Below are 67,252 nucleotides of genomic sequence, written 5' to 3' on the forward strand. Positions count from 1 at the left end.
TGAGTTCGAGCCCCGCGTCAGGCTCTGGGCTGATGGCTCGGAGCCTGGAGCCTGTTTCCGATTCTGTGCCTCCCTCTCTCTCTGCCCCTCCCCCGTTCATGCTCTGTCTCTCTCTGTCCCAAAAATAAATAAAAAAAAAAAACAAAAAACGTTGAAAAAAAGAGTTATAGATAACAGAAGGAAATGAAAACAGAAGGAAGGACTTAATAAAAATGGCAGAAATTAATGAGTTAGTGCTTTTGCAAGTTTAATGATGGGTACTCAGATTATGATTCTAACCACCATTTTATAAATGTGAGATATTTCACAGTAATTCTTAGATCTGTTAAATGAACTATAATATACTCATATAATGAATAAAGAATAAAAAGAATAAGGGGCACCTGGATGGCTCAGTTGGTTAATGTCCAACTATTGATTTTGGCTTAGGTCATGGTCTCACTGTTTGTGAGATCGAGCCTCGCATCAGTGCACAGCCTGCTTGGGATTCTCTCTCCCTCTCTCTCTCTTTGCCCCTCCCCCTCTTTCTATTTCTCTCAATAAATAAACAAACTTAAAAAAAGAATAAGAATCCTATGTACTGCTATGAAAAGATCTCCAGGCAACACTGTTAAGTGAAACAAGCAAGTGCAGAACCCTATATCAAGCTGGCCTATAGTGTAAGAAAACAATGCAGGCAGGAAGTGGAATAAGAACCCAAGTTCGTATTTGCTTGTATTTGTATAAGAGAGATAGATATGTAGAAAATATAGAAAGCTATTACCCTTTGGGATAGTGGGAGGAACAGAATGGATGGGACAGAGGTGGGAGCAAGTTTTTCAGTGAAAATTTTTTTATCATTCTGACTTCTAAACCATGTTACCTATTTGGAAAATAAAATTTAATTAAAAAATTCAAGGCTGGCCCAGATGGGTTCACTGGTAATTCTACCAAACATTTAAGAAAGAAAATATACCAATTCTCTCAAATCTCTTCCAGAAAACGGAAGGAGGGGGAACACTTCCTAACTCATTCTATGAGGCAATATTACCCCAATACCAAAATCAGACAAAGATATTATAAGAGAACTACAGGCCAATATTGCTCATGAACATAGAGGTAAAATATTAGCAAATAGAACCCAACAATGTATAAAAAGAATTATACAACATGACCAAGTGGGATTTATCCCAGGTATGCAAGGCTGGTTCAACATTTGAAAATTAGTTAATGTAATCAATCCATCAGACTAAAGAAGAAAAGTCATATGGTCATAAAAAGATACAGAAAAAGCATTTGACAAAATCTAACATCCATTCATGATTTAAAAAAAAAAACTCCCAGCAAACTAGGAATAGAGAGGAGCTTCCTCAACTTAACACAGAATATCTACAAAATCTATAGCCAACATCATAGTCAATGGCAAGAAACTAGAAGCTTCCCCACTGAGATCAAGAACAAGGATGTCCCATCTCACCACTGCTTTTCAACACTGTATTGGAAGTGCAATTCATTCAGTAAGATAAGAAAAGGAAATAAAAGCTATATATGTGGAAGGAAGAAATAAAACTACACCTGTACACAGATGACATGATTGCCTCTGTAGAAAATCTGAAAGAATCAGAAAGAAAAAACTGTTGGGGTTGGGGAATGGCGCCTGGGTGGCTCAGTCAATTAAGCCTCCAACAGTTGGTTTCAGCTCAGGTCACAATCTCACAGTTAGTGAGATTGAGCCCTGAGCTGGACTAGGCTCCTTGCTGACAGTGTGGAGCCTGCTTGGGATTCTCTCTCTCCCTCTCTCTCTGCACCACCCCCCCCACCCCGCCAAAATAAATAAATAAACTAAAAAAAAAAAAAAAAAGAAGAAAAACCTGTTGGAACTAACAAATGATCACAGCAAGGTTGCAGGATATAAGTTAATGTTCAAAAGTCATTCCCTCTCCTCTATACCAACAATGAACAAATGGAATTTGAAATTAAAAATATATTGCCATTTATACAGGTACCATTAACATCCCCAAAATGAAACTTAGGTACAAGTCTAACAAAATATGTACAAGATTTGTTATGAGGAAAACCATAAAACTCTGATGAAAGAAATAAAAGGAGAACAAAGTAAGTGCATATTCCGTTTGTGGATGGGAAGACTCGATATTGTCAAAATATCAGTTCTTCCCAATGTGATCTATTTGATCTACATATTCAGTGCAATCCCAATTAAATTCCCAACAAGTCATTTTGTGGATTTGAAAAACTGATTCTAAAGTTTATATGGAAAGGCAAAAGACTGAGATTAGCCAACTCATTATTTTTTTAAATACTTTTATTTTTTTGTTATTTATTTTTGAGAGAGAGAGAGCATAGGATGGGCAGAGAGAGCGAGACTGAGGATCCAAAGTGGGCTCAGTGCTGACAGCAGAGTCAGATGTGGGGCTCAAATTTATGAACCATGAGATCACGACTTGAGCTGAAGTCAGGATGCTTAACTGACTGAGCTACCCAGGTACCCCTAGCCAACTCATTATTGAAGAACAAAGCTGGAGGACTGACACTATCTGCCTTGAAGACTTACTACTATCTAAAGCAACAGTAATCAAGACAGTGTGGTACTGACAATAAAGAATAAAGAAATTTTTTTTCCAGTTTTTTTTTTTTAACGTTTACTTATTTGAGATAGAGAGTGCATGCATGCACACACACAAATAGGGGAGGGACAGAGTGGGAGAGAGAGAATCCCAAGAAGGCCGACTTGGGGCTCACGAACCATGAGATCATGACCTAAGTTGAAACCAAGTGTCAGGTGCTTAACAGACGGCGCCCCCAATTGAATCATCTTAAACCACCACAAGGAGCTGCTGGTTAAAGACTCATAACAGGAGTTTGGTGCCCCACCCATATCCTTTTGGGTTTGACCATCATGCAGCCAGGCCCAGCACCACAATGCCTTTTTCTGGGGGCAGAAAGAACCAGGTAATTTGTCTTAAGACCAACTCAAAACCACTGACTGAAGAGAATGGCAAACATTCTTAGTCCCTCGCCCTTGAAGCAAGGTCACTCAAAAGTGACTGTTGTGTTACAGGCCCCCAGAGGCACTAAGCTCCTGACCCACCCTTGATAATGTACCTGTATGGGCTGCCTTCCCTTCCAGTACTTCCTGGAATCACCTCCCATGTAAGCAACTTGTAACTAATCCTCTAATCCTCGTCTCAGGCTCTGTTTCTCAGAGATCCACACCAACCTGCCACATTTTGGTACAGAAAACAAGTACTACCATCCAAAGGAGGCACATAAGGCGACAGGGGTGATATGGGGCACAAGAGCTGGAGACCTCCCAAGATGCTTCTTGGGGGCATCTTTGATCATGAAAGCTCAGATACCCAGCTCAGTGCCAAAGAGACATGTACTCATAAGAGCAAATATACATTATCCAAACTTACAGAAACAAAGAATGAAATCACACAATCAGTGCTTTTAATTCAAAACAAGAAAGACAACTTCATCCTGGCTAGACTTCTTGCACCCATCTGATGGTATCTTCTCTCCCTGAAGACAAAGGAAACCTAGCATTATCTTGAGGTTGCCTGGTGGGCAAGGGATGGGCCCAAAGAGAGCTACAGAATCCCCCTGCTGAATGAACGACAGACACATTTGTGAACTGTGGTGGGGCTGGACACTGAGCAGGTCCTCACTGACAAAATCCTTGTTGATAATGTTGCCTAAGTGGGTGCAAATACAGCAACCAGCTCCCCTACCCTGGGAGTCTCAGGTTCCTTTTGCACTGTGAGGACTGTGGGTTTGGAAGGAGAAAGTGGGCTGAGTTCCACTCCTCATGCTCCAACACTAGCAACTGGTGGACTGTTTTGGGGGCTGGCTGCCGGGGATGGGAGAAACTGGGGTCAAGGACAGGTGAGACTGGTCCACTATGCAGTCTAAATGAGTCACATGGCAGCTCCAGGCACAGAATGTTCTGGGATTCCTCCTCACCACCCTTTGCCCAGCCCTCTTTTCTGCCAGCTTGTCCCGTCCACTTGTCCTGGATGTGGTAGCACAGCAGAGCTGGGAGCAGGCTGGGAAGGAGGCCAATGCCAAGATTCACCTGGCTGTGTGTCCATCCATCCCTGTCCTCCCTCCCTGCCCCTCAGGAAGCCCCATCCCAGTGAGGGGTCAGCGGGGCCAGGAAGCACTGAGTTCCTTCTCCAGACCCTGGACAAACTGGTCATTGAGGAAGAGCAGTTGACCATGGGGCAGGAAGCGGGCAAGGATGCCCTCGATGCGATCAGCCCTAAGCAAGAGGTTGGTGCTGGGGGTAAGCAGCCGGAGGTGATCCAGAAGGAGGCGTGCCAGCAGCCGGAGTGTGCTCTCAGCCAGCAGCAGGTTCTCATGGGCATCCAGCACCAGGGCGAAGCCTAATGAGAGCACACCCAGCCACACCACTGTCCGAGGCTCCTGGAAAGGGTCCCCTGCTGCCAGGCGGAAGGCCCCATGTGGGGCCTCATGCAGGGGCACTGGCTCATCTGAGGACTGAAGCTGCAGATCCACGGAGGTCCGGCCAGATGCCTGCTGCTGAAGCTGGCACATGGATTCCACCTGCCTGGGAAGAGTGGGTGGGTCACTGATTTCTGTCATCCTCATGACCACCCCTAAAACTGAGAGGTGCTATTAACTCCATATCTCAGATGTAGAAACTTAGCCCCAGAGAGACTAAGTGACCTGCCCAGGACCACAGAGCAGGAAGCATGAGCCATGACAGGAATCCAGGCTCCCATCTCCAGGCCCTGAACCATTTCACTCCATGTGTTCAAGAGAAGGCAGGTTTTGAACACAGCTCTTTGAGCCAGGAAAGGGCACCAGGGGAAAAAGATCCTGCCACCACTAGCTTCACAGAGGCTTCCTGAACATAAAGAAACGCAAGCCATGAGAAATGAAGAAATGCAACTGGCCTGTCCAACCTCTCCACCACCATCCTGCAACCCTTTCCAAATAAAAAAGAAAGACCGTCCACTTGGCCATTCAGGTTTTTGAAATCTCTCTCTGATCCCTCCTGAATCACTTTCTAATTTGGGCCATGCACAGGCTGGTTTTAAAGGCATTTAATTTTCTGTGCTACAGGAGGGGGGTGGAGGCCCAGAGGAACAAGGGGATGGCAAGAGGCTAACACAGGACTGCCCATTCGAGAATGTTAATCCCCGGACACAAAAGGCAGAGAGGTCAAGAGATTCTGGCACTGGCTGGCTCCATCTGGGTCTGGGATGGGAAGGTCCAAGGCCAGCCACTACATCTGGAACAGTATTTCCCACACACTGCTCTTTCAGTGGCTTTCAGGAGGCTCTGGGCTCAGCATTCCCATGTATGACATTCTCACTCCTCCTTAGGGATTCATAAAACCTACAGGCATACTAATGGCCCTGAGAAGTCCTGCACTGCAAAGCATGTTCCAGGATCTGCCTGCCTACACCCAAATCCCAGCTCTGCCATGTTCTAGTTACATAACCTTGGGCAGGTTAAGTTCCTTAAAGTCTCTGTACCTCAGTTTATTCACCTGCAAGGTAGGGGTAATAACTGTATCTATCTCAATAGACAGTTACAAGGATTAATGAGTCCATATACATGAAATGCTCAGAACATAAACTCTTAGCACATATGTACAGGCTCAATAAATGCTAACTATAATAGTTAACGATGATGACCGTACTGTTATTATTTCTTTAACCCCTTTTCACATAACGCTTGTGAACAATTGTGGACAGCTCATGGAAACACTACTCTAAAACTCTGTCTCTGCTTCTTAGTCTGATTCTCTGTGCCCCGCAGAAAACCTATCATTATCAGGCATGTGTTCAGTGAAGGCCCATATGTTACCTGGCCACAGCCAAAATCTGCTCCTTTCGAAGGAGCCTGTCCCTCTCAGCACCACGTGGCCGTGGGTCATCAGGTGAATTCTCGGCACCAAAGACGCAGGAGTAGAGCACTCGGCAAAGGCCCGTGTCCTGGGCCTGCGGAGCCCGCAAGTTGTGGATGAGGAAGGCGTGGACCATAGCTCCAGGGCAGGCACTACAGGGAAGCCAGAGACCTCAGTGAGATGGGTGTTAAAGTCACAGGGCAGCCACAAGGCAGCATGTCCAGAGGCTGCTGTGGCTGGACAATGGTGCTCCTCAGCCACCCAAGACACACTCCCCGCCTCGCCATAATGGTGTCTGGTCAGCAGCACTTCTGCCCACAACAAAGTCAATGGTGAAGAAATCTCAATTGCTTCTCTGCCTTTTGGCTAAGGTTAAGTGAAGAAATCTCAAGACAACCCCAAACCTACAAAACTACAAAACAAATGGCCAGGAATCTTCAAAAAGTGTCATGAGAGACAACAGAAGCTGGGGAGCACTGCTCCAGACTGAAAGAGACTAAAGAGAGGAGACCAGCTGAACGCTGCCTGTGTGTGGGATGTGTGTGGGGGATCCCCAGCCAAGAAAGGGGTAGTTTCAACGTACAGCACTAGTAGGGCAACTGGAAACATTCTAGATAATAGTCTTGACCAATGTTACCTAATTTTGAATGTGGGTGAATGTTCTCGTTTTTAGAAAATACACACTGACCTACCTCTAAACATTGAGCTAAAATGGCATCGTATCTGCAGCTAACTTAATTATCAAAGGGTATGAGATAGCTCTTTATAAGAAACTCTTGAAATTTTCTGTAAGTTTCAGATTACTTAAAAATAAAGACTACTAAGTAATGATACTAATAATAAGGGTGTCTGGCTGGTTTAGTGGCCAGCCAGGGATGGAAAGGCAGCGGGTACACAGTAAACAAATATCTGTTATCTGTGATTAAGGGTAAATAGATCGTCAGTTTAGACTGGTCAAGCAGGAAGGTTCGCGAAGGCGCTCTGAGAGCGGGACCCAGCTGACCTGGCGCTGACCTCCGGTGACCCTCCAGCGGCAAGAAGAGCGCGTCATCAGCCTCCGCCACCGCGTCCCCCCTGCCCACAAATGGTAGCGACAAAAACTCTCACGTCACTGCCTCGCGCAACCCTGTGGCGCAGGGCATTTGGGGGGTTGTAGTTTCTTGCTCCAGTCAGACGGACCTAAACCAGGCACCCCGCCCTGAGTGTGCTGTTCCTGAGCCCCGGGGCCGCTGTCCTCCAGGCGTCGTACTCACCCTTCCTTCCCTGCCTGTGGACTTCTGCTAACAGGCCGCAGGACCCGGCAGTGGGAGAGTAATGGCGGCTGCGAAGCCCCTGGGCGCTTGCGCACGCCGGTCGCGAGAGCGCGCACGAGGTGACGCGCGCAAGGTGGGCGGGGCCCGCGCGCCCGGAGTGCTGCTCCGGGAGTGGGGAGGGGCGGTGTTCTGACACCCGGGCCCCCGGCGAGGGCAGCTTTCGCCCTCCGATCAAAGACCCCTTGCTTCGAGCTCCCAGCAAGGCCCATGCCCATTATTTCCAGACAGGGTATGGGTGTTCCTACTCGGAGCCCCTGGACCAGCCGAGCCCCAGGCCACAGCCCCCGTCGACCGCGAGAGGGCGCAGCGACCCGGCATGTGAACCTTCCGGGAAAGGCCGGGCGGCCGCGTAGTTGCGAGGAGGGGTTCGGACCCCGAGGTCCCTGCGAGCCTTCTGAGGCTCGTGACGCCTAAAGGTGCGGGGCTTGTTCTCAAACTGGCCGTTATGCGTGGGAGTGAGTGGGGTGCCTGTTAAAATGCAGGTTCCTGGGCTTCACTTTTGGAAATTGTGACTTCAGGACAAAGATGCATATTTAGGCATTTCTTCGGGGAGGGTTTAGGGTTGTGGGTTCCTGAGGTGGGTTAAGGCCAGGGTTCGGTTTCGAGTAGAATGATTCAAATTTATCCCTGCCCCCCCCCCATCCCCCTAGCCCACCCCTGTCACAAGCTGTGTGTTCCCGGCAGGTGAGTCACTTCGTTGGACCCCAGTGAAGGGTTTAGTAGGCTGACCAGTTTTTCCTTTTGTACTTCCACCTCTAACAAGTTGACCCCTCTTTGAGGGAGGCTGTCAAAGATATAGTGAGGAGATTTATTCTTTCAACCTAAAAGGGGCCTGGCAGGCCATCTGCCTCCAGCCCCAATTAGAGACTCAGCCCAGAGGTGTTTGGGGCCCGGCAAGGTCTATCCTGAGCCTCACTGCCTACCCTGGGCATCCCCACACATGCATGTACACTTTTGCCTTATTAGCAAGTGAACCACTCAAGCCTCCCAGTGTTCTGTTCCTCAGAGCTTCCACACTGGCTGTTCCCTCAGCCTGGAATGCCCTTTCCTCCCCCCTTTTTTCCCCCTTCAAAATGTGCTCAGACCAAAACCTAGGGGAAACTTTCTTGCCTGGACTGCCCGTTAGCGTTCAGCTGCTCTCTTTGCACCCATGGCTGAGGGTCTGCCTGTGGTGGTGATGTCTCCCATGGGGTATACACAGGCCATGGCACACATGTTCCCTCCCCAGGGCCATGCACAAAGTAGGCCTGGAGCCGACAAGAACACACTCCTTGGTGACTGAAGAAATGAAGAGCCGGGGAGTCAAGGTGGGGACCCTGGAGCCAGTCCGCTCCAAGGGCAAGGCATGCAATGGCTACAGGACCTGGGCAGGGCGGCATTGAAGGAAGGCTACAGGAGATGGGCAGGGTCTGACTAGGGCATAGGGGCATTTTGAACACGTACAACATATATTTGTAGATGGAGGGGCAGGCCCAGAGACCGTGTGAGAACTCAGTCACAAGACTGGGGTCATGTTGGCTCAGTTCCTGGTTGCTGGTCCCTATCACGCTCAGCCAGGACCCATGTCTGCCAGCTGATTACAGCAGAGACCTGGCCAAGGGCTGTGGTTGCTTGGGGCCACCTGGCATCTGGAATACAGTATTCCAGACTCTGTCCGTTCCTTTTTTAAAAATTATTTTTAAATTTTTTTTTTCTTTTTAGAAAGCCCAAATGGGGGAGAGGGGCAGAGGGAGAAAGAGAATCCTAAGCAGGCTCCACACACTCAGCATGGAGCCCAATGTGGGGCTCAATCCCACGACCCTGGGATCCTGACCTGAGCTGAAATCAAGAGTCGGACACTCAACCAACTGAGCCACCCAGGCGTCTCTCTGTCCATTCCTTAGGCAGTGAGTCCACTCCCAAATCCCAGGCCACTGAGGGGCTGGCCTCGCGAGGTATGTGAAGGAGACAGCAGTGAAAATCTAGCCTGAGCCACTACTATGCAGGGCTTTGGAGGACCCAGATGGAGGTAGTGTCTTGACAAGTAGCAGAGCAGACTCAGGTGCCATTCCTGACTCTTTGCAGCCTTCAGCCAGCCTGTGATTTCCAGGTCTAAAGCCATGAGCTGAGGACAGTGAGGCAGGAAGGAGCCTGGGTCCCCCAAGATGCTGCAGAGCCTTCTTGCTGAGTGAGGAGCACACACATTTATTTTGTTAAACAGCTGTGTGGGGTTGCCGTTACATACAGTCTAATTCATGCCTAATTGAGGCAACGTGAAGTGGTCAGGGTGTTTCCTGGCATATAGTAGGCACTCAGTAAATCAATGCATGTTGACAACCCTTAATACAGAGGCAAGATAGGAGAAGGTGTCAGAGAGGTGTTGGTCAGCACTGGAAAGCAAATGGGGTGTTCTGGTCTGATGGGAGGCAGAGGGACGGACAGGCTGACCTTCCAGTGCCTCCTGGAATTATAAAACCAGTCCTCACGACAGAATGGAACAGTCTGAGTGCGGTGGAAGCAACATGCGTTGCATGTTCATGTGTGTGAGCCTTTCATAGTGGTTACCCTACAAGTTGCAGCTGGGCCAGGCATACAATAGGTGCAGATGTGGGTTTGTGGGATATGGAGAGTGTGTGTATGTGTGTGTGTGTAAGAGAGAGAGAAACTGAAGAGAGAAGGAAGGAAAGTAAAATAAAGCACTACACAAAAACTAGAGGAGATTGAATGAGGAAGGTGGCTGGATTTAGGGCCTGGCCCACCTGTCTAGAAGTGGCTCAGGATCACACCTTCCTATCATTCCCCCTCTCCTCCCTCTGGCTGTGTGCAGAGGTGCCTATCACCCCACTCCCCAGTGGTCTTCTCAGTGGTCCTCTGAACTGGGGTGGGGGGTTGCCTGTACCCTCTTACGTTGGGCCCCTTCCCACACTCCCATCCTCCACTGCTCCCTACCCATGTCAGGGTGAGGCCTACCCCATGGTGGCAGGCAGCCTGGTGCCTGCCTTTTCCAATGCCCCTTGGTGCCTAACACTGTGATGTGTGCTCGGTGACTGATACTGATTCAACTTGGAAAGCAGTTTCCGTTCCACACCTACCCAAGCCGTAGCAGTGTCCTGATCACCAGTGGGCAGCCTGGCTTGGGAAGCTCTGCTGCTTCTCCCAGATGTTAGAACCAACCCCCAGGTCCTGCTTACACATCTCCAGGGACAGAGAACTCACTCCCTGGGGACAGCCCCTTTAGTTTTTGACAGCTGGGAACCCATATTGAAGGTCTTTACAGACCCTGAGTCCTCAGGCCAGACTAGTTGAGCCACCACCTACTTCTGGATGTGGGGAGGGCAATTGGGTAGAATCTGCCAGCCCCAGGCAGTGGATTTTCTGAATGACTCCCTGATAAGGATGTCTAGCCATTTCTCAAAGAGTAGAATAGCAAACTAAGCAGAAGAAGGGATCTGCTTTTTTGAGAATCCAGGCGGGCTGAGATTAAGTGGATAAGGCTGCTGTAGAATAAAGGGGACCAAATTCAGGCCAGGCTTGTTCTTCCATCCCCCTCCACCTCCCTGGGTCATCTCAGAGATGGCATTGCCCTGTGCGGGCAGCTTTCCACCAGCCACACAGATGGCTTCCTCCTCTGTCTCCACCACATCCCCTTCCACAGCTTCCTAACTGCTACCTGGACTGGTGCTAGTAGACCACCAGCTTACATACAGCATCTGGGCTTTTCTCCTACAACCCTGGGGCTTGCCCATGTGCAGAAAAGGGACAAAACCCTCAGCCTGGACCCCTTTCTTCTAATTGTTTTCAGGCTCATCCTTTTTACCTGTCTGTTCTTTAATCCTCACACTGGCCCTAAGTAGTAACAGCCATAGCCAACTCTTGTATGGCACTCACTGTAGACAGGTTCTGTTCTGAGTGCTTTACATACACTAACTCATTTGATCCAACCCGCAATCCTTTGAAGGAGGGCATTTACAATCCCCATTTTACAGATGAGGAAATTAAGGCACAGTGAACTCAAGTAACTTTCCTGAGGTTACATGCTAAGGGAGATGTGCGTGTCCGTAGATTTCAGCCTGCCCCTCCCCCCACCTTGTGTGTCCCCCTTCCTCCCTGTCCCCTCACAGTGGCCCCAGGGCTGACTCAGCCCCTGCTCCAAATTTCAGAAGACCATAGGCCTCCTCCAACTCCAGCCCTGCGTACCTTCTACAACCTAACCCTGGGAGCTCCATTCCACCCTCAGGGAGCCCCAGGCCCCGTGGAAGTAGTCTTGGCTGGGCTCCAGGAGGAGGAGGCCATGTGTGATTCGTCCTTTCAAACAGCCGCGCTTCCTGCAGGGCTGACAGCCAGAAGGCCCCACGAGGCGGCTGGGACCCGGCCACGTGAGGCTTCCTCCCCTCCGGCTGCCTCAGGCCCCGCTGACTCAGAGCCTGGCAGCCCTCCCAGGGGCGTGTGCTGGTGCAGCTGGGTGGGGCGGCGGCTGCCTAGCGGCACTCGGCTGGCACCCACACCAATTCCTGTGTGGGCTGGGCAGGAATGCTTCTTACCTTCTGTCCCGTAACCAACTGTCTCCTTTGAACAATCGGCTGTGAACAAGTCCACGTCCTCCAGCGTTCTCTCAAGGCATGGCTTTCCTGGCTGCAGAACAGCAACTTCCCCGTTATTACTCAACTTCCCTCTCCTGATTGTTTCCAGATTCCATGAGACCGTGGACCTCCTTGTCTAAACATCCCTCCTTTCTGTACTAACAGTTTCATTGCCTCTGGAAAGTGGGCGCCTATGTGTTCGATTCCAGATACGAAGACTTTTTAGAAATCCCAAGTTTTCTAGACGGCTGTAAGCTGTCGTCAATGGATGGGCTCAAGCCAATGACGTACAGCCAACTGACTCTGAGGAGTCACTTTAACTTTTTGGAGAATCTGACTTGAGGAAGAAATTAAGACCAATATTTCAATGTAGGAAAGTCAGAAAACAGGCTGGGCTCATAATGCTTGAGCCTTGCTGCTGCCACACCACAACGTGTAGGTCCAGCACTTAACAGAGCTCTTTGCTATGTACAACGGTCACGTTTTCTGGTTAAGAGAGAAAAATTAAAATTTACCAATTGTGATGAGCATACGGGGCAGCAGAATTCTCATTCTGCTGGTAGAAAACGCTAAAGCTGAGCAAACACACTATGACCCGGCATTTCCACTCCTGGGGATATTGCCAGTACCATTTGAAATCACCTCAAATAATCCATCAAGGGCAGAATGAAAATGTTCTATACCTGATTGTGATGGTGGTTACACACTGTCTGCATTTGTCAAAACTCACAGACTTGTACACTCAAATGGGTGAATTTGATATATATAAATTATATCTTCACTTTTATTTTATATATTCTTTAAGTAGGCTTCATGCCTGGCACAGAGCCCAATGTGGGGCTTGAACTCACGACCCTGAGATCAAGACCTAAGCTGAGATCAAGAGTCAGATGCTTAACTAAGCCACCCAGGCACCCCTGTATCTTAATTTTTTAAATGTAAAAACCAGAAGAAAAAAATTTAGAATGAATAATTCAATTTAGGGGTATAGTCACACAGTGGAATACTATTCAGCAATGAACAGGAACAAACCGCTGCTAAAGGAAACATAAATGAATCTCAAAGTCATGCTGAGTGAAGGAAGCCAGACGTAAAGGTATGAACTGTATGATTTCATGTATATGAAGCTCAAGACAGGAGAAACGAATCTACCTGACAGAGGTCAGAATAGTGGGGACCCCTGGGATGCAGACACTGGGAGGAAGCAAGAGAGAGCCTCATGGAATTCTAGAAAAGTCCTTTATCTTAGCTGTGTAATGGTTCCTCGGGTCTGTGTTCTCTGCTTAAGATGTGTGCCCTTGATGAGATGTTGATTATTCTTCAATTTAAAAAGAAAACATTTTTTAAAATTGTTTTTGCAAGTGACCCAGTGAGCGATTCAGCTGGTGTCCACACCCCACTAGTGCCCACTGACTCGGTCAGCTTGGCACAGGCCAGCTTCCCACCTGTGCCTGGCCCTATGATGCTCTTTAACTACCCTGGGCCAGGCAAAACAACCTTCAAAACTGGCCAGCAGCCCAGGATTTTAAACTGCTTCCTTGCCTGATCTGCGTCCCTTCATGAGCATCCAGGAAAGAAGTTATCGCTTCTCTTGCTAGGGGGAGGAGAGATTGGGGCACCTCTGCCCCATCCCCTGAACTCCAGGGGTAGATGGGGTCCTGGCCCGAGCTGGAGAGGCAAACCTCTGGCATTCCCTCTCCTAGACTCAGGCCCACCCCCATCAAGGTATATGTGAGCACCAGGACCTTCTCTGGGGGAAGTTTTGTTTCCTGGCTTGACCAAGGCCCTCTCCCTGACTCCTCCTCCTCTTCCCCTGCAAAATGAGCTATATACCTACCTGGTAAGCTTAGGAGACAACGTGTAAGTGTCTGGAACAGTGTGAATGCCCCATGACCACAACTATGGCTCCGATGGTGGGATATGAGGAGGACAGATGTAGTCTCAGATGTCAGCACCTGGCACACAGCCTATGTGTTTACACTCAACACCCATGGCTCTCTCCTCCCACGTGGCCTGACCCTGACCCATGGGGTGGAAAGAGGACACTCAGAGTAGAAACCAGGCAACCTAGCCCCACCCACTTGGCTTTTCTGGGACCAAGGCAGGAGGTGAGAAGTGGGAGAGTCCTAGGCAGCTGGAATGCCTGCTCTGCTTGTATCTGCTGTGTGACTTGGAGGCAACCACATGCCCTCTCTGAGCATCCAGCAGCCTTCCTCCTCTATAAACCAGGAAGGAGGGAGTGGGGCTTCCTGGAACCACCTAAGCAGAGTGGAGCAAGCAAATCTTAGTAGGACAGTGCCCGGGGCCTTCCCCCCCACTCCCCATTTCTCCCTGTTCCTCAGGGGTCTACACAGATACTTTTTTTCTGGGGCAAGTCCCCTTACCCGAATAAATGCTACCCTTGGTGTCAGCTGCCTGATCAGCGGATAGGGCTTTTGGAGCTTTCAGAGCCCCTCCCTCCCTGAGCAAAGGCCCAGGCCCCCAGACCATCAAAGTCACACCCCAACACACATGCATTGTGCCCTTGCACGGGGCCTGGACCAAGAGGGAAGACCAAGCCTTTGGGCGTAAGAATCTTGGAGGAAAAGCCGGAGACAAGGCAAGCATTGTTTAGACTCAGCCTGGGAATCTGGAGTCCTTTATTGCTCTGGTAGGAAATAGCCTCCATTTTCCCATCTACAAAATGGAGTGAATAATCGTTAGCACCACCTACTTCAGAAGGTAGATGAACTTTGACAGAAAGTGGTAATGATGCCCCACATGTTTGACACACTCTGTATCAGGTAGTACCTTATCTGTACATGTGTGCAAAGGAGGCCCGGCAATCACAGACTCGCATTTGGGGGCAAGGGTCACCTGCAGTGGTGTTCTGAGGGAATTTCCTGAGACACCAGGTTTGGGCCTGGGACCCGTTCTCCCAGATTGGCCCTTTTCCACTCTCTTGATCTTGAACTTGGCATCCCCCTATGTGGTGGAACCTCTGTGGGGTGCTGGGGCCGCTGAGAGGAAAGTCAGTTTTCTGACAGGGCAGGAAGGCTTCTGGGAGGAGGTGACATCTGAAATTGAGTCTCAAAGGAGGAATAACAGGGAGAGAACATTCCTGATGATGCAGCAGGTGCAAAGGAAGGAAATGTGAAGAGCAAGGCATGGGGATTTGAGTCAAATGAGGTGAGGAATGGGCCTGGGGAGGGCCCAGGTCCTAAAGGGCCATGCAGGGATAAGTTTATCCTAAGGGCAGTGGGGAGCCACTGACAATTCTTGAGCAGTGACAGGGTCACTTTGGTTATTTGGTGCAGTTTAGAAAGGGTGAGCTTAGAGGTGTTTGAGTAGACACACGAAGGAGAGGCAAGGCTGCCTTGGGAAGAGAACATGAGGCCACCTCTGCAGGAGTCTTCCGGCCCCCATCCACTGACCTGTGGCCATCCTACCCCCCGCATCAGCGTCTGCCATGGTGTTGTCAAGGGCCCATAGGACACAATGCTGGTTACTCAGCTTGCTCAGTGCTTTATTGAACCAAGGCCCAAACAGATGACTCATCTGGGCCTTCAAGCACAGCCCCCCACACATCCTGAGATTCGGAATCCGGACGTGGCTCTGTCCTTGGCTTCGCTGCTTCTATAACATTTCATCTTGAATATTTCCAAACCTTAAAGTGTAAAGAGTTTGTCCACACAGACAGACACATATATATTCTTGCCGCAGGCTGTCATGCTCACTGAAATGCTTCAACTCAGCAGTTTGTGTGTGCAAGGCATTGGGCATCCATGGCTATCCATCCATCCATCCGTCATCCGTCCATTCGTCCATCTGTCCATCCACAACAAGACAGCAGCAAATTCTGACCAGTCAGGCCCCGGGGTTCACAGCAGTGAGGTCTGGACTTCCAGGGGCTCAGGATGCAGGCCTTAGCCCTGGCCCAAGGGCCCCTGAAGAGCTAGGGTCAAGTGGCTAATTAATGTTCAGAGTCTCTAACCCCAGCTGGAGAGGGGAGCCTAATCCTCAGCCTGTGAATATCCTGAGATGGTCAACAAATCAGACAAATGAATCAAGCGTGCGGGTAACACTGAAACAGGAAAGAGTAAGAGGTTATGTTTGTGCTGGAGGTGTTCATGTGGAGGGACAGGAAAGAGAAAGAGAAAGAAAACATGGCAGACACACCCAGGAGTGCTAGAGAGGGCCCGGCTGCAGTGTCAGCTCCCCTCACAGGGAGGAATTCTGCCTTGGCCCATCCTGGGGGGCTGTGGCTTTCCTCTGGCCACATACAAACCTCTGGCCCTCTGGCCCTAGAGAAAAGGTGGGTCTTTTCTGGACATGGGAAGACAAAGGGTTAACTCAAACAAGGAAGGAAAAAAAGCAAAAAAGGTCCCTGCTGGACACAAAATACTTCCTTAGAGCTCGACATAATCCAATTTCACCAAATCAACAGGCTGGGCTCCTCCAGGGGCTGGGCTGGGGTGGGGGTGGGACAAGGGTCTGAAGTATGATTGAATGGAGACATGGGGACCAGGGCTGGGGGCAGACAGACAGGACACCCTCACTGCCCTTCCCCTGGATGGCACCTGGGGCCTCCAGCAGACCCTCAGCCCTGCAGGGCCCTAGGTGGCTGGCACCCAGGCCACGAGGAAGAGAAGGTAGGCAGGACTGGTGCTGGCCTTCACTGGTCCTGCAGGCGGCTACAGAGCTCCCGCCGGCTCCTCTCCCCAGCCCAGCTGCGTGTCTTCAGACGGAAGGTCTTCAGCTCATCCTTAAAGGCCTCATGGTTCATGGGCCGGTAGTCCTGGGGCTCACAGAAGGTCTAGGGCAGGATGGGAGAGTCCATCAATACGGGGAATGGTTAACTCTGAGAGGAGACCTCCCTTCTCCTTGGGCAGAACCCATTCCCTACTGTCCAACCCTCCCACACCCCATGGTACCGGGTGCTGGGGGAAGAACTCCTTATAGCCGCCCTTGAGGATATACATCTCAGGATAGTAGAGGCTGGGATAGTCGTTGGCGGCTCTGTCACGCTCCCTGATGAAACGGCACCTGAGACCAGCAGGGGTGTAGGGGTCAGAGCTGGGCGTGCAGCGGGATATACCTCAGGGAACCTATTCTTTGCACCCACCCCTTTGTGGGCCATGGGGAGCCACAGAAGGCTTGAGTAAAGGAATGTCAGCCACAAGAACACTCTTAGATCATCTGGCTACTGGGTCCAGAAAAGGTTGGGGAGATGGAAGAAAGGAGGTAAATCAAGGGAGTTGTTTCTAGAAGATAGTTCACAATCTTTGTTAGAGATATCTGACCTGGACCAAGAAAGGGGAAACAGGAAGGAGAGAAGTAGACAAAATTGTAGAGATCTGTTCAGGAGGTCTGGACAAGACTTGGTGAGGATGAGAGGTGGGGAGAAGAAAGATCCGTCAAACCCTGGAAGGGTCAACATCACCGAGGTTTGGGACAGGGCCCTTGAAGGTTAAGGACACTTTTGGAGACTTACAACCAGATCTTGGGGGGGGGGGGAGGGTGGCAATGGATGGTGGGCGGACATGAGGCCAGATGGGAAGGATGGGGAGAGGGAAGTAGGAGGAGGGTGCCATGCAAAGGAAGGGAGGCTGAGGTCTGCTACACACTGCCAGGAGACCAGAGGCCCAGGTCTAGGAGGGGCTGGGGCTGGGCTCGGGCCTCCTGTGCATCAGATGGCTCCAGCATCCCAAAGCCTGGGCAGAGGTCAGGAGCAGACACCCGCTGGCTGACTCACATGCGGGGACCGCGTTCAGATGAGAATTCACAGTGGAAAATGAGGATGATTCTCTTGTCCAGATTACAGGGTGTGATGGGGCTCTGTAGCAGGAAGGTCTCAGCATCCCGTTCCAGGGGCAAGTTCACGGCAGTCTGCCAGAGGAGCTGGAGGTCAGGCAGTAGCCCTGGGCCTGGGTGGCAGGTCCCTCCCTGTGCGGTTCCCAACTTTCAGACAGGTGACCCCACCTCTTACTGGGCAGAATCCTTCCCTAAGATAGGGTGCAGCCACCCCCCCACTGAGTCACTCTCCCCGCAGAGGAAGGACAGACCTGGTGGGTCTTCAGGGCCTGTCCTCATCAGCCCGCCTCACCTTAATGTGCCCGCCTTCATACTCGTAGGGGTACCTGCAGTCCACAATCACAAACCTCTCCACAATATTGCTGAACTTGCCTGCCAACAGGGCTGCCATCTGTGGGTCACAGAGGTGGGTCCCAGCAGGTCAGGCTGACAGGTGGGAGCTGACCCCAACCCTCCCGCTGCCTTGGCCTTTTCCAGCCATAAAAGGTTAACAGGCAAACGTCCCAAGTGTGCCTGGAGAATGGCTCATCCCCACATACCGTTTCTGGTGAGATGTACTTGAGATCTTGGTGCTTCCCATCCACAGTCTGCAGAAGGAAGGCCTGAAGGGAAGAGGAGAGAGAGTTTGAGAAAGGGAGATGGGAGAAAGAGAGAGAGAGGAGAAAAAAAGGTGAAACTGGCAAGACCAGGAGTCAGGTAAGTATGGAGTTTCTTTTCTAAGCATAGAAGGCCACACCTGCTCTGACCTTCAAATTTAGCTCTGGTTCCGATAGCAACCAAGAGGTGCCTCTTGGGTTCTGACATCCAGGGAGCAACCCCTTTCCAAGGGGAAAGTGAAGAAGAGAGCAGAAGAGATGAACTCCCTGCCTGCTGCCCCCACACTCTGCAAAGCGCCCGGATGAGGCCAGAGGAGGCTCCAAGCTAGATGTTAGTTTGGAAATGTTTTCCAAGGTTGGAACACAACTGATACCCCAGACAGATTTGAGGTAGAGTCAGGAGACCAAAGAGAGCCAGAGAGAGGAGTCTAGGTAAGAATAAAGGATAAGCTGCAAATGACATAGCAGGGAGTGGGGGGAAGTGTGCTGGGAGGGGAGAGGAAGGTGCCAAAACACCTGCTGAGCTTGGGGGGGCCATACAGTAAGGGGTCAAGTCTGCGGAGGGTCCCCAGTGCTGGTACCTTGGAGTAATCCCCAATCAGTTCTCGGTGGTCACTGTCCAGGATAGTCTCAATCTCATCATGACACAAGGACTTTGAGCGGAGGACACGGGCTTTCTGTGGGGTGGATGGTGGCCAGGATCAGGGGTGGGGAGGCTGCCCCTCAGTGCCCCCATTCAGCTGGTACCTCTTTCCCTGCCCCCTCCCTCTGCCACAAACCCAGCCAAGAAGGGCTTGCGGGGTGGACTCGGACAGTGGCCGCCCAGCCCCACCCTAGGGGGTACCCACAGGTTCCTCGGCCTCCCGTTGCTCCTCTGGAGGGGTGACGCTCTTCCTCCGCTTGTTCTGTATGGGCAGGTCCCTGTCGTGGGGCCGCTCCAGCCTCTTGAGGATGGGTCGGATCACGCTGCAGGGCATGGACGGAGAACGGAAGAGCCGCTGGCACTTGCTGTATATGATGAGGTCCTGGGAGGGGTGGCAGGTAGGGGGTCAGAGTGCCCAGCCCCTGCCCCCTACTAACCCCACCTGGAGGGTAGGGCTCCACCCCTCCAAGTTCTGAGCGCCCCCCCCCCCAGAAACCCACCTGCTCTTGCTCCTTTTCTGAGGTCTTGACCAGTGGGGCGCTAATGAGGCTCTCCATGCCTGGGGGGACCACATTGTCATCCTGAGGCCAAATCAGCAAGGATATGGTTAACATGCAGGCAAAGGCCAAACCGCGTAGGCCCTAAGTCCTTCAGCATGGCCCTCCTCGGCCATGTCCACACAGGGTGATCCCTTAGAACCAGGAAATTGCAGGGCCCCACTTGTTTGCACAGAATCGTGAGAAGCGTGGCCATGGTGGAGTGCCAGGCTTCCCTCTGCCCTGCAGGGCCCTCCCTCAGTGCATCACCAGTGCCAGTCGCCTGCTAGTCTCTGGTAGGCCAGAGGTCAGGCTGTGACTCCATTAGCTCCAATTCCTCTTCTGTCATTGGAATGATGGCGTAGTCTCCTTGCAGGAGGTCAGTGCTTTCCTCTTTGGGGAGATCCTGGGGAAAGACTGGTTACCTTTAAGTCACTCTCCAGGATGTCCACAAATCCATCATCTTCCTCAGAGGACCCCTGGGTGGCAGTCAGGGGGAAGCGGGATCGGGCTGGGGGACTCCACTCCTCTATTTCCATCTTCCGCTCAGGGGTGAGACACTGTGCAGGGGACAGACACAAGCTGCTCAGGGTGGGGACCCCGGGCAGCCCCCAACCCCATCCTTCTGAGAAAAGGTTCCCACTGCCTCAGGGTTCAGGATCACCCTCCACCTTCCCCCAGGCTGCCTTCAGGGGTGCCAACCCTACATGCAAGCCCACCCTGCATGGTCTGGCTCTCTTGACGTACCATCAGATCGGGGGCTGAGCTTGGTCTCTGGGCAAAGGCTTCTCTTCGGTCAGCCCACTCTTCCAAAGCATGGGCATGGCTGGGATGTGGGGGTTTCCATGGCATCTTGAAAACAAATCCATCCTGTGGGCAAGATGGGGGGGGGGGTGTCATCAAATGCCAGAGAACCACCCCAGCACACCCCCTTCTCTCCCTGAAGTGCTCCCACTCCAGCCTTCAGGACGCGCACATTCTCTTTGTCCTCCCCAGAGCTGCGGGCAGCTCGGCCACACGCCTCTCTCTTCCTCCAGCTGCCAGGTGCTTGGGAGTTGGTGATGTTCCGTAGCACAGGGCTGTGGCCCAGAAGCCTCACCTAGAGAGCCAGGTAGGGCAGCAGGTACTGAAGGCTGCATTCCTCTGGCATCAGCCCTGGCCCTACCTTCTCCCATCCCTCCTTCGAATCTCCCAGCTTGCCCATCCACCTCCAAAACCCCATCTCCCACAGCCAGACCAGGGACGCCAGACCACTTCAAGTCCACCCTCTGGGAGGCGACCCTGGATCCCTCCTGCCCCTCCTCAAGCCTGGGCAATGCCTGGGCCTCCAGCGTCAGGCCTCAGAGGGCACTCACCGGTAAGGACTGGAAGCGTCGAATGGCAAACTGCTCGCTGCAGAAGGAAACAGGGATGTGTCAGGGCTGAAGAGTAGAGGGCTGTGCAGGAGAGCAGGCAGGATGCCCCTCCACTGCAGAGCCCTATGCATCCCTGTGGGAGGGAATGGGACAGCACCCTCCCCATGCCTACTCCACCCAACGCAGGGGGGTGGGGGGGTGGAGGGGAGGGGAGCATGGACAGAGCCTGTGGTAGGTAGACTACCAAGACTACCAGAGCCTGCCTGAGGAAGGCTGTAGCACTTACTTTCGGATGACCCGGCTGGCTGCTTGGATGGCCTGTTCAAACCTAAGAGAGAGAAACGTCCTGTGCAGCCCACCTCCTCCTATAGCACATTGCCCACCCCCAGCATCAGGCCCCCAGTCCACAAGGCCTAGAGGCCAGGACTCAGGCCAGTAGACAGTGGAGGGAAGAATGCAGGGAGGGGGTCCAGGTACTGGGGAGGGGGGAGAGGAGAAGCAGCCTGGGATTTTGAAGGCTGCCCTGAATGGAAGAGGGCCCAGAGAATGGCAGCAATAGAGACAGCTGGGGCAGGTCACAGGGTTGCTGAGGCGCTACCAAGGCAACGGTCTCGCCAGCCTGCCCACAGGCCTTCCACCTGTATGCAAATCACCTCAGCGGGGCCATATGGTGGCCAGGAAAGGCATCCATCCATCCCATGATGACAGACTGTGGCCAACAATGTGGGTATCTCCAGGGCCTGGATGCCTTCCCTCCCCTTGTGTGGGGCGCTCCTGGCTCCCCCCAGGACAGGGGCCTAGTATAGTGTGCCCCTGGATCAGCCACAGTGTGCCATGCCAGACCCCCTGGTGACAAATGTTCAGGGTCACATCCTCTCCTCCCTCCTATGGAATTTTCCAGGACCCAGCCTCTGTCCCACCCCCTTCTCCTGCCTTAGAAGAGGCCAGCAGGCAAAGAATTCCAACAGATGTTCCTTTTGAGGCTGGGGCACAAGCTTCTGTAGATAGGCCCCACCCCCTAGCTATGTTACCAGAGACCACCTGCCACGCAAGGCTTTTGTGCGTCTATGTGAACGCAGGCACACACACACACACATGCTTCTTTCTGAGAAACTGTAACCGACACAGCAGGTGCAGAGGTGGGGGGGCCCACTGAGGGCTAGCGTCAGGGGGATGACTCCTAGGGGTGGGGAGTGGTTGTGCCCAGACAACCTGGCATCAGGAATGACCACGTTGCATTGGCTTCATTTACAATATGCACCTGGGCCTCAGGAGTAAAGCAGGGACAGCTCTGTGTTGTCACCAAAAACCAACCTGCAGTCCCCCCACCCCCACCCATTTCTCTCCCTGCTTCCTGTTTGTGAACAAACCCTGTAGCCCAGCCCAGTCTGATCAAAGGCAGTGGGAGGAAAGATAGGCACTGCTCTGACCCCAAAGCCATAGTCCCTCAGCCCAGTCTGGGGATGCCCAGCTGTCCCCACTAAGGCCTGGCAGCTGCTCTCCCTGCTGGGGCTCTAACAGCTGGATGGGAGTAGCTGTGGTCTGGAAGATACTACTCATGCCCCACAACCAAGGGGAAGGGATCTGTCCTCAGCAGAACTCTCTCTCCATGCTCTCTCTAATAAAGTGCCTGGTCCAGAGGTTGCCTATAGGATGGCCAAGGGCTGGACCAACATGCCCCAACTGTTTTGTTTGGCCTATAGCAAATTCAAAGTTTTGAATCAATTGGACCATATTTTAAAATTGTTATATTTCACAGAAAAAAAAACAAATAAACATCTGTATAGGCAAAAGAAAAACAGGACACACACCAGGCCTGTATTCCCACAAGCCAAGGGCTGGCTGAAGTATCCACTGCTCCAGAAGCCACTATCCCCACTACCTGGTCCTGAGACCACAGTTGGCTGCTATTATAGGAGCAGACCCTTTTCTGAGACAGGAAGCAAAGTCTCAGGACTTGGGAAGGTCAATTAGTACCAGGTATATGGGGATAGGAGGGGTCTGGGCATTCTCCCAGGCTTCCCCAGTGGGTTTATGATGAAACTGGGATTCCCAAAGGCAGGTTCCAACTCCTTGGTAGTGGGGATCTTTTCACTTTTTTTTTTTTTTTTTTTTTTTGAGAGAGAGAGAGAGAGAGAGAGAATATCTTAAGCAGGCTCCAAGCTCAGCATGGAGCCTGACAAAGGGCTCAATCCCACGACCCTGGGATCATGACCTGAGCCAAAATCAAGAGTCGGATGCTCAACCCACTGAGCCACTCAGGTACCCCAGTGGAGATCCCTTTTCTGTACTTACGTCTGCTCTGCCATCTGGGGATCCATGGGGCTGGGAGAATCCATGCAAAGACCTGAGGGGACAGAGCATCTTGGTTTGAAAGTAGTGCCCATCTTCTGCACTTTCCCCCACCATGTCCCAACCCTATTCAAGAAAGAAAAAACCTGTTTCTATTTTAGATCTTGACACATTAAAAAAAAAAAAAATGTAACAGGGCAGAGAGAGGGAGAGAGACAGAATCCCAAGCAGGCTGTGTGCTGTCAGCATGGAGAACTTGGAGATCATGACGTGAGCTGAAATCAAGAGTCTGAAGCTTAACCAACTGAGCCAGTAGGTGCCCCTCCTCTGTATGGGTTTTTAAACCAAAATTTTGCTAAGCATTTTTCTTAAACTGGTTTAAAGTAATTTGTTCTAGAAGAGATAACAGCTTTTGAAAGAAAAGGTTATAGCTGAAGGCAAGCGAATGTTATAAAATGACCAAGTTTCAGCCCTAATGCCTCCCAGGTGGGGCTGTGGTTCAGGGACTTTGGCGCCTGGTTTTAAATAGGTAAGATCTCCTCTCCCCAAGTGGGCCCCGCCCTACAGCCCGCTCAGCCAGTCTGGGCTGGGTGTGGTAAGCCCCACCAGAAGTGGGCAGGTGGAGGCTCCCAGTTGTGGGGAAAATGTTAGTGTGATTGGCAGGGAAGTGGGGAGACTCAGGCAGCCCCCCAAGTCCCCCGGGGCCCTTGAGACTCACCTGCATCAGAAGATTCAGAGGACTCAGACGACAGGGAAGATTCAGATGCTCGTCTCCGGGACACGGATAGGCGTGTGAGCAGGCCGCCTACCTGACTCTTTGGGGTCTCACTGGGAAGGCAACAGGGACCCAGGGAAGGAGAAATGTAAACATGGGGCTCAAGAGCTGGCTGGCCCATGTTCCCACTGGCCACACCTCTGAAGGGCCCACCACTGCCCCAGAGAGGCGATGGCACTGAGGGCTTACCCTCTTCTCTGGGCCTTCTGCAGAAGCCCTAAGTGTCTTTTCTTTGTTGATTAAGAAAGAGGTGAGCCCAGAGCAAGAGCAAGAAGCTGGGCTGGAGGCCACTCTGGGGGATGGCAGGGCAGGAAAGGAGCCCTGGGGGCCTTCATCAGAACTCTTCAGACCCCTACCCATCCACAAGCCTTTCTGGAACTAGGACCAATACTTTAGTCTCTATTGCTGCTGAGGGCAACCCAGTCTGGACACTGCAGGCCTGTTCAGGAAGCAGGACCAGTGTTTAACCCCTTAACCCTGGGAAAGGACTAGGGGTGGAGGGAGCAGGGGCATGGACATAGGAGAACCAGTCTGTTCTGCCACCCTCAAGTTCCCACTCCAAGCTCAGAATCCCCTGCCTGGGGCAAAATAGTGGTGATTAGGGCAGAGATTAGGGGGGCAGCGGGGGAGGGGGGGAGCCGGGAAGTGGGACAGTGGTCTCCAGAGGCTTGTGCTGCCAAGAGCAAGTCACCTGGAGGGTGTGAGCAGCACAGACCTGGCCCCATTGCCCTAGTCCCGGGTCCCTGAAGCAGGCTCTTACCCAGGACACCTCCCCACTCAGCCTCTCGATTCGACTCCCACGCCGGGGACCAACACCCTAGTGCGGGCCTCTCACCCCACACCCCGCGTCGGTGGGGCGCCCTACCTGCCCAGCCCGGCGAGGTTGTGCATGGTCTGGGTGAGGGTGGTGACCGGCGAGGAAGCGGCCGCGCGCTCCGGGGACCCCACGAGGCCATGAGCTCCCAGCCGGAGGCCCCGGAGGTGGCTGGGACGCTCGGCGCCACCGCGCACGCCGGCCGGACTGAGAGCCACGCCCGGCGCGGGCTCGGGCTGGGGCAGCTCCATCGCGGCGTGGCCCGCGGAAGGCTGGCCGGAGGGCCGGGCGCAGGGCGACGCCGGGCACAGCTGGCCGGGGCGAGGTGGGGAGCGGGCGCGGGGTGGAGGGGGGGAGGGAGGGAGGAAGAGCCACGGGGCCGGAGCGAGGGAGGAGAGGGAAGCGGGGAGGGTGGGGCGGGGTGGAGGGACGCAGGGACCAGCCACCAGTCCGGGAAACCTCTAAGCAGCAGCTGCCACCTCCACCTCCTTATATATTCGAAAAATAACAGCAGCCGCGCCGCCGGACGCCACCAATGGGGGCTCTGGTTAGAGGAGGGCGGGGCTGAGGGCGGGGCCCGCGGGGTGAAAGGCGCGGAGGCTGGCCAGCCCGGCCCCGCCGAGTTCCAGACTTTGGTTGGGGCTGAGGGACTGGAGTTTCTCCTGAGCCCCCACGCGCCACCCCTCGCCCCTCCAGCCAGGACTCGAGGATCTTGGCTTCCCAAATTCTGCTTCTCGGGATGTGGTTTGTAGTTACACACCCCCGGCCGAGAGGGTCTCAGAGGAACCAACACCCGCTAGGGTGGCCTCAGAGGGACCCCCCCCCCACCCCGAGATTTAACATCACCTACACTCACCAGTAGGCACCGTGAGAAGGCTCCACTCCAGGAGTTTGCCAGACAAGACTACGAGGTGCGGTCTGGGCTTGCCACTCTATCGACCCGGACGTTGAAGCGTGGAGAAGTTCATTAACTCGTTCAAGGTCACACCGGGCAAGTGGTGGAGCAGAAATTCACCCCAGGCGCTCCTGCAGCCTCCCTGCGCTCGCGACTAACAGCGCGGAGCGTCCCTAAAGCAAAATCATCGAACGGAGCCTCCCCCCTTCCCCCGCCCCTCGCACACGAGGTACACCGGAGGTGGGGGGCTACGATACATGTGACCCCGAGGGGTCTAATTTTCTCCAGCAACCCCAGAGGAGGCTCTAATGCCTGACCTAGCCATAGGTTTTAGCGGTTGGGGCCAAAGAAGGTGTCTACGACCTCAGAACCCAATTAATGGAAGTTTCTCACACCCACCGACGGTTTGGCTAAGGTGATGTCAATGGCATCACATTGTTTAATTTGTGTCTTTGATGACGAGGGAAACTGAATTTATCACTAGTTTAAACTGAGCACCTTCGAACTAATCGCTTTGCATCAATCCTGCTTTCCTGGAATGAGACCGGAAGGCTGCACCCAAAAGTGAACGGGTGGTAAAGCTGCTTTTCCATCCCATCTCCCCAGCAAGGACTTGGCCTCTGGCGGGGTGGAGCACAGCTGGGAAAGCAGGAGCTGAGGCTTTGTGCCTCTTGCGTAGTCCCATCCCTCCTGCCAAGGTGCAGTGGGTGGGAGTGGCAGAAGGGAGGGCCTGGCGGTAGGAGGTTGGGTGGCTAGGGGGCTTGCGGAAGAAGGGGATGCAAAGACCCCCAGTCCTACCTGAGAGTGGTGAGGAGGAGGGTGGGGTTCATGACTTTTCCTTTTCCCAACATTTTGCCCAGCTTCTGTGATGTGTCAGGCGCTATACTTAGTGCTGGACAGGGCTGAGGTTTCAGGTTCATCCACCCTGGATCAAGGGTCCAGCTCCCAATGTCTAGCCACTATTCACAGTCCAGGCTGTGGCTGTCCCCAGGATGGGGGACTGGGGGAGGAGACAGTCTGTGAGGCCTCCCACTTCAAAGACCAGAAATAAAACTGAAGGGTTGCGTTTTCAAAATCAACCCAGCTGGTGTTATCCCCCCCCAACACACACACACACACACACACACACACACACACACACACGAATGTGCTTACATGCTTCTACAGGGTGTGGGGAAGGTGTATCTGTGTGTGGTCAACAAAAGGTGGGGGAGTGTGACACTCTTGAATCCTTTGAAATCTCACAGTCAGAGGTCACCTCTGGGCCAATGAGGAGAGCCCAAGACCACAGAGGGGTCATTCCAGAGCATTCCTCCCATCAGCTCTGTGTATCTTCCCACATCTCCTTTTGCCAGTTAGATCACAGATTACATGCCCAATTAAAAAAAAAAAAGAGTCAATAAAAATAAGCTAAAATAGGTATTTGCAATCATTTTGTAGGAGAAACAACTCCCCACATCCAGCCAGGTCCTGGTTACAAGGACAATTCTGGGCTTCAGAAAGCTCCACTTCCCATGAAAGGAACACCGTGCCTCTAAACTGTACACATCAAGCTGTGGGCTCACTTACGGGGGTCTGGTGTGACCCCAGTACCTTGGCAGAAAAGAAGGAAAAATTATCACGTTTGCAAAATCCTTCTGCTTCTAAGCCTGTTCCCACACGGCACTTTTTTTTAATTTATTTTTTAAATTTATTTATTTATTTTATTTTTTTTCAATATATGAAATTTACTGTCAAATTGGTTTCCATACAACACCCAGTGCTCATCCCAAAAGATGCCCTCCTCAATACCCATCACCCACCCTCCCCTCCCTCCCACCCCCCATTAACCCTCAGTTTGTTCTCAGTTTTTTTTAAATTTTTTTTTAACATTTATTCATTTTTGAGACAGAGAGAGACAGAGCATGAATAGGGGAAGGTCAGAGAGAGAGGGAGACACAGAATCCGAAACAGGCTCCAGGCTCTGAGCTGTCAGCACAGAGCCCGACGCGGGGCTCGAACTCACAGACTGCGAGATCATGACCTGAGCCAAAGTCGGATGTCCAACAGACTGAGCCACCCAGGAGCCCCTGTTCTCAGTTTTTAAGAGTCTCTTATGCTTTGGCTCTCTCCCACTCTAACCTCTTTTTTTTTTTCCTTCCCCTCCCCCATGGGTTTCTGTTAAGTTTCTCAGGATCCACATAAGAGTGAAAACATATGGTATCTGTCTTTCTCTGTGTGGCTTATTTCACTTAGCATCACACTCTCCAGTTCCATCCGTGTTGCTACAAAGGGCCATATTTCATTCTTTCTCATTGCCACATAGTACTCCATCCACACGGCATCTTTATGGGATTCATTTTTCTAGTGCCTTTTCCGTCATGGCTTGTGACATGTTAAATGGTTTTTTAAAATTGGAACATGTTACTGGGGTGCCTGGGTGGCTCAGTCAGTTGAGTGTCGGGCTCTTGATTTTGGCTCAGGCATGATCTCACCATTTGTGGGTTCAAGCCTCGTGTAGGGCTACATGCTAACAGCACAAAGCCCGCTTCGGATTCTCTCTCCCTTTGCCCCTCCCCTCCTTGTGAGCTCCCTCTCTCTCTCTCTTTCTCTCTCTCTCTCTCTCTCTCAAAAACAAATAAATAAACTTAAAAAAAAATTGGTTCATGGTACCAAAAATTTGAACAAGGGAGAAAATTCAAATGGTACAAAACAGCAGTGAAAAGTCAATCTTCCATCCCACACAAACATTCAGAACAGATGCAGTCACTATCATAAACTTGTTGCATATTCTGGAGATAGTCTATGACAGTCCTAGGCAATAGAAACATAATGGCAGGCACAAATATGAGCCATATACATAATTTAAAATCTTCTAGTAGCCACATTAAAAAATATAAAAGAAACAGTTGAAATTTTAATATTTTATTTAATCTAATATATTCAAAATGTTAGCATTTAAACATATTATCAATATAATAATTGTTAATTAGATGTTTTATTTGAAAGTTTATTTATTTATTTTGAGAGAGAGAGAGAGAGAGCACATGAGCGGAGGAGGATTGAGAGAGAGAGAGAGAGAGAGAAAACCCCAAGCTGGCTTCCAGCAGGTAACCCCAATGCGGGGCTTGAACCCACGCACGAGCTGTGAGATTAGGTGCCCCTAATTAGATATTTTAGATACTTTTTTTTGGTACCAAGTCTCAAAGTCCAATGTGCATCTTACACTCACAGCCCATCTCAGCTTGTACTCACCACATTTCCAGTGCTCAATAATCACATGCTATTAGTGGCTACCATAGTGGGCAGTGTAGGTCTATATATGTACAAGCATATGTCCATATTTTTACAGATATAACAAACAGTATGTGAAACATTGTTTTACCCCTTGCTTTCTTTTACTTGGAGGTGGATCCATATGAGTACCATAAAGGCATATATTTACTCAATTCCCTAATGCTGAACATTCAGGTTATTCATTTTTACATTGATGCGGCAGGCATACACAGAATGAATTCCTAAAAAGGAACTATTGCAAGATATGAGCTTTATTTATTGAAATCTCCTTTTCCCTTTCCCGAATGTCACTTCCTCAAGCTGACTGAGCTGAAGAACAGGGACCAAGTCATTTGCCTCTTCTCTCATCTCCAGGCACCTCGTATGGGCCCACGGCCAAGGTTGGCCTCTGACCCCAAATCTATGGATTTCTCTTAAAGAGATGATAAAAGTACACACAGATGTTTGTTCATTGAGTCATTGTTAGTAACAATGAAATGCAGAGAGCAAGCTGGGTGTTCTTACAGGGGAGCAGCTAATGAGGTGACTCCTCTATACTGTGTAATACCTGCAGCTTTTAAAGAGAATGGGCATGTGGGCAGGTAGGGATGCTTGGCATCCAGCAGGGGCCCAATAAGTAATTGTTGATATTTGAGTGATTACATAATGGGCTCTCAGAAGATGGTCTTTTCAAGAGAGGGTTCCTAGCGTAAAAGAAAGTTGAAACTCACTGATGAAAATAATTATTGACGTGAAAAGATGTTCACAATATGGGCTACAAAATATTATGCCAACTATGGTCCCACTAAAAACAATATGCACAGAAAAGTATCCCACAAGAATATTCTCTGAATAGTGGAATTAAATGTTTGTACCCTCAACATCTTCTGTATTTTAAAATATTTTCCAAAGAACAGGTACAATTTTCAAGTTAATTCAAAGACCTGAATCTGGTACTCAATCCGGTAGTTCCCCAGACAATTAAACGTAAGAGTTACCTGGGGCGCCTGGGTGGCTCAGTCGGTTAAACGTCCGACTTCGGCTCAGGTCATGATCTCACGGTCCGTGAGTTCGAGCCCCGCGTCGGGCTCTGTGCTGACAGCTCAGAGCCTGGAGCCCGTTTCAGATTCTGTGTCTCCCTCTCTCTCTGACCCTCCCCTGTTCATGCTCTGTCTCTCTCTGTCTCAAAAATAAATAAATTTAAAAAAAAAATTAAAAAAAAAAAACATAAGAGTTACCATATGACCCAGCAACTCCACTCCCAGCTATATACCCAAGAAAAATGAAAACACGTTCACACAAAAGCTTGCAAACAAATGCTTACAGCAGCATTATTCGTAACTGCCAAAACAGAAATAATCCAAATGTCCATCAAATGATAAATGGATAAAAATGCCTTATATCCATACAATAGAATATTATTCAGCTGTAAGAAAAGAATAAAGCACTAACAGATAGTTCATCATGGATGAATCTTGAAAATATGACTCTAAGTGAAAGAAGCCAGTCATAAAAGACATGTGTTATTGATTCCATTCATATGAGGTATCCAGGCAGGGGTTTCTTTCTAAGGTGATGAAAATGTTCTAAAACTGACTGTGGTGATAGTTGCATGTATCTATGAATTGTATATGCTAAATGAGTGAATTGTAGGATACGTGAAATATATCTCAATAAAGCTGTTAAAATGAAAGGATGGGGGGAGCACCTGGGTGGCTCGGTCAGTTAAGAGTCTGACTCTTGATTTCAGCTCAGGCCATGATCTCACGGTTTGTGAGTTCGAGCCCTGAGTCAGGCTCTGCACTGACAGCAAAGTGTGCTGTCAGTGCAGAGCCTGCTTGGGATTCTCTCTCTCCCTGTTTCTCTGCTCCTCCCCTGCTCTCTCTCTCTCTCTCAAAATAAATAAATAAACTTCAAAAAATGAAAGGATGGGGCCACCTGGGTGGTTCAGTTAGTTAAGTGTCCGACTCTTGATTTTGGCTCAGGTCATGATCTCTCATTTCATGAGTTCAAGCCCCACGTTGGGCTCTGTGCTGACAGTGTGTAGCCTGCTTGGGATTCTCTCTCTCCCTCTCTCTCTGTCCCTCCCCTGCTCTCACATGCTCTTCCTCACTCTCTCTCAAAATTAAAAAAAAAAAAAAAGAAAGTGTGAGTAGAATTATGGAAGATTAGGGGAGAAATGTATTTATCTTGGGACTCTTGGCTCTAGAAACTCTAGAGATGTCCTCAAATATCTAGACAATCCTAGTAACTGTATCTACCTGTATCAATAGGCCCACATTGTCTTCACCTTCCAGGCCCATCCTTGGTTCCCACAAAAAAATACCAGTATGGCCACTTCCAGGACAAAAAAGAAGTCACACACTTGTGTTGACAGCACAGCCATTTCCAGATATCTGGTCTACCTGCTGCCTGTAGCAGGGCATAGGGCCCATTTCCACTCCCTCTCAGCTGAGCAATTCCTACGTCAATCCATCTGGAGCCCTGGGATCCCCCCAACTCCCTCTGTAAGCCCCATCTTTCCAATTCCCCACCTTAGAGAAGTCTACAGTCCACCTTCTCTTGTCTTGGCCTAGGCTGTCCAAAGCTACCCACTAGGCCTAATACCCATTCTACCTACCTAATCATTATTCCTCATGCCCCTCAGCAATCTTTCCATTCTCCTTTTAATTTTAAAGGTCCTGTTGTACTTGCTTATGGGAAAATTCAGCGAAATAGAAAAAAAAAAAAAAAAGCCCACCCATTGTCCATTCACCCAAACACACATTGATTACAAGCAAGCCAAGATGGGTGAAGAGGCAGGAGGGACATATGTGTACATTGATGAAACCACCAAAATGTAGACACGGTTTCCTGAAAATGTGTGGCAAGGAGTCTCGGACACGTAGCCTTACACTCACCTTTGCACAGGGACCATATACCCATTATGGGCCAAGCACTGATCTGGCCCCTGTAGGGAAAAATCTCCCATGTTCTTCTAGACCTTGTGATTAGAAGAATATTTTTTATGTCTCAGGAGTGGAAAAGGCCTACGGTAAGACACAAAACCCAGAAACAATAAAGGAAAAAATTGACACAGCTGCTTACTTAAAGGTTACAAACTTCTCATATTTAAGATTCCCTAGACTAAGTTAGAGGATAAGTAGCAGACTGGAAGAAAATATTTGCAATATACTTAACAAAGATTTTGTGCTCAGAGCATATGAAGAGCTCCTGTAAGTCCACAAAAAGACAAATACAAGAGAAACATGGACAAAAAGTATGACTAGAAAATTCACATTCAAATGGCATTCAAAGAAATATACACGGTAACACAGCAGTGAGTTACACTTTCTTCCCTTGGCCTCCAGAACACCATACAGGCCTGGTGTTTCTCCAACCTTTTCAGCTGTTTTTCATGAATTTCTTGTTAGTCCTTTCTTGAACCCTTAACCTTGGAGAGCCCAGGGCACTGTCCTTGGTCCTCTTCTTTGTACACATCCACTTGTTTGTAGCCTCATCCAGATCATCCCAGGTCCTTAGCCCATCCCCCTGGGTCACAGCCTTCCTCTTTGACTACACACCTCAAGCTACTGTAAGAGATTTTTTTTTTTTAAACTACTGCAAAGCATTCATTGTTTTAAGAATATGTCATTTTTATTTGTTTGGTGCAGGAGGAGGTTTCAGGGATTCATGTGTATGTATGCTTTTATATATATAAACGACATTATTTCTGTAGCTGAAAACACATTTATGCCTGTATGCATGGAAAAGTCCAGAAGGTGACACACGGAGATGTTATCAGTGTTCATCTATGGATTTGGGGATTACTAGCAAATAGATTTAAAATTGTAATGCTGCTTGTAAAAATAATCTAAATGGGTAACCATAGGCTACACAGATTAGTGTTTACCCATAATTGGAACAATATACAACTATTAAAAAGCATGTTGGCAATACTTCATCAAGTGGCAAAATTCTCATCACTTGATGCCAGGTGAAACAGCAGGAGATGCCAGTTATACAGTGTATACATCTGATGCCAGTTTTATGCAATAAATTTTTAAAAAGAAAACTGCATGAACCTAGAGAAAAGACTGGAAGGAAACGTACCAAAATGTTACCTGCGCATTTCTCCAGGTGTTGGGGTGAAAGATGATTTTTAGTTTCCTGTATTTTTCAGATTCCGCAGATTTTGCTGTCACAAAACAAAAACCACAAAACACAGTTGTTACTCTTTATAAACAGCAGGTCGGTGCCCACTGGGCGCAGAGGCCGGGCACTGCGCCCCTGTCCGCGCGTTCGCCCGCGGGTCTCCGGACGCCCGAGCGCTGGCGGGTCCAGCAGGCCGCAGCGCCCCCCCGCGGTCGGTCCGGGGCGGCGGGGAGGGGGGTGGGCGCGGAGGGCGGGGAGGCGGCGCCGGGCGTCCCCGCGCTTCCCGCGAGATCCCGCTCCGCCCGCTCCGCCCCGCTCGCCGCGCTCCCTGCTCCCCGCGCCGCGGCACTTCCTGCCTTCCGCGCCCGCGCCGCCCGCCCTCGCCCGCGCCCGCCGCCTGCCGCCCGCCGCCCGGCGCCGCGCCCGCCGGCGCCCCCGAAGGTGCCCCCGGCCCGGCCGGGTCACCGCCCCGCCCGCCGCCCCGCGAGCCGCTTTGTCTCGGGCGGGGCGCGCGGGAGAGGCCGCCAGGTGCCCCCCGCCGCGGGCCCGGGCCCCCCGCCCCGGGGCGGCGGCGGTGGCGCCGGGCCCCGGGGCGGGGGGCGCGCCGGGATGGGCCCCAAGCGGCGGCAGCTGACGTTCCGGGAGAAGTCGCGGATCATCCAGGAGGTGGAGGAGAACCCGGACTTGCGCAAGGGCGAGATCGCGCGGCGCTTCAACATCCCGCCGTCCACGCTGAGCACCATCCTGAAGAACAAGCGCGCCATCCTGGCGTCGGAGCGCAAGTACGGTGTGGCCTCCACCTGCCGCAAGACCAACAAGCTGTCCCCCTACGACAAGCTCGAGGGGCTGCTTATCGCCTGGTTCCAGCAGATCCGCGCCGCTGGCCTACCCGTCAAGGGCATCATCCTCAAGGAGAAGGCGCTGCGTATAGCCGAGGAGCTGGGCATGGACGACTTCACCGCCTCCAACGGTTGGCTGGACCGCTTCCGCCGGCGCCACGGTGTGGTGTCCTGCAGCGGTGTGGCCCGCGCCCGGTCGCGCAGTGCTGCCCCCCGGCCCCCAGCGGCTCCCGCCAGCCCACCTGCGGTGCCCTCGGAGGGCAGCGGCGGGGGTTCGACGGGCTGGCGCGCTCGGGAGGAGCAGCCGCCGTCGGTGGCCGAGGGCTACGCCTCCCAGGACGTGTTCAGCGCCATTGAGACCAGTCTGTGGTACGACTTCCTGCCGGACCAGGCTGCGGGGCTGTGCGGCAGCGATGGACGGGCGCGCAGGGCCACCCAGCGCCTGAGCGTCCTGCTGTGCGCCAACGCAGACGGTAGCGAGAAGCTGCCCCCGCTTGTGGCCGGCAAGTCAGCCAAGCCCCGTGCAGGCCAAGCCGGCCTGCCTTGCGACTACACCGCCAACTCTAAGGGTGGTGTCACCACGCAGGCCCTGGCCAAGTACCTGAAGGCCCTGGACACTCGCATGGCTGCAGAGTCTCGCCGAGTCCTGCTACTGGCCGGCCGCCTGGCTGCCCAGTCCCTGGATACCTCCGGCCTGCGGCATGTACAGCTGGCCTTCTTCCCGCCGGGCACCGTGCAGCCGCTGGAGCGGGGAGTGGTCCAACAGGTGAAGGGCCACTACCGCCAGGCTATGCTACTCAAGGCCATGGCCGCACTAGAGGGCCAGGATCGTTCAGGCCTGCAGCTAGGTTTGATGGAGGCCTTGCACTTCGTGGCTGCTGCCTGGCAGGCAGTGGAGCCTTCGGACATAGCTGCCTGCTTTCGTGAGGCTGGCTTCGGGGGTGGCCCAAATGCCACCATTACCACTGCCCTCAAGAGTGAGGGGGAGGAAGAGGAGGAGGAGGAAGAGGAGGAAGAAGAAGAGGAGGAAGAGGAAGAGGAGGGTGAAGGGGAGGAGGAGGAGGAGGAAGAAGAGGGTGAGGAGGAGGAAGGGGGGGAAGGAGAGGAGTTGGGGGAGGAAGAGGAGGTGGAAGAGGAGGGTGATGTTGATGACAGTGATGAAGAGGAGGAGGAAGAGGAGGAAGAGAGCTCCTCTGAGGGCTTGGAGGCTGAGGACTGGGCCCAGGGGGTAGTAGAAGCTGGTGGCAGCTTCGGGGGCTACAGTGCCCAGGAGGAGGCCCAGTGCCCTACTCTCCATTTCCTGGAGGGTGAAGAGGACTCTGAGTCTGACAGTGAGGAAGAGGAGGAAGATGAGGATGATGAGGAGGATGAAGATGATGAAGATGAGGAGGAAGATGGTGATGAGGTGCCTGTGCCCAGCTTTGGGGAGGCCATGGCTTACTTCGCTATGGTCAAGAGGTACCTGACTTCCTTCCCCATTGATGACCGTGTGCAGAGCCACATCCTTCATTTGGAACACGATCTGGTCCACGTGACCAGGAAGAACCATGCCCGGCAGGCAGGAGTTCGGGGTCTTGGACATCAGAGCTGAGCCACTGGGCCTAGCCATGCCCGACCCAGATGTGGCAGCACCAGCCCAGGGCAGAGGACTCTCTGGGCAGCCGCTGTGGATGGAGCCAGAATGGGGAGCTCCAGATCCTTTAGTGATGTTCCTCTGGCCCTGTGACAGGCCCAGCCACCTCGGTAGGGCCCAGGGCTGGGGTCAGCCTCACTGCCTGCTTATTGCCTCTTTCTCAGAGTCCTCTTTCCTCCCCATTTGCCCCTGGGCTTGGGGGACCAGGTGGGGAGGGTGGGGAGCTGTCCGGTGCTACCACACCGTGCCATCAGTGGACTAGGCCACAGTAGCAGCCAGGGTTGGGCCCTGGACGCTCCCGGCCGGAGAGTGCCTCTCCCCTCTGCCGTCCACACCAGGTGTTTGGTGGGGGGGACCCCAAAGCCATTCTGGGAAGGGCTCCAGAGGAAAGTCCAGCCTAGGCTGCCACAAGGCTGGCAGCCCCCCACCCTGCCCCTGGGCCGCCTTGAGAAGCACAGTCTAACTCACCACAGGCTCCTGAGCCTGCCTCTGCCTGCTTCCCCATCTTCCCAGTCCCTTTCTCTGGCCCAGTCCAGGTTACTGTGGCCCTTGGTTTTCTTTCCAAATTGGAGGTTCCCAAGAGGCCCTCCAGGGGAGTGATAATGGGCACTTCCCTTGTGGGTAGCTGCAGGCGCCATGCCTCTCCTCCCTCTCTGGCAGGGCCCTATCCTGGGCAGGGTGCCTGGGGCTGGGCCCAGAGTCCAGCCATCCAGCCGCTCCTTTCCCAGTCTGAATTCAATAAATCTGTCCACCCCCCTTTTGTGGGGGTGAACGTTTTAACAGCCAAGGGTGCATCCTTCATGGTCTGGGCTTGCGTCTGTCTTGGGAACACGTCCTTTCCTGGCTCCCTTTGGTCCTTGCTCTGGTGGGACATGGAACCAAGCGTTGAGAGGGCGGCCACAGCCTACACCCTGACTGGGGTGAGGGACCACCTCCATATCTAAGTATTATCCAAGCTTGGGGAGGAAGGGGTCTTTAGTGTATCTCCTTGGGTTCGAGGAAGTCGGGCCTTATCCTGCTTTGGGGTTAGAAAGAAGAAGCTCAGGATCAGTTGGCTAGGAGGGAAGGGAGGGAGCCAGCAATCCCTGTTGGACCAAATTAAACTGGGAACTAGGCCTATCAAGCCCATTAAAGTTGGTCCTTGTAGGAGTGGGGCCAGAAGGCAGAGCAAAAGGAGTGTTGGGGCAACTCCTGTGGTCCAGGTTGGAGTTCGGAGGTACATACAGGGCCTCCCTTGGTTTACTTTTGATGCTTAAAGAGGGAGCCCTTTAGGCCTTTCAGTGATTAGCATTTCCGAGCCTGGTGGCTGGTTATCCTGGGGACAGTACAGGAGGAAGATAAAATTCCTGGGATACATTGCACCCCCAAGAGGCTGAGGAAGAATGGGCAACTCACTTTGTGGTGCCCTCCAGGGGGCACCCCAGTCCAAAGGTGAAGATTGGTGCCTCTGCTGATCTCTAACCCCTTTTCTCCTGTCAGGGCCCAGCCCCTCCCTCATTGAGGCCCTCAGGCCCCCTTGGTTCCAACTAGGGGAGGGCCCGGGCTTGGGGAGGCCAGGCAGCTCTGGGCCCCAAACCGGTTTTCCCACCTTCACCAGGGCTGGCACATCACCACTGTGGTTCCCTCCCCACTACTTCCTTTCAGTTCTTCCTCTCTCCACCCTGGAATGTTGGGGGTGGGGGGATATCTAGGCCATCTTTTGTCCCTTGCCTGCCCTGGGTGTGGTCCCTTCAGAAAGGCAAGACCAATGTGTATGATATTAAAACAAGAAGGTAGAGTGACGATTCCATACTTGGCCTTCCACACTCCTGAAACTCAGGGTTTCCCTGTAAGCCTTAAAGGCAATGAAACTAAGTGACGGCAAAAAGTAGTTGGGATTCCCCTTACCCCCATCTGAGCTATGGAGGAGGAAACTGGAAAGTCCTAAGGAAGCCCAGACTACCCCCCTGGCCTGCTCTGGAGTAAGATGGGAGCGGAAGGTTTCTCCCCAGGTGCCCCTGTTCAACCCAGTCCCTCATCTCAAATACCAACAAGGCAAATCATTTCCATTTGTCTTCTCTTCTGCTGGAACTGAGATCATCTCAATAATGATGGCACCAAGTGATGTTAATAGGGCCCTTGCTGTGTGCCAGGCGCTGTGCTAAGCACTTTAGATGCTCACAAAACCCCTATGAGGTAGGTGAAACCACGAGAAAACAGACACAGAGAGGTCCAGTAATGTGCCCAAAGCCACATTGCTAGTCTTCGGTGGAAGCAAACTTTCTTCCCTGTCTGACCCTAGGAGCCCCTTTACTGCTACTTTGTGTCCTTTCACTATGGCAGAACCCACATCCCTAACCCTTCTAAAAATAGTGCTCCTTTGAAATGGAACTGGCTACTGAAGTCCATTTTTAACCCATGGAAGAACAGCTCTTTGGAGGGAGATGAGGGATTATGGGAGTGTTTACAGGAGCTATTGCAGCGTTTATAACTGTAGCCAATTCCCATATCCTCAGTCCCCATACAAATGCAGATCTGTAAGTACCCTTCCCATTTTCCTCCCTTACCCCACTGGGACAAATAGAAGCATTCCCACTTCACAAAGGGGGAAAATAAGGTTAAGGAGTTAAATAGCCTGCCCGAGGCACTGGCCTTGAGCCCTAGTATTCTCCTTGGGAGTCTGGGTGACCTATTAAATGCCCTACCAGGACACTGCTGGGAAGGGCAGTAGTGGTGATGGCCTTAATAGCACAGAGCTTTGAGGAGGGACCCAGCAAGGAGGCACTGTCACACAGCCTATCACACAATCCAGGTGGGAAGCAGCAGATGATTAATTACAGTGGACACCCAGATAAAGCTGAGGAACGTTGGGATGCTGCTTTCACTTGGAACTGATAGCTGAAGGATCCAGAAGGGGAATCTCGGCCCTGAGGATGCTGGGGCAGGGATTCTGAGGGCCCAGTTGGGTTTGGCAGGTCCCGGGGTGGGCCAGTGGGTGATCAGGTGGAGTGGGCGCAGATGCTGGGAAGACAAGGCCACCTAATCGCCTATTCAAAGCTGGGGCCTGAGAGTAGGTAGAGGGAGAAAACTACAATTCCCAGAAGCCCCTGTTCCCCTCCGAGTCAAGGATAGTTGCCATGGTTTCAGAAAACAATATGGCTGCTCCCAGCTGGGAAGCGAGTTTCCCGGTTTGAGAGGCAGAGGCCGGTCTGGGCGCCTTCGGTGGCGAAAGAAGAGGCATCTGAGAGATCGTGCGGTTTGGCGCTGACGCTGCACGACTGGAACGGTCTTGCCTTGCTGGGGGTGCCAATGGCTGGCAGCGTGGACGAGGAGGCGTTGCACCAGCTGTACCTGTGGATAGACAACATCCCCCTATCCCGGCCCAAGAGAAATCTCTCCAGGGACTTCAGTGATGGAGGTGTGCACCTTAGTGTGTGTGCACCCCTGTGTGTGTCCCATGTGTCCGTGTTTGTCTACATATTCTGTATGTACGTGTGTAAGGGGTCTGTGTGCATGTGTCTCTTTGTGTTTCTGTGCGTGTGGGTATGTGTATGTTGGGGGGGGGTGTCTGACTATCTCCTGGAACTTCAATTATACAAATGTGTGCGCGTGTGTGTTTATCTGTATCTGTGGGAATATGGCTGTGTGTGGGTCTATATGTATGTCCCCTTGTTCTATTCTTTAAGCATGTGTGGTTGTGGTGTCTGAGTGTGAGTCTGTGATGCCCTCCTGGGACTTTAATGACTAAGACGTGTGTCTGTGTATGTTTTTGTGCATCTCTCTGTATGTACTTGTTCATTACTATATTCTATATATCTGTCTTGTGGGATTCTGAGCTTGTGTATGTGCATATGTTTGTTGATACATTCTGTCCTGTATGTATGTAGGGGGTCTTGTGTGCATATGTGTTTGTGATCCTGGGACTTTGCTGTTGGAGTGTGTGTGTGTGTGTGTGTGTGTGTGTGTGTGTCCATGTGAATGCCTAGGGTGGGGCACCAGGCTCCTGATAGGCTCTCTTGGAGACTCCTTCTCTGAAGACCAGACACCTCAGTTTTCATATGCTTGAGTTAATGGGGATGGGATGCTGCTTCTCTGGGTATGCTGGAGGCTGATCACTCATTTCTAATCTTGCTTTCTTGAACTCCTTCCCTCTCCTCCACCACCCCTCCCTCCCTATCATCCGTTCCCTTTCCACACCTCCACCCATCCGCTTGGTCACACCATTCTGTAACCCCCGATTCTCTCATTACACGCACACCTTCTCCCTACTCCTTCTCCCTTACCTACTGCCTCCTCCCCCACTTTCCACATCTGCTTCCATTCCCTCAGTCCTGGTCGCAGAAGTCATCAAGTTTTTCTTCCCCAAGATGGTGGAGATGCACAATTATGTCCCTGCCAACTCTCTTCAACAGAAGCTCAACAACTGGGGTCACCTAAACAGGTAGCAGAATACTTGGGTGCACTAGCAAAATCTCTAACCCCGTTCCCCCATCCCCCCCCCCCAGGATCCCAGGAAGCTTGGGACTCTGTTGGTGTCAGGGTAGGGAGGGACAACGCAGGCAGAACTGATAACAAAATCAAGGGTTTTTTGTTGTTGTTGTTTTTGAGGAGACAAAGGAAACGTGACAACCAAGATTCTGGCTCATTCCCCCAGGGCTGCACCCCCTTCCTTCTCCCCCACGCCCCTCACTTCATTCCCCGAGGACCCAGTCCTCCATTCCTGTGTCTATTCCCAGGAAGGTGCTGAACAAGCTGAACTTCTCGGTACCAGAGGACGTGATGCGCAAGATCGCGCAATGCGCACCAGGCGTGGTGGAGTTAGTGCTCATTCCGCTGAGGCAGCGCCTGGAGGAGCGCCAGAGGCGCAGGAAGCAGGGCTCGGGCTCCTTACAGGTGCCACCCCACTCAAGTTTCTCCCACTACTTGTGGGAGCTTCCCAGGCAGCGGGAAGCCCCACCTTGGCAAGAAGTGTGGGAGAAGGGTGTCTGGCAAAGGGAGCCTGGTCTTGGGGACCACGGAAGAGACATGGGGCTCCTTGGGGATGAGCGAATCCTACCTCACAGTAAACCCTGGGGGTTCTTTCAGGAGCTGGCTCCCCAGGATGGCACTGGCTACATGGATGTGGGTAAAGTGGCCTTTACTTTTCTTCTCTCCCAGGAGAAGCTTTCCTCCTGTCCTTCCTTCCTATGGGGGAAGGGGAGCCGGGGTTGGGGGAAGCAAGGGAGAAGTCAGGAAAATAGGACTCCAGCACGGTTAACTCCTCCACTTGCCTGGTCTCAGGTTTGTCCCAGAAGGCCCGAGGGGAAGGTGCCCCAGACCCCCAGGGAGGAGGGCAGCTCAGGTAAGGAGGCTGGGAGTTCCTACCTCACCAGGCCTGGTGATCTCCCTACACAGGGCTGGCAGGTAAGGGTGGTGGCAGGTTGTTCCTGGGAAAGCAGGAAGTGGGGGTGTAGGGGACGGGGAGCGAAGGCCTGGCCGAGGGGCATTGGAAGGATGAGAATGGGGCCTGAGGTTCGGGCCTCCGCTAAGCTGCTTCCCACCCCAGGGGGGGCCGGCTGCCGGCGCCCCGACCTCCGGGATATAGTCAGGCACTGCAGGGCGACCCAAGCTTCGTCCTCCAGATCGCTGAAAAGGAGCAGGAGCTGTTGGCCTCTCAGGAGACTGTGCAGGTGGGGGTGACTGGGAAGGCGCGGGTGGTGGTGGGGCGGTGGGTGCTTAGGGCCTGCAGTGGTGGGGACAGAAGGCAGTGGGCCTCTGGCTTGACCTTTGTGCGGCGCGGCCCAGGTCCTGCAGATGAAGGTGAGGCGCTTAGAGCATTTGCTGCAGCTCAAGAACGTGCGCATCGACGATCTCTCCCGGCGGCTCCAGCAGGCAGAGCGTAAGCAGCGGTGAGCGGCGGCCGGGACCGCGCGGGGACTCCCCAGTACCCGCCAGAGCCCGGACGCCGAGACCGACGCACCCACCCACGCACCCACCGACGGACTGACGGATCTACCGGCGCGCGGAGCCAGCAGCTCCAAAGAGCCTCATGGGGCGCCAGCGCTCCCCTCCCTTGGGGTGGGGGTGAGTTGGGGGGCAGTGAGGCAGGAGCCCTCAGAACGTAGCCCCCCGGACTGACCCACCTCTTTCCACTCCATCCGGGTCAGGAGAATGGACCGCTTTCCAGAACCCAGAAGCCACGTGCAGAGACCTGGCATGCTCCCCAAAGCCGTGCCCGACACCAGGGGCCCCACCTTGGTGCTCCCTGCTCTGGGCCTTAGGGGGCGGTGCCCGGACTCGGTGCACACCGTTAGAAACAGGTCCCCGCCCAGCCCTGAGGACAGCGGCCTCTCCGTCCGGGCTAGTTCTCTGCGCTCTGGACCTCGGGGGAAGCTGCCCGAGGCAGCTGAGGGAGAAGCTTCCCTCTCCGGCGCGCTCACCTGGGGCCCAACTCGAGGCTGGAGAGCACAGCAGCTGGAGAGGAAGGGGTGAGGAGTGGCTTCAGCCAGGAGTGGGGAAGACATGGGCTGTGCCTGTTCCAAACACTCTTCCCTCCCCTCCTAGGGGGGGCACCTTTGAGAATGTTTTGGAGATACAGGACCGCACTACCGCCATTAAAGAAGTTGTGCTATCTTTCCTGCGACTGCCTTCTCTGTCTAGATTTCTTGCCCTTCTTAAGCCGCACTGCCCACCCCCCCCCACCCCCATTTTGAGTGAAAGAGCCTTGTAGGCCCAGAGTGGGTTTCACCTTTGGTCAGCTGGGCCTTGGGTGGCCGCTGCCTGTTAGGTTGACGATATCACAGGGTCAGGTCTTGTGCCCTAGAACAGCCTGACTTCTAACACTGGCCTTAGACTGACCCCCAAACTCACACTCACAGAATCTTCTAGCCCTGTCCAAACCCAACTCCAAACCCAGGCTTCAGATTCTCCCCAAATGTAGCTGCACCCTCACCCTCAACGCTGCCCACGGACTGGCCCCTAAATCTTGTCCTCTGTGTGACTCCCAACCCTGCTCACAGACTTGATCCATAGTTCTATGGACTGAGGCCAAGCTTGATTCCCAACCCTGACCAAGATACTATGGCCATGATATGACCCTAACTCTGAAATTTTACTGACTACTGGTATTACATTTTGAGACCCCACAATTCTATTCCTAGACATATTTCAGCATATACCCAGGGGAAACTTAAGCTCTTGTGTTCTGTATTCTGTAACACGGGTATAGCAATAGTCATAGCAACATTCTTTGTAATAGAAAAGAATTGAAAATAACTTGTATTAGTTTCTATCGCTGCGTAAGAAATCACCACAAACTTAAAACAGCACAAATTTATTATCTCATCTTTTCTGTGTGTCAGGAGTCCAGGTGTGGCCTAGCTGGGCCCTCTGCTTCAGAGTTTCTCATAAGGCTGCACTCAAAGTGGTGGCTAGGGCTGTGATTTCACCTGAAGTCTTAACTGGGGAAGGATTCACTTCCAAGTTCACTTGGTTGTTGACAGAGTTCGGTTCCTTGTGGGCTGTAGGACTGAGGGTTTCAGTTTCTTGCTAGTTGTTGGCTGGTGCCCTCATTTCCTTGCCATTTGGTCACTTCCAGTATGCTAGCTCACTTCATCAAAGCCAGCAAGGGAGAGAGTTAACAGAGTCTGCTAGCAAGATGGCAATTACAATCCTATCTAATATAATCACAGAAGTGACACCTATCACATTTGTTGTATCCTATTTATTACAAGTCATGAGGTCCAGCCCACATTCAAGGGGAGAGGTGTGCATGGGTGTGAATACCAGGAGACAGGGATCATTGGGAGCCATTGTAGAAGCTGTCTGTCTACCACAAGGAGGAAAACAGCAATGAAAGGATAAAATCTAGGATAGTGGTTACCTCTGAGAGGAAGCAGAAGGCAGAGACACAAGAAGCATAGGAGTGAGTTATTTTTAATGTTTTAGTCCTTGGGCAGGTGGTGGGTTTACAGGTGTTCATAGTGGGCTGTTTATGGACAAGCAGGGAGAGAGCGTTATGAACTAAGGACTATGGGTAGCCCAATTCTGTTCACCTGAGCTCCTAAAATAATAAATAAAAATACAATTGATGACTACTCCTGACCTTGGTCTGAGCCTCTTCCCTGCCTCTTCTCTGCACTCAACCTGGTCTTAAGTTAACACCGGCTTCAGCCTGACCTTCTACTTTCCCAAAATTAACCACCAGCCCTCACACATATTGACCCCAGCTCTAGCACTGTTATCTTGCCATAGTCTGCACTGATTCTCCAAAGTTCTGTTCTCTGAATCTGTCATCATGGACCACACCTGGAGACTCCTATGTGTGGAGCTGGTAGGAACGGTTTGTGGAGGGGCTTGGGGACCAGGAGGTTGGGTAGGGTATGGTTCTGCCTGACAGGAGGACAGTGGGCCCAGAGTACAGGCGTGGTGGCAGGGATCACCCTCTCAAGAGTCTGCTGGCTTCCTCCACGGCAGAGGCTAGGCCAAGTCCTGGAGGTTCCTCTTCCTTGAACTCAAGGAAGTTAGCCCCAACCCTGGCTATTCCTAATACCTGGATGTGCCTGAATCAAAAATCATGTTCGAAACCCTACAAATTAAATCCCCCAAACAATGGGGAATTTTATTGAATGTTTCTTGGGAATAAATATGAAAGTGGATTACATCACACATTATAATTCTATAACTCTTCTCAACATCTCTCTTATTCTCCAAACTTCCCCTCTGACAGCCATTGCCATATTTTCCCCCTCTGATCCTCACACCCCTCTTCCCTTTCTGACCCACAGGAAATCTGATTTCTTCTGGTTCATTCATTTATTAATTCCTCAAATGTTTATTTAGTGCCTACTATGTACTAAATGCCAGGAACACAAATATAAAACACAATTTGTCTCCCCAAGTGTTTACAATCCTAGAAGAGGAGAAGGCATGCAAAAAGATACTTAAATTTTGTTGTTACTCAATGTTTTGAATAGATAAAACACACATAAAAAGTAAAAAGTCCACTCGGTGCCCACAAACATGCAATAGGGTTAATTTTGGTTTCTGTGCATTCTTCCAGAATGTCTTTTTGTGAATGCAAGCAAATATTCACCTTTATGGCTATTCTGCCCCCCCCCCCTTTTCTTACCATAAAAGGGAAGCATACTACCCACTCTGTCCTGTATCTTGATTTTCCACTCCATACAATCTCTTACAGGTATGCAATGGTCAATGTTATATGCCAACTTTACTGGGCCACAGGGTGCCCAGATATTTGGTCAAACATTCTTGGTGTTTCTGTGAGGGTGTTTTCAGATGAGATTTGCATTTAAATTTAAAGGTAGGGGCACCTGGGTGACTCAGTTGGTTAAACGTCTGACTTTGGTTCAGGTCATGATCTCAAGATTGTGAGACTGAGCCCCGTGTCGGGCTCTACACTGGGCATGGAGCCTGCTTAAGACGCTCTCTCCCTTTCCTTCAGCCCTCTGCTTTCCCTCAAAAATAAATAAAATAAAATAAAATAAAACAAAATAAAATAAAGATAAAAATAAATAAAGGTAGACTGAGTAAAGCAGATTGCTCTCCCTAATGTGCACGGACCTCATCCAATCAGTTGAAGGCCAGAATAGAATATAAAGGATGTCTCTTCCCTGAGTAAGAGAAACTTTCTTCTTTCTGATGGTCTTTGAACTGGGACTTTTTTTTTTTTCTTTCTGCCTTTGGACTCTAACTGAAATGTCAATTCTTCCTTTGTCTTGAGCCTGCCAGCCTTTGGATTTGACTCTCCTAGGTTCCAGTTTGCTGACTCATTCTGTAGATCTTGCAACTTGCCAGTTAGCTCTCTTATAACAAGAGCTTATTACTTATAATAAGTCTGTATCTGTATCACCTATATAACCTAAAGCCCTGTCTCTATATCGTCTCCCATTAGTTCTGTTTCTCTGGTGAACTTCAACTAATATAATATTTTTCCATACCATTACATTGAAAACTTCCTGTTTTAAAAGCCATATAAAATTCTATTGTGTGTACAACATTTAATTACTCAGTCCTCTGTTCATGGACATGTAAGTTGTTTCTGTTATTAAAAACAATAATGCAACAATGAATAACCTCCTGCATCCATATTTAGTATTTCCTGCAAGTATAGCTGCATGGTTAATTCTATGTTAGGCCAAAGAATATGTACATTTGTAATCTTGATGGATATTGTGAAACTGTCCTTCGCAAGGGCATGGTTCAGAGCAGAGGCTGAAGACTGGTGGCCTGTTGCCCTGTGTTGGTTTGCACAGTGTCATGTTTTTACAAAACTGGTAATTTTTGTACTGATGAGGAGGTGAGGCAACTAGAACTCTCCTAGTACTCTGCTGATGGGGTATGAGTTCAACCATTTCAGAAAATCGTTTGGCAGTTTCCTATAAAATTAAACACCTGCCTATGCTATTGTGTCAGTTAGGGTTTAATCATAGAAACATAGAAACAAAAAACATAGTTGGCTTTGGGTCAACTGTTAAACAATTTCTGCAAGACTGTTGTTTTGTATCTGATGCTGGAGCTTAAAGTCCACAGGTCATGCCGTTGGGAAGGGAGGATGGATATAAAGTGGGGGAGAGAAAGGACAAGCCGGAACCCATGAGAATAAGCTGAAAGCTTTGATTGCCAACTCGAGCTCGTGTCAGTCCCACTACCTCCAAACTTGATGATATGGGTGTCTTTCAGGAGAGGCTGGTGCCCTCTGTTATCTGACCCAGGAGTCAAAGAAACTGAAGGAGGATCCAGGGAAGGGTGGAGAAGTTGCAAGCCTGACTGTGATCCCATGTCAATGACGTGAGCCAGCAGATAGGTAACAAAGTGTATGAGCTAGACAACTTCTGCCTAGACTTTGCAAGTCTGCCAATACAGCCACTGCTTTTCTTTTGCCCTCTGAACATCATGCCAAAATGCTTGCTGTGGGGGTGCCTGGGTAGCTCAGTAGGTTGAGCATCTGACTCTTGATTTTGGCTCAGTTCATGATTCCAGAGTCGTGGGATTGAGCCCTGCATTGGGCTCCGTGCTGAGTGTGGAGCCTGCTTAAGATTCTCCCTCCCCCCCCCCCCGCCCCTCTCCCCAAATCACACTCACTCTAAAATAAAAAGTAAAGGGGCACCTGGGTGGCTCAGTTGGTTAAGCATCCGACTTCGGCTCAGGTCATGATCTCATGGTCCATGGGTTCGAGCCCCGCGTTGGGCTCTGTGCTGACAGCTCAGAGCCTGGAGCCTGCTTCAGATTCTGTGTCTCTCTCTCTCTCTGACCCTCCCCTGTTCATGCTCTGTCTCTCTCTGTCTCAAAAATAAATAAACATTAAAAAATTAAAAATAAAATAAAAAGTAAAAAGGGCGCCTGGGTAGCTCAGTCAGTTGGGCATCCAACTTCAGCTCAGGTCATGATCTCACAGTTTGTGGGTTTGAGCCGGGCATCGGGCTCTGTGCTGACAGCTCGGAGCCTGGAGCCCCTGCTTCGAGTTCTGTGTCTCCTTCTATCTCTGACCCTCCCCTGCTCATGCTTTGCCTCTCAAAAATAAATAAACATTAAAATTTTTTTAAAAAATAAAATAAAAAGTGGGGCGCCTGGGTGGCGCAGTCGGTTAAGCGTCCGACTTCAGCCAGGTCACGATCTCGAGGTCCATGAGTTCGAGCCCCGCGTCGGGCTCTGGGCTGATGGCTCAGAGCCTGGAGCCTGTTTCCGATTCTGTGTCTCCCTCTCTCTCTGCCCCTCCCCCGTTCATGCTCTGTCTCTCTCTGTCCCAAAAATAAATAAACATTGAAAAAAAAATTAAAAAAAAAATAAAAAGTAAATTAAAAACATATTTTACAAATGACTGTTGTGGCCCACCCTAATTGGAAGGGAATTCTGGGAAATGTAGTTCACCGCAGCTAAGTTGACACCTTATAAAGGCATCACAGCTATTCCCCAGCAATTTCATTCCTCAATATATACTCAAGAGAAATTGCATATATATGTTTACCGAGGTGGGTACTAGAATACACAGTACAGTTTATACTATCTTTGTGCAAGGCTTCTTTTGCTTAATATTGCCTGTGAGAATCATCCATGTTGTTACACATATTCAGTAGAGGTTGTTTTATGTCACTGCTGTATGATAGGCCATTGTATGAATACAGTGAAGTTCATTTATTCATTCTGTTGTTGATGGACACTTAGGTTGCCTCCAGTTTGAGGCTATTCCAAATGGTGCTGCCATGCGTATTTGTATACACGTCTTTTGGTATGTAACTAAGAATGGAACTGCTCGGTCAAAGGGTTGGCATTTTCAGCTTTAATACTGCCCAGCAGTTTTCCAACAAGGTTACAATTGTTTAATTTTTATTAAAAAGAATAGAGTCCAGAATACCATATGTTTGGAGCTGGAATGGGTATTTTACATGAGTTCAGTCTGTTCTCCTAAACTGGAGTTGTTCTTTTTTTTTTTTTTAATGTTTATGTATTTATTTTGGGGAGAGAGAGAGAGAAAGAGAGAGAGAGAGAAAGAGAGAGAGAGAGAGAGAGAGAGCATGAGCGAGGGAGGGACACAGAGAGAGGGAGACCGAGAATCCCAAGCCGGTTCTGCGCTGTCAGAGAACCGTGAGATCATGACCTGAATGGAAATCAAGAGTCAGATGCTTAACCGACTGAGCCACCCAGGTGCCCCTTTTATTTTTTATTTTAGAGAGAAAGAGAAAGTATGAGCCACCCAGGTGCCCCTGGAGTTGTTCATAATGCCTTCCCTTACTGCCCCAATCTCCAGGGTGCCTGTGGCTTCCCTCAAAGCTCTATTCAGGCCCTCTGCACAGGAAGTCCCAGGGCCTGGGCGCCACTCTGATATTAGCATCCCTCTTTTTGGTAAACAGACCCATTGGGCTGCAATGGAGCCTGTAGTATCCCAGGGCATGGGCAGCTCTGTATTGCAGATCCTTTCAATTGGCCAGTCAGCCAAACTGCCCAGCACCTAGGAGTGTGAAGAGTGTTTGGCAGGGACAAGAAACCACAGCTGTTTTTGTGTGGTGTACTCCCACCCTGAACTGTGAGAACCTGTAACTCCATAGCCTAGCACAGTAACTTGCTCATCATACACACTTAGTCAATATTTGCTTAAAGAAGTTGATAGGAAATGGCCCCAGGCAGTGCCCAGTTAGCAGCTAGTCTCTATTTGAAACAGCCCACACCAGGGATAGTTTTGAGAAGAAGTTGTCTTCAAAGACATAATAAAGGCAGGTCTTAACTTGGTCTTGAAGGGAGTGTGAGTTTTGTCCATGAAAGGAGAATGGAAAGGGCATTCTAGGTGGAAAGGTAGCATAAGGAGGGTATCATGAAAGCAAATGTCTGCACAGTCCCAGAAGGTAAAATCAATGTGAGAAAACAGGGATTGGTGGGGACAAGACAAGCTGATGTGCCAGTCTTTGGTGCCAGGCTAGAATGTGAGTCCACGTTGTTAGGTCTTCTGATATTTTAAAAGGGGAATAAGAAGAGGAAGAGGAGGAAGAGGAAAAAGAAAGAGAGGAGGAAGAGAAAGGAGAAGGAGAAAAGGAATTAGAATTTTTAAAAGCCTCGTGTGGGCTAAACAAAATATATCTGTAGTCTCCTTTAGGCCCACTGTCTGCCAACTTTAAACGCTGCAGAATCGAATAGACATGAGAATACAATTTAGCGGAGGGAGCATAGTGGGGCACATGGAACGGTGGGGCTGGGTAGTGAAAGATCATCTGGCAGAAGTGGATGGGCTGGGATCAGAACGTAGGAATCTCCCAATGCCCACGCTGGAGGGCAGTATCTCAAACGCCAGAGTGCGCATGAATCACCCAAAATGCTTCTAAAAAGTTTGTGAAATTCTGCTTGAGACAGTCCCAGAACACGGAGGTTTTGGAGGAGGGGAAGATGCGATGGAAACAATAGCTCAGTAAGATTAATTTGCCAACAGTGTGGAGGCCAGAGGCCATGGGATAGGTTAGGAGTCACGGGTATCCATCGGAAGGCAGGAACCTTGACGGGTCCCCAAAGGCAGCGACCCAGGTCCCTCTAAAAGGAAGCCGACCCTGAGCCGTGCCATACCATCTCTCCCCCTAGTTACATTGGAAGGAGAGAACCTCGGGCTCTGGAAGGCTCCCCGCAGGCACTTTAGGGACCCTGTCAAGGCCAGCGAAATGTGGGAGGAGAACTGTTGTTCCAGGACCACCCGCGGAGCAGCTACTGGAATTCCTAAAGACCCTAGGACCACGCCTCTCGCTCCCAGTCTCCGTGCAGGTGCTCACATCCCACCCCGAGACGCTGAGCTACGCGCATCCCGCTGCCATGGCGACCGCCTCCATGGAGACCAGGAGCAGAGGCTGCGGTCCCCCGGGGCCCATCCCGCATGCCTTCTTTGTTCTGATGCTTAATCGGGCCGGTCCGGCTCCCAGGACGCCTTTCGAGTCTGCGCGAGAGCGCTTCCTCTGAGGCGGAGGGATAGGGTGGAAGAGGAAGAAGCTGAAACCCCGAGGTCGCAAAGTGGGAAGAATGGAGGTTTCTCAGCTCCTGAACCGGAGGACCTAGCTATGCCCATATCGATTGCCGATGCGGGCTTGTAAGCCTAGGGAGAAAAGAGACCTACAGGCGCCCCACCTATCTCTGAGTCCTGCCTTATGGCTGCTCGAGGGGACAGAGCCCAGGAAAGCCCCCTTTCGAGTTGGGGCCCAGGCGGGTCGTGCAAACTCCACCGCTGAAGTTGGGACGCGGGCTGGGCGTATTCGAGACGCTCCTCCTTCCCTCTCCCCTTTCCGCCCCATGCTGGCCCCTGGCCACTTCTGGCTGCCTGGATCCTTTCATCGCGAGAACTCGCCGGGCCGTCGGTAGGTGTAGGCTAGCCTGGCGCAGCAGAGGGCCCCCTGCACGTGATGCAGTGGCGCAACGCCCGTTGGCGGTTCTCTGGCGTCCTCTTATTGGTCGGAAGAGTCCTCGCCCCACCCCCTCGGTCGGCCAATGGGCGGAGGCGGGGGCGTGCCGGTGAAGCGGGCGGCGGCGGCGGCGCGGGGTTCCCTCCTCGTGCCCGGCGTTGAGTCCCCGCTGCCGCCGCGACCGCCACCGCTGCCACCGCGGTCGACCGTGCCCGACTGGCCCCGGGGTGCGCCCTGCACGGTGAGAATGCTCCTCCTCCTGCCACCTCCCAGTTCCGCCCCACTCGGCGAGATCTCCTCCCGGCAGAGCGCCGTCCTAGGCGGTTGGTGACTAGGACCCCACCGGGCTGGGGCGACGGTTCCGCTGTCGGTCCGCACCGGGGTGCTCTCTGGCATCTGAGCTGGGGAAATGTCAGTCCGGAGGCCGCGGGTGACCGTTAGGTGGTGGAGACGGGATGTTTTCCGCGGCGCGTTGTCGGGGGCACGTGTGACACAGCGAGGGTGGGGGCGTAATGGGGTCAGCACCGTCAGCACACACGTATCCCTCCCCCGCTATTGTCACTGCCTCGCTGTGTGACCTTGGACCAGTAGCCTCTGAACCTCTTGTTCTCGACATCTTCAGGGAGGAGGGCGGTGATGTCGGGCAGTGCGGACTCCTGAGACTCCTGCGTCAGCAGAGGTGAGGGTGGGGAGGGCAGAGGATTATCTATGAGGGACAGAGCTGCCACCTAGAAGCCTGCGAGGGGTGTGATGGAGGGGGGACGTCTAACTGCATCTCTTCCCCCAGAAGATGAGAAAGGGGCGGTGATGGGGCGCCACACCCACGGGGATGGAGGCCCTGAGAGGATACAGGGTCTTACACCCGGGCCCCTGATGCCTTTGGGGGCTTGGCCATATCCTTCCTATCATCACAGCAGGAGCGGTTTTATTTAACTTCTGGACCAGGAGCTCTGCTGGACTGAGAAGAGAATCTTTAGGTTGCCTTTTTTCTTGAATCTTGGTATTGGGAAGTGGGAGTAGGACATTTCTCTCCCCTGGGAGCTAAAGAAGGTCAGGGGCAAGTGTCGCCCCCTGGACCAGGCCTGGCCTCTACTTCTTGGGGTCTTCAGGTGACAGGCTCAGGGCAAGGCCTCGGTGGGGCAGGCAATCTGGAGTTTAGAGGGGTCTAAGAACCCTCTAGCTGGGGCATGGGGGATGAGTTTGGGGAGACACAAGTGTGTGGGATGGTAGGGGTCTCTTCCCCACTTCACCCCTGCTTGTGAGAGAGAGACACTATATTTAACCCTGCACTTTTGCCTAGTAGAGAGAGAGGAAATGGAGTCACATCCAGACTGAGTTGATGTAAAACTGCCACCACCAAACCTGGCACCCAGCCTTGCCTTTCCAGGCTTTGTTGTAGGCATGCAATTCCCTCACTATGTGCCCAGTCCTATGTCAGGTTCTGGAATCAGCAGGTCAGTGTCATCTCAATGGGCACTCTGTTTACAAGTTTGAGCTTTAATGAGAGGCTGGACAGTGCTCCTGCTGGACTGCGTCCTTAAGCCAGGATTTAGCTGTGGGCTAGGGTGGGGTGGGAGTGGGGGAGGCGGGGAGGTAGAACGTCGTGGAGTTCCTGGCTCAGAAAGTCCTTGCACAGGTTGAGGGTGGGGATGGAGGAATGAATGAGAAAGAGACCCCAAGAGTTTGGGGCCGTGCCCCCAGCCGCAAAGCGGAGGACTAGCTGGGGCTTGCCCTGTGATGCCTGGGATCTGGGGCTGCTTCTGAGGCCGAGAAGTGGTATCAGGGGTGCAGCTGTGGGATGGAGGGCAAGCATGGCATGTTCTGGAGCTCCAATTTGCCATGGGTACTGTCTTGGTGCTCTTTTCAGTCTGGAGCCTTGGGCCCTATCTTGGGACAGCCTGGAGTAGCAGCTAGCACCCTGTGGGACAGGAGCCTAGGGGGCTGAGAACTCCGGGTTTCTGGGTAACTGTCCATTTGTCCTTCTGTTTGCTCACTTGCCGTATCCCTGGACCTTCTCATGCCAGAGGTTCCACCGGGCCTGGCTGTGCCCTGCCCTAGATAGGGTAACCTTGAAGCGGCCTTTCTCTTTAAAGCTGAGAGGGACCTCAGCTCTCTGTCTCCCAAAGAGACTGTTCCTCCAGTTTCCCTGAGAGTAACTAAGAACCAGACAAGACCTGTAAGGCCCTTGTTCCAGCTTTCCATCCCTCCCCATCCTGTGACTGTCCATGGTATCACCACCGGTGACCTGTTGACAGTTTATCTAATCTGGGGAGGGGGTCTTGTTTTTGTTGTTGGGGTTGGGACATTTCTCAGAATATACATTCTTCACATCTTCCTCTGGTTGAAGGGGGCAGCAGTCTGCAAGTCTGCTCTCTGGCAATCACTGGGGACCTGGCTGGCTTGGGAATGGGGGAGGAGAGAGGCAGGAGAAGGGAAGGGGGGGAGGCCCCTCACTCCTTGAGCTGTTTTCTGAGAAGGCTGAAGTCCCTGGGGCCCACCCTGAGGGCCATTCCAGGATTAGTGTGAAGAGCCTCTCTACCACTGCTACCCTGAAATTGCTGTTGCTTTAGAAACCGGGCCTTTGGGATTTGCTTTTGCAAAGATGCGGGTGGAATGGGCAGCTCTGTCAAGAGGTTCAAGTACCAGCTGCACCAAACTCTCAGAGGAAGAGGTCACTGCTTATTGCTGTGTTACAGATGAGGAAACTGAGGCACAGAGACTGAAAGTAACTTCCCATGCTGCCTGAATGTGAACCAGCACTGCTGGGCCCTGGAGCCCATGCTCCTGACCACGTCCCCACTGTCTCTGTGGGGCTGTGCAGCTTGGGCCACACTCAGGGCTTGGCTAGCACGGGAAGAGGCCTGGGGTTACGAGGGGGCCTAGCAGTTCCTGTGGACACAGCTGCAGCAGGGGGAAGCTAGATACCTTCTCCTCCTGCTTCTGCTGTGGAATTGTGTTTGGATGAGAGTCTGGCTCCCACGGGACAGAGACTGACAGGGCTCTCTGCTGAGAAAGGAGGCTTGCTTTTTCTAGCCTCCTCTGGCCCCTTAAGTCACTTGCCTTCCATCTCTGTGTTCTCACTGCCCAAGCGCTACAGGCATGCTTGAATGCCTGCTCTGTACTGAGCTCTGGGCAGTGCAGAGGGCATTCCATCTCAAGGGGAGCAACTGATTGTGGCAAGGCTAGAATAATGCCCAGTGGGAGGCCACACTCCGTGAGATGGGGGGAGGGGAGTGCCCTCTGGGGCAAGGGTTGGCTAAGAGAGCAGGGTGAGTTCCTCTTTCTGAGAACTTCCGGTTTAGAGTCACTGGCCTTGACATGTCACATCTACCAAGAGGGTCCAGCCAAGGCCCATGCTTGGGTTCCCCTTAGTTTGGTCATTCATTCATTTAACGAATATAAACTGGACACAGCTGCTCCCTGCCAGGTGCTGGGCTGGGTACTGGGGACAAAGAGTTTGGCAAAAACACAGTCCTTGCCCTGGTAAGGTGGGGAACATAAAATGATGAACATAAAATGAGGATTGTGCTACCCTAAAAAAGTCCTCTGGGGCTGAGACCGAGGCTAAGGTTTGGATGGGGGCAGGGGATTGTTCCAGGCAGGAGGGAGGGCCTGGACGGAGGCAGGCAGGCCATAGCAGTGGGTTATTGGGAAAGACAGGGAGGGGGCCCTGCATGTAGTGGGTCAGAGTATTTGTGGAAGGAGTCTCCAGGGGCCTTTCCTCACCAGCCACTGGTTAAGAGTTTCACCCGGGCCTGCGGGAAGGGTCTTGGGAGATGGGGGGAACTTGCGGGCATTGAGTTGTTGTTCGCCTGTGGCTGCAGAGGTGTGGCTGGAGCAGCCTCTGCAGAAGGTAGGAAGCGGGCCTGGTACCTTCGTGCTTGGTCATTTTTCACATTTTTTACATAGTTCTGAGTCTACAGCTTCAGCAGATGGCTGGAGTAGGTGGGTTGGGGGGCAGTCCTCTCTTTAAGGACCAGGCTCTCTGGGGATGAGTTGAGCATTCCAGGGCTAAGGGGCTGCCTTTCTGGGACTGACCCCAGAGTGGCACTGGCCAGAGATAAGTGGGGGCATAGTTCCCTTCCCTGTTCCTGGGCCTGGGAGCTAGCTGAGGTAGGGGCCGGGGGAGGGCCTGGGAAGGGCCTGGGACCTTGGGACCCAAGCCTTGCCCTTCGCTGTACCTCTGTAGGCTGCCTCACATCTGTGGGAGGCTGGTACCTGAGCTGTTTACGATGCTCATGAGGCCCTCGGGGCTGGGTGGGCTTCTCTTGCACTGGGAAGTGGGAAAGGAGTTGAGGCCTGCTACCGGGGCAGCTTGGTACCCAAGGGACCTCAAGGTCATGTCCTCTGCAAGCCCAGCCCCCAACTAGGAGGCCACCCTGTGGTTTCTCTTCATTCCCCGGATTAGCCAAGGTCATTCATGGGTTGCTCATCTCTAAATACTTCAGTGTGTATCTGTGAAAAATAAGGACATACATCTCTACATGACACAAGTCCATTATCTCAACGAGATCAGCTAATATTTCTTAATGCCACCTCAGATCTAGCCCCATTCACATTTTCCAGTTATCCCCCAAATGTCCTTTCTTTATAGGTAGTTAGAACCCCCTACCCCATTTATTTTTCTTCTTGCAGCTGATGTGGTGGAAAAATCCAGGTCACTTGTCCCATAGAGTATCCTTCTTGGTCTCTTTGTGTGTTAATTTAGAACAGCAGTTGGCAAACTTTTTCTGTAAAGGGCCAGATAGTAAATATTTTAGACTTTGCAGGCCATGTGGTCTCTGTTGCAACTACTCAAAGTAGTTTTGCTTTAGTGCAGAAGCAGTTTTGGACAACATGTAAACAAAGGCGTACAGTTGTATTCAAATAAAACTTCACAAAAAACAGGCAGCAGCCTCAGGCTATAGTTTGCCCATCCCCTATTTAGAACAGCTGCCCCTCCTATATTTTTCTTTTTTTATTCTTTTTAAAAAAATTTTTTATGTTTATTTTTGAGAGACAGAGACAGAGCCTGAGTTAGGGAGGGAGGGGCAGGGAGAGAGGGAGACACAGAATCAGAAGCAGGCTCCAGGCTCTGAGCTGTCAGCACAGAGCCCCATGTGGGGCTCAAACTCACAAACTGCGAGACCATGACCTCAGCCGAAGTCGAAGTCGTCAAAGTCAGATGCTTAACCGGCTGAGCCACTCAGGTGCCCCTCTTTTCTTTTTTTTTTTTTTTTAAGTTTATTTATTTTGAGAGAGAGAGAGAGAGAGCGTGTGCACAAGTGCCAGGGAGGGGCAGAGAGGGGGAGAGATAGTTATGTCAGTGCAGAGCCCCATGTGGGGCTTGAACTCATGAACCGTGAGATCATGACCTGAGCTGAAATAAAGAGTCGGACACTCAAATGACTGAGCCACCCAGGTGCTCCTCTCCTTTATTTTTCTTGCACTTTGGGGGAAAAAACCAAAATGACCCATCAGTTGTCTTGTAGAATATTCTGACTTCTGGGTTTGCTTCTTTGCTTTTTCATGGAGTTATCTAATGTGTGCACTAACCTCTGCATTTTCTTTTTTTTTTAATTTTTTTTTAACGTTTATTTATTTCTGGGACAGAGAGAGACAGAACATGAACAAGGGAGGGTCAGAGAGAGAGGGAGACACAGAATCCGAAACAGGCTCCAGGCTCTGAGCGGTCAGCACAGAGCCCGACGCGGGGCTCGAACTCACGGACCGCGAGATCGTGACCTGAGCCGAAGTCGGACGCTTAACCGACTGAGCCACCCAGGCACCCCTTGCATTTTCAATAAGCAAGAAGTTAGAGCTCGGGGCTTCTTTAGATTTAGGTTAGACATTTCAGGCAGGACCCCCTTGTCAGTGATGCTGGGACTTCATGGCGTCTCACATGAGGAAGCCTCTGTGTGTCAGGTTGTCCCATTGTGAGTGAGGGGAGCTTGACAGCGTATGACTGGCTGACACTACATCCCTCCATGCAAACTCGTGTCATTCTTCTTAAGAACCCCAGGCCATCCGTAGGTGGCACTGGGGCATCTGTGAGCATCTACTTCTGCCAACCTTTGTCCTCCTTGTTAAGGATCCCCTGCCTCCCTGTCTCCAGCCTTTGTCTCTTTGGCACTTGCTTGGCATTTGGCCATTCCTTTGTTACTTAATAGTGAGGATTCTTCTGTAAAGAAGAGCCTTCCTTTAACCACCGGGACAGTTTAGTTACATGAAAGGCCGAGGGACAGGCTGAATTATTTCTCTTTATTGCCAGTTTTCCGAGTAAAGAGGGCCTTGCTACTGTCAGTGAACGAGGGTTCGGGTGTGTTTATTTTGCGTTCTTCTTTTTTTGTAATCTCTGTGAATGCTCCAGTTTTATGTATTCCATCTGTTTCCATCAGTTGCCCTCATTATTCTTTTTGATGCTTAGATGGTCCCAGCTCAGCCCATCAGAGGCCAGGCTGTTCACACAGGCTTCCTGGGGGTGCCTCCCGCTGCCCCTGCCCTGAGGCTGCCCTTGGGGAGCTGAGCTAGGAGGCTGGCCCAGAGAATGAGGCCAGAGGCCGAATGGTGGGTTGCAATGGGGCAATTCCTTCACGGGGCATCTGTTCAGCATATGGCACTGACCTGTCACCGGGAGGGAATCTCCAAGGACCCATCTTAGGTGGGCCCCCATTCTCGCTCTCTTTCAAGCATCTTGTTGACTCTGACCTAGACCCAGCTGCACTGGGTGTGTGTAACCTGAATAATGTGGCATCTGGCTACAGGAGGGTCTAGCCCTTGGGGTCACCAGCATGAGAACTAGCCTCTAAAAAGTGCCAGTGGTATCCTTTTCCTTTTCAGGCTGTCCCTCCTGCCAGCCTCAGGTGGGTTGGGTACCAGAGTCCCGTACCGATGCTTTGGCACTGAGAAGCCACGGCTCAGCACATGCTGGTGGGGCTCTGGGTCAGTAGGGCATCAGGCAGGGGTGAGGGCTCTTGGGGAATGTGAGGAGTGGGGGAGCAGAAGCCCCCCCCCCCATGCTAGAGGGTACAGGCACCCCTTGGGCTGTTGAGAACAGCAGGGTGTTGGGTTTTAGTGTCTTCCCTAAAGAGATCTCTGCTTTCCCCCAGCCATAGGGCCATGGGTGGCCCTGACCCCTGCCCTCCCACTCCCCATCCTTCAGGCTCCTGCTGGCGTCCCTGAGCATGGGAGGCTGCTGCGCTTGAGCGGCGGTGTCTGGCTGGAGCTGCGCGTCTTTCTCCGTGGCAGGGAGGGCATCCATGGCTGCAGCCAACAAGGGTGAGTGCCTCGCTAGCTTGGCAGGTTTGCACAGGTCTCCCAGGGGACCCTGGTGGGAGGGGTATTGTTACTTGTGGGGCCTGCATTGGCTGTGTGTGTGTGTGCATGTGTGTATGCATGTGTGTGTATGTGTGTGTGTGTGTGTGTGTGTGTGTGAGAGAGAGAGAGAGAGAGAGAGAGAGAGAGAGAATTACATTACATCAGTGTAATTATACCAGTGTTTTTGTTGGGTCCCGGTGCTCATGCAAGCACTAGCAGGGAACCTGAGGACGCTTGCTGGCTCCTTGGTGTGCTGGTTTATGGAAGTATGTGCCCTCATGTCCCTATGTTTCAGCCCCGCTATTCCACTGTGGGGGCTGGTGGGGGGCATTAGGACCTGGGGGTGAGCACTAAGGCTGATAAGGTAGGTAGGGCCACAGGAGGCTGCAGAAGGGAATTTTGGTTTCATTCACGGTCCAGAAGGGCTCACAGAGGGTTTTAGGCAAGGGAGGCCAGGTAAAATTTGAGGGTCAGTTCTGGGGGCCTCAGCAGGGAATGTGGAAGTGCCAGGCTGCCCCTCCCCACTCCCCAGGCCTCCAGTGAGTGTTCAAGAACCCAGGCCAGGTCCGGCCCAGCCCCTCCCACCAAAAGGACTCTGGGCAGGGCTCCTGGGAGTCTGTGGCTGTGAGCCAGAGAGGATTGAGGTCCTTCTCATGGCAAGATGGGTCTCCCCCAGCCCAGGCCCTCAGCCCAGCTCCAATTGCTCTGTCCATCTCAACTCCCTGCCTCCTGGCCTTGGAGAACCAGACACAGCTAGGGATAGCTGAGGGCCCTGTGTGTTTTGCGGGGTGGGGGGTGGGGGGTCATGAAGTAGAGGAGGGAAGGGTGTTTCTGGGAGGGGTCTGAGAGGCCCCTCTTCCTTGCTGGTGATCAGTGATGGAGTTAAGAGGTAACTGCAGCCTCTTCTAGGTGGGCTCAGTGTGGTTTTTGGCCCCCTTTGCTTTCTCCCACCCCCAGAAAGGTCCCAAAGAGGCTGTTTGTGTCCCTGCCCACCTCCTCTCGGGTTAGGGTTCATCAGTAGGGGCCTTGGCACTGACAGACCTGGAAGAGAAGATTCCAGAGATGGGAGCTTGGCACTGTGAAGGAGAGCACGGCGTAGGGTACCCAAGGCCTGGGGCTAAGAGTCTGGAGGACTCTTCTGGTCTCTGTCATCAGCCTCATCTCCTCTAAGTAAGAGATTGTACCAGCCAATCCCTGACTCCCTCTGTCACACCAGTTCTCAGGGTGCTTATATTTTGTGGGAGGACTGGGCAGGTGGGCAGCTTTAACCCTCATAACCTCTAGTGTTCAGTAGGACGTGGCCTAGCCCTGAAAGGAGTCCAGGCAGTGTGTGCTAGATGATGTCAAGGGTAGTTGCCAGGGGGTCGGCCAGGGGGCGACAAGGGGGAATAGTTTCCTGGCGGTAAAGGAAGCCGGCAGCCCCTGGAGCCCTCCCACTCTCTTCCTAGGCAACAAGCCCAGAGTCCGGAGTATCCGCTTTGCGGCAGGCCATGATGCAGAAGGTTCCCAGAGCCATGTACACTTTGATGAGAAGCTGCATGACTCCGTGGTCATGGTCACCCAGGAGAGCGACAGCAGCTTTCTGGTCAAGGTATGTGCACACCTCCCCCGCCATCTTCCGCCTTACTCCCTCTACATCCTCCATGGCCCTGCCTGGCTTCCTGGACCTGTCTGTTCCATGTCCTCTAAGCTGGCTGCAAAGGCACATCTTTGTCCCTTCCTGGGCCTTGGTTTCCCTATCTGTAAAGTGGGAGGGAGGTGGTGAGATTGCAGTGATGAAATGAGTACCTTCAGCACGGTACTCGAACAAGAGGAGCCGAACTCTTATTAGTGTCACCCCAACAGCAGCAATGGAAGGTGGTATCAGGGCTCGAGGTGCCGCAGGGCTTGGGTTCAGGACCAGGCCCGCTCATCTGTCTCTGTGACCCTGGGCAGGTCACCTCAGTTTCCTCTTCTCTGAGATGAAGGCAGTTCACGCCTCGGAGAGTTAGTGCAAGAATGAGATGAAAGAACGCAGGTGTGAGGGGAATTTTGCTGGCAACAAGGTGTGACGTTATTTCCCTTCTTGCCAGACCTCTGGCTGATTTAGGCTCTTTGCGGTATGAGTGTTTACTGAGCACCGCCATGCTTTCTGGGTGGAGCGTCCACCTCTCTCAGCGTCACACCTCACACACCCTCTGGTGTGACTTCCCCGACTGCTGGGGCACTATCAGATCCCACATGCACTTGAAGGTGCAGGAAGAAGTGTCTGGAGGGGATGGATTGTGGGGAAACGGAGTGAGGCCTTCAGGTTGGCAATAAGCCAGGGCTCTGAAGCTGAACAGGAATGCCCTGGCAAGGGGAGGGCATCTGGTCCATTGAGACCTCCCTGAGGAGGGGCCCAGATTCATCATTTTCTGCCCAAATGTAACATCCGTGCTCTTTTCCTTTAGCTGATAACTTCCTCAAGGGAATAAACAGAATGAAACAAAACTTTAGGGAATAGCTCCCTTTCCCGCCACCTCCCCATTGCAAAATCCATTGACGTCTATTAGAGAAAATTTGGAAGCTAGAGAAAACTATAAAGAAATTTAAAAGCACACACAATCATAGTATCTAGACACAATGACGGTTAATTTTTGATGTGTGTCATTTCAGCTTTTTTGGTTCTACAAAAACAAAAAGCTAGTATCACAGCAGTGTTTTGCTGGCTTGTGTTGTGAACCGTTTCCTATGTCAGTAAACAATTTTCCACAAGATTTTACAACTGTCTGGTATTCCATTAAATGTATCATCACTGATTTAGCTGGTTCACTATTCCTGGTGTTACGAACGTTTCTATTTTTTATTGTTATAAATAGGGCAGCAAGGAGTGTTTTTCGCACATCTCTGAGATTTCCCCTGGAAAATTCTGCAGTTGGTGCGGCTGGGCCACAGGGTCACCATTGGCAGGATAGCCAGAAATCGTTCTTGAGGACTGTGTCCTCCACCTGCAAAGTGCGGGAGCCACATGGGCTAAGCTTTGTCATACCGTGATGTCTGCCTGTCCCACCGAAAGGCCAAATGCTTCACGCAGCCAGTCCTAACAAGCCCCAGGAACAGAGCTGTGCAGCCCTTGAAACTGAGCATGCCAGTCTGTGTGCACATAAGTTGTGGGTACATCACGCACCCCTGTGCCTCCTGGACTGCCCTCTGGCCAGCCTACCTGCTCAGCTGCCACCCCAGCTTGTGGCCCTTCACATGACTGGACTTATCCAAGGTTGGCATCTATCCCAGGGGGCACTGGTTGCCAGTCACCGTGTATGAACAACAGAAATGGCTTGTGGGGCTTTGGGCACACTGAGCATTTGAGTGGGCAGGCAGGCGTCCACGTTCAGGTGCCAGCAGAGTTCAGTAGCTGGTGCCCATGGGCCAGCTTTACACTGACACAGCTGGTCTAGTGTCTGTTTTTCTAATTCTATCCCGTCCTTCATCCTGTGCAATGTGTGTGCTGCCCACTGTCTCCACAGGAGTGGCTAAAGGACCCGTGTCCCTGACCCCAGCCTATTGGCTCTGGGCAGGTGCTGGCAGTGGCGGGGGCAGGTGAACGGCCTGCATCGTGGGACTTTGAGCTAGCTTCCCCTGTGGGCAATGGCTGCTGCCTTGATATGTGCCACACGTGGCAGGAGTGGCCAAGAGGCCTAGGGAGACCTTTACCCTGGCCATACTGCCTGGCTTCCATTTCCTTATCTATAAAGTGGGCCAACGTTTGCTGTGGGGCCCACACAACAGGTGCTGAGTAACCAGCTGAGGGGATGAGGTCCTCAGGCGAAGTGCCTGGAGCCACTGGACTTGGTGTGTGGACAAGCTGGAGTGGCGGAGGGAGTTAGACCCCCTCTGGGATTCCTATAGCAGCCGGTGCAGGGGCGCACAGGATCCCAGGTGGCAGGAGCTGGGTGGGCCCTGGGGTAGGCTGAGAGTGACTAGGTGCCTCCCCCTCCCCACCTTCTTGCTACAGGTTGGCTTCCTGAAGATCTTGCACAGGTATGAGATTACCTTCACTCTGCCCCCGGTGCACAGGCTGAGCAAGGACGTCCGAGAAGCACCTGTCCCTAGCCTACACCTCAAGCTCCTCAGCGTCATGCCCATCCCAGAAGGTGTGTGCCCTGCTCAGGGTGCTGGAGGCCTACCCTCCTCCAGCCGGGCCTGGATGTAACAGAGTGAGAGCATGGGGTGCTTCCCCCTGTTCTAGGGTAGATGGGCAGTTCAGCAGTTGGGCGACCTGACGCCTCTTTAAGAGCTTGCAGTGTGGCATCTCAGCAGCTCCCATGCCCCAGGCCTTGCTCCCTGGGCAGGGGTCCGTGGGCTCACCCTGCTGGCCAGTGCCTGTGTATCACCTGATAGTACCCTCAGTGAGGTGGTGGAGCCAATAAGCAACTGGCTCTGGGCCTCCAGCTCTCCCTCCTGTCTGCCCTTCAAGAAAAATCTGCCAGAGCCCCAGGGACCCTGGGCAGCTACCTCCTAGCACCCGGCAGTCACAGGCTTTGGAGTTGGGACTGCTTCTGCCTTCCCTGTAGCTTCAGGCCCTCTCCTGCCACCTGGAGGCTAGGGTGTCAGTTTCATAGTCACTCACACCCCAGTTTCAGTTTCATGTCCCCGTATTTCCTCCTCATGACTTTGCCCTTAAGTGGATTCAGTGAGCTCCCACAGGCCTTTACCTCTCGCCACCCCATGTGCGAAGGCCTTGCCCATCCCCCTTTCCCTATCAACCCCCTCTCCCTTCCTGCCCTTTTGGGGAACCACTGGACCCTCCTCCTGGAAGCCCGAGTTTGACCCTTGGAGCCATAACAGGGTTGTCCACAGGCTGGAAACACAGAGACCTCATTGAAGAGGAGGAAGTTTCCAGGGCCTGTGTGCCCAGCCCTGGGGGGACAAGTCCTGGGCCATCCTTACTCCTTTGGAGGAGGTGGCCAGTCTTGGTGCCAGTGAGTGCTGGGGGACAGGGGCGGGAGGCCACAGAGATGCTGATCATCTGGGCAGGTTACAGCGTCAAGTGTGAATACTCGGCACACAAAGAGGGAGTCCTCAAGGAGGAGATGCTGCTAGCCTGTGAAGGTGGCACCGGCACCTGTGTGCGAGTGACAGTGCAAGCGCGAGTCATGGGTGAGCGTGCGAGCTTTGGGTCTGGCTAGAGGGGGGAGGTGCCAGCTTGACTGCAAGGGATTTCTGCCCTCCCCATCTGAAAGAGGGGTCCTTGCTCTGGCCTGGGGTTCCCGGGTACCTTCCCCCCACCCCCATCCCAGCAGAGCCCAGAGGGGAGGTGGAGGGGAGTGTCCTAGAGTGGGTGGGGCGAGGGAACCAGCCTGGTATCCTGATTTGTCACCTGCCTTGCAGACCGACACCATGGCACACCCATGCTGCTTGATGGGGTCAAGTGCGTGGGTGCCGAGCTAGAATACGACTCAGAGCACAGCGACTGGCACGGCTTTGACTGAGGCCTGCGGCCCTGCGCGCCTCAGAACCCCACAGCCTTAAACCCCACCTCATCTCCCCGAACGCTGTATCATGGTGTGGCTTCCTCACCCCTCCCCGGGGTGGGTGTGGGGTGTCCAGGGGCCTCTCACCTCTGCCTTCATTGTGCCACCTCCCTGCCTCTCGTGTGTCCTCCTCTCCCACTTCCTCCTGTGTGCCTCAGTCTCCTGCCGGAAGAAATGGGTTGAGCCCCCAAGGAGGCTATCTGAGGAGGGGAGGGGGGGCCTGGGGTGGGTTCTACCCACCCCCCACCCCAAGTCACAGGGGCTCCAGCCAGGGCTTGGGAGAGGAGGGAACTGGCTCTGTGACGTCGTCGTCACTCCCATTAATGCTGCTGCTGTCTGGCTTTTGCCCTCCCCTGCCCCCTCCCTCTTTCCTACTGCTGTCCACACTGAGTAGGAGGGAGGTGCAGTCCCCAAGCCCTAACCCCCAGATCTGTGTTACTTGGTTTTTAAAGGACTGGTTGGGATAAAACCCTAAAGAAATAAAAGTTTCAGTGGACATCAGAGGCCAGCTAATGTTTGTTTTCCATCGCTCTGAGAATGCCCAATCCTATGCAGATGAGTTAAGGAACAGCTCTGGTTGTGTTCATTCTTTTAGGAGGTAAGGGCACTTCATGGTATTATAGCACCTAGCCCCCAACGAAGTATGCACGAGTGGTATTTTAGGCCTGGGAATAGTTGACATAAGTTTGGCTGGGGTGAGGCCTTATGCCTAAGCCAGAGAGAGGTCTTAGGGGAAGTTCTGTTTGGGATATTTGACAGAGAGACAGCAGCACCCCCTTCTGGTCATTTCCCAGCTCTGCACAAAGCTGAAAGCACTCTCCCTTTTTTGAACCCAGGCCCCCTCCACTACTCCTCCATTGGGGCCCTCTCCTGTGAGGTACAAGCAGGCTCTGGCTTCACCTGAAGCATAAATGCTTTATTGTCGCCTTAGGGTTCTCAGGCAGGTGGGTCAGCTGCATGTCATGGGTGGGCAGGAAATGTCCCAATGGCACATGGAGTTGATGGCAGAGCCAAGATCAGCTCTTAGTGCTTCTTCTGTCCACCCTGCAGCTCCCCAAGTCCCACTGCGCTTGGGTAGCTGGGATAGGGTGCAAGTGGGTCATTCATAGGCTGCCCTAGGGGCCTTCTCAGATGAGTCATTTGTCCTGAAGGAAGCCCCCGGCCCCCGCATGTTCCCCCACATCCTCTCATAAGTGCCTTCAGCCTGTATCCTCCTCATTAGCCTGCTGAGAAAGTTTTAAAATTAACAGTCACACTTGGATGGTCGGTGCCACGCCTGGGGAGGTCCTATACTCCTGTGACTCTCGTGCCAGTCCCCGGCCATTTTTCTGTGGCATGGGGCTGCTCTGCCCAGCTCCCTGTGTAGGCTGAGCCCATCAATCGCACGCGGCCCTTCAGGCCAAAGCTCTGCACATCCTCCTTCCTCCTGCTGCCCCTCCTGCAGCGGCCCTGCTCCGCCTCTCCCGGCTGCCTTCACACCTCCCCCCCGCCCCCCACTCCCCCCCCCAGTTCAGGCCAGGGCTCGGTCTTCTGGTGCATTCTGCCTTCGGGGTGACGTGTTCCCTGTGGGCGCACCGGCTTACAAACCTCTTCTGATTCCTTGACCTCAGCCCTTGGCAGGGCTCTGCAGCCTTCCAGTCAGCGGACCTGGGCCCAATTCCAAAGCCAGAGTCTGTCCCCACCCATCCTGCGACCTCATCTCCCCAGGCGGGAGGGTGGGGAAAGAGGCGCGACTTCAGAACTAGAGGGTGGGGGAAGAGGCGCGACTTCAGAACTAGCAGCCCATCCACTAGAGCCGACCCCACGACCACAAGAGGGCGGGGCCTGGCACTGGGGAACTGGTCCTCGCGCACGCCCTCAGTTGGAAAGAAAGTCGATGGCGGCGCGCACGGAGCGATTGGTGCTGACGTCGACGGCGGTGACCTTAATCTCGGTGTCGCCAAACTGCATGGCGGCGCGGATCTCGCGGCGGCCGGAGGACGCACCGTCGTAGGGCTCTAGCTCCAGGCTGAGCGCGCCACACTTGCGCACGCCGGGGTCTGTGATGAAGCGCGCGTCCTCGGCGGCGCAGCAGTACAGGTTGATGAGCACGCGCCGCTGGCCCGGGCGCGCCGGGCAATAGCTGCGCCGCACCTCCTCACCCAGGGCCACCGACTGCTCGGCGGCCACGAAGCGCTCGAAGACGTCGGTGCACCAGCGACGGCCGTCGCGGACCAGCAGTTTCTCGGGCGGGTGGCGCCCAGCCACGAATCGGTTGAGCACGCCTACGCCGTAGGTGAGCGGCGAGCGGCGCACCCGCACCACGCCCGGCGCCTGCCCGAACAGCACCGCGCCCTTGAGGATGGTGAGGCCCACGTCGTGCGGGACCACCACGCGCAGGCCGCGGGCGCCCAGCGCCGCCTGCACCGCGTGCTGCAGCACAGCCGACTCGGCAAAGCCGCCCACCAGGAACAGCAGCTTCACGCCCTGCACCTCGGGCCGTGCCAGCAGCGCCTCTGCGGGAGGGGGCGGGAGGAGAGGATGGAAAGGGAGGTGACAAAGAGCACCAGCCTCTGAGGCCGCCGCGGTGAGGCCTCGGGCACCTCCCCTCCACCATCCTGCATCCTGCTGGCAACTAGAAGCTAGCCATCTCACCCTAAAACGGTAGACGGGTTCTGAGGAAGAAAAACCGAGTTTTCACCGAGTGCTCCAGGCAGCCTTCACGGGCTCTGCTTCCCTGACACTCTACCCCCCCTTTCCTCCGCCTCCATGTCCTGGAGGGCAAAGAGATAAGGATACGCATTTACAGTGCCTGCTGCCCACTGTGGGCGCATCTCTAGTACTTCAGCTCTTTAAGTCCCTATGATAACAGTTTTGGGAACCCCGTGCTATCACTCCGTTTTATGAATGAGAAACTGAGGCACCAGAGGGTCTTTCACTTGGAGAGGCTGTACACATCATCCCTCCTAGCTCTTAATACCCACCATACTGTGTCCTCCGGTTGTCCCAGATGATTCTGGGTCTCATTCCGGTGTTTGGATGTGTGGAGGGTCCGGGCACTAATAAGGAGGGGTCATTCCTGCGTCCGAGTGTGAATGTGGGGGTTAGTGGAGGACCCAAGCTTCGGTACTCACCTATGTGCTGGATGATCCCACTGACCGTGGGCTGAAAGAGCTCGTTCATGGCCTCACAAGTCATCCTGAGCATCCCCTGTGAGGACCACTTCACGAAGTTCACGCTGTTGGTGAAGGGGGCACAGGCTCATGGGCTGGGGTCTGGAGCTCTACCCCTGCTCCAGGCCCGTGTGCACTGGGCACTGACTGCATGTTGTGTCCTTCCACCCCACTCCCTCAGGAGCTTTTTAGCCGTCTGCCTGCTCCAGTTCCAGGCATGAAGTCCCAGGAGAGGAGCCTCCAGGCAGAGGAGCCAAGGCGCCCTGGCCCGCATGATGTGTGTGGCTGTGGGGGTGCGGGGAGGCGCAAAATGTCGGCCCTTTCCCTGGGGGCTCAAGATTCTCTTGCCACGGATCGGGCCTGAGGATTCTAGCTGGGGTGCTTAGGCCCCTCCCCTGACCCCAGCTGGTAAGACATGTACACAGGGCAGATTGGGCAGACCTCCCACTGTCCTCTGGGGCCCACATCCTCCCTTGCAGGGGCGTCCGGCATCCGCAAACCCTTCTTGAGTCCTTGGTCCCCGGGCCCACCTGCTCCGGCGCAGGGCTGTCTCCACGTTGTGGCCTCGCTGCTTGCGGTAGAAGTCAATGAAGGAGAAAGGCAGCGAGATGTTGAGTGCCCCTGCACGGTGTGGGCCTGCCGTCCGTTTGCGGGCCTCAAAGGCGATGGTCAGATCCACCCAGGCTGCCGGGCGTTGCCTTTTGAAGGTGGCGATGAAATCTTCTCCAAAGATGCGGCCCAGCAGCTGCTCAAAAGCCAGGTCCACGCCCACCGCGCCATAGGGGCCACCTGAGACCCGGCAGGGAGTGAAGGGGGCGTCAGCGCAGACTCAGCCGCCAGGGGGCATTGGCGGGGCTGGCTACTCACCAGATGCCTTGTAGAGTTCCTTTAGCGTGCCATGCGGCTGCTCCAGCTGGTGCACGGTCAGGTCCACCGTGCCTCCCCCGCAGTCTGCCACCACGTAGCGGTCTCCTGCGGCGGCGAGCGTGAGCACACACTCCTGGCTTGCTTTGCACCCTCAGCTCTGCGCCCCTTCCAGGTTCACCCAGCCCCCAGCCCTGCCCCAGTCGCTAGCCTTGCCTGCGGGGAGGATGGGGGTGGGGTGGCTGTAAGGGACTTCAGGTGCTTGAACCTTACGCCAATGGGTTACGGG

The 67,252-nt window shown here is 52.7% G+C and overlaps 6 protein-coding genes across 12 annotated transcripts in view; 3 read left to right on the forward strand and 3 right to left on the reverse strand.

Annotated features, from left to right (window-relative positions):
- Positions 1 to 3,428: 3,428 nt before the first annotated feature.
- AP5S1 (adaptor related protein complex 5 subunit sigma 1) lies at positions 3,429 to 12,020 on the reverse strand. Of its 4 annotated transcripts, none has more exons than XM_086701780.1 (3): positions 11,712 to 12,020; positions 5,839 to 6,030; positions 3,429 to 4,570 (listed from the first exon to the last, which is right to left on the reverse strand). In XM_086701780.1, exons 2-3 carry the CDS (start codon positions 6,012 to 6,014, stop codon positions 4,144 to 4,146), a joined length of 603 nt encoding a protein of 200 aa, XP_086557906.1. In that variant the 5' UTR covers positions 6,015 to 6,030; positions 11,712 to 12,020; the 3' UTR covers positions 3,429 to 4,143. The 4 variants fall into 4 exon arrangements, with proteins under 4 accessions (XP_086557906.1, XP_025788106.1, XP_086557907.1 ...); XM_025932321.2 differs by lacking the exon at positions 11,712 to 12,020 and adding an exon at positions 7,132 to 7,289; XM_086701781.1 differs by lacking the exon at positions 11,712 to 12,020 and adding an exon at positions 6,882 to 7,095.
- Positions 12,021 to 15,238: 3,218 nt separating this feature from the next.
- Positions 15,239 to 24,892, reverse strand: CDC25B (cell division cycle 25B). Of its 2 annotated transcripts, XM_025932341.2 has the most exons (16): positions 24,606 to 24,892; positions 23,684 to 23,793; positions 22,969 to 23,020; positions 20,960 to 21,001; positions 20,674 to 20,710; positions 20,295 to 20,417; positions 20,066 to 20,188; positions 19,744 to 19,878; positions 19,283 to 19,363; positions 18,988 to 19,164; positions 18,721 to 18,816; positions 18,083 to 18,145; positions 17,836 to 17,934; positions 17,485 to 17,618; positions 16,664 to 16,775; positions 15,239 to 16,545 (listed from the first exon to the last, which is right to left on the reverse strand). In XM_025932341.2, the coding sequence occupies exons 1-16, from the start codon at positions 24,803 to 24,805 to the stop codon at positions 16,405 to 16,407; spliced, it is 1,725 nt and encodes a 574-aa protein (XP_025788126.2). In that variant the 5' UTR covers positions 24,806 to 24,892; the 3' UTR covers positions 15,239 to 16,404. The 2 variants fall into 2 exon arrangements, with proteins under 2 accessions (XP_025788126.2, XP_025788127.2); XM_025932342.2 differs by lacking the exon at positions 20,295 to 20,417 and having other exon boundaries at positions 24,606 to 24,891.
- Positions 24,893 to 33,209: 8,317 nt separating this feature from the next.
- Positions 33,210 to 36,097, forward strand: CENPB (centromere protein B). The gene has a single exon (XM_086701783.1). The coding sequence runs from the start codon at positions 33,448 to 33,450 to the stop codon at positions 35,266 to 35,268; it is 1,821 nt and encodes a 606-aa protein (XP_086557909.1). The 5' UTR covers positions 33,210 to 33,447; the 3' UTR covers positions 35,269 to 36,097.
- Positions 36,098 to 36,249: 152 nt separating this feature from the next.
- SPEF1 (sperm flagellar and cilia associated 1) lies at positions 36,250 to 41,443 on the forward strand. Its single transcript, XM_025932450.2, has 7 exons — positions 36,250 to 38,707; positions 39,619 to 39,730; positions 40,026 to 40,182; positions 40,375 to 40,414; positions 40,570 to 40,630; positions 40,835 to 40,958; positions 41,074 to 41,443. The coding sequence occupies exons 1-7, from the start codon at positions 38,599 to 38,601 to the stop codon at positions 41,179 to 41,181; spliced, it is 711 nt and encodes a 236-aa protein (XP_025788235.1). The 5' UTR covers positions 36,250 to 38,598; the 3' UTR covers positions 41,182 to 41,443.
- Positions 41,444 to 50,244: 8,801 nt separating this feature from the next.
- On the forward strand, positions 50,245 to 63,448 carry ADISSP (adipose secreted signaling protein). 3 transcript variants are annotated; one of them, XM_086701785.1, is made up of 6 exons: positions 50,245 to 50,397; positions 57,298 to 57,413; positions 58,901 to 59,043; positions 61,429 to 61,567; positions 62,451 to 62,573; positions 62,805 to 63,448. In XM_086701785.1, the coding sequence occupies exons 2-6, from the start codon at positions 57,395 to 57,397 to the stop codon at positions 62,903 to 62,905; spliced, it is 525 nt and encodes a 174-aa protein (XP_086557911.1). In that variant the 5' UTR covers positions 50,245 to 50,397; positions 57,298 to 57,394; the 3' UTR covers positions 62,906 to 63,448. The 3 variants fall into 3 exon arrangements, with proteins under 3 accessions (XP_086557911.1, XP_025787661.1, XP_086557912.1); XM_025931876.2 differs by having other exon boundaries at positions 50,259 to 50,397; positions 57,245 to 57,413; XM_086701786.1 differs by lacking the exon at positions 50,245 to 50,397 and adding an exon at positions 50,817 to 50,835.
- A 394-nt stretch (positions 63,449 to 63,842) lies between these two features.
- The window catches only part of HSPA12B (heat shock protein family A (Hsp70) member 12B), a 19,660-nt gene continuing 16,250 nt past the window's right edge, over positions 63,843 to 67,252 (reverse strand). The window contains exons 10-13 of the mRNA XM_086701784.1: positions 66,967 to 67,071; positions 66,630 to 66,888; positions 66,061 to 66,164; positions 63,843 to 65,442 (exon numbers count right to left, since the gene is read on the reverse strand). Coding sequence (XP_086557910.1) covers positions 64,805 to 65,442; positions 66,061 to 66,164; positions 66,630 to 66,888; positions 66,967 to 67,071 — 1,106 coding nt within the window. The 3' untranslated portion in view covers positions 63,843 to 64,804. The remainder of the gene's footprint in view (positions 65,443 to 66,060; positions 66,165 to 66,629; positions 66,889 to 66,966; positions 67,072 to 67,252) is intronic.

This window comes from Puma concolor, chromosome A3 (assembly GCF_028749965.1).
Source record: "Puma concolor isolate L17-30 chromosome A3, mPumCon1.1.hap2, whole genome shotgun sequence".
Classification (NCBI taxonomy): domain Eukaryota; kingdom Metazoa; phylum Chordata; class Mammalia; order Carnivora; family Felidae; genus Puma; species Puma concolor.

Bases quoted from the DNA above. Each gene is read 5' to 3' on its own strand.
- AP5S1 (XM_086701780.1), bottom strand. From the start codon at position 6,014: ATGGTCCACGCCTTCCTCATCCACAACTTGCGGGCTCCGCAGGCCCAG. The intron at 4,571-5,838 runs GTAACATATGGG...CACTCTTCCCAG, and splicing joins CAGATTTTGGCTGTGGCCAG to GCAGGTGGAATCCATGTGCC.
- CDC25B (XM_025932341.2), bottom strand. From the start codon at position 24,805: ATGGAGCTGCCCCAGCCCGAGCCCGCGCCGGGCGTGGCTCTCAGTCCG. The intron at 18,817-18,987 runs GTGGGTACCCCC...TCCACCCCACAG, and splicing joins AACGGGAGGCCGAGGAACCT to AAAGCCCGTGTCCTCCGCTC. The intron at 17,619-17,835 runs GTGAGGCGGGCT...CTCCTCTGGCAG, and splicing joins ATGAAGGCGGGCACATTAAG to ACTGCCGTGAACTTGCCCCT.
- CENPB (XM_086701783.1), top strand. From the start codon at position 33,448: ATGGGCCCCAAGCGGCGGCAGCTGACGTTCCGGGAGAAGTCGCGGATC.
- SPEF1 (XM_025932450.2), top strand. From the start codon at position 38,599: ATGGCTGGCAGCGTGGACGAGGAGGCGTTGCACCAGCTGTACCTGTGG. The intron at 38,708-39,618 runs GTGTGCACCTTA...CCATTCCCTCAG, and splicing joins CAGGGACTTCAGTGATGGAG to TCCTGGTCGCAGAAGTCATC. The intron at 39,731-40,025 runs GTAGCAGAATAC...GTCTATTCCCAG, and splicing joins AACTGGGGTCACCTAAACAG to GAAGGTGCTGAACAAGCTGA.
- ADISSP (XM_086701785.1), top strand. The intron at 61,568-62,450 runs GTGTGTGCCCTG...TCATCTGGGCAG, and splicing joins CGTCATGCCCATCCCAGAAG to GTTACAGCGTCAAGTGTGAA. The intron at 62,574-62,804 runs GTGAGCGTGCGA...CCTGCCTTGCAG, and splicing joins AGTGCAAGCGCGAGTCATGG to ACCGACACCATGGCACACCC.